This window comes from Bidens hawaiensis, unplaced genomic scaffold (genome assembly GCF_021521415.1).
Source record: "Bidens hawaiensis isolate Kalapana, Puna unplaced genomic scaffold, B.hawaiensis_p1.1 tig00024272_1, whole genome shotgun sequence".
NCBI lineage: Eukaryota > Viridiplantae > Streptophyta > Magnoliopsida > Asterales > Asteraceae > Bidens > Bidens hawaiensis.
In genome coordinates, this window is record NW_027493825.1 from 246,932 (window position 1) to 317,632 (window position 70,701).

General features: G+C 38.4%; 2 protein-coding genes and 1 pseudogene across 2 annotated transcripts; 1 reads left to right on the forward strand and 2 right to left on the reverse strand.

The window, feature by feature from the left end:
• The first annotated feature begins 1,680 nt into the window (after nucleotides 1-1,680).
• Nucleotides 1,681-3,483, forward strand: LOC143568983 (magnesium transporter MRS2-3-like; annotated as a pseudogene).
• Nucleotides 3,484-15,989: 12,506 nt separating this feature from the next.
• LOC143568988 (uncharacterized) lies at nucleotides 15,990-16,472 on the reverse strand. Its single transcript, XM_077055004.1, has one exon. The coding sequence runs from the start codon at nucleotides 16,470-16,472 to the stop codon at nucleotides 15,990-15,992; it is 483 nt and encodes a 160-aa protein (XP_076911119.1).
• Nucleotides 16,473-22,237: 5,765 nt separating this feature from the next.
• On the reverse strand, nucleotides 22,238-22,804 carry LOC143568989 (uncharacterized). The gene is made up of 2 exons (XM_077055005.1): nucleotides 22,752-22,804; nucleotides 22,238-22,703 (listed from the first exon to the last, which is right to left on the reverse strand). Exons 1-2 carry the CDS (start codon nucleotides 22,802-22,804, stop codon nucleotides 22,238-22,240), a joined length of 519 nt encoding a protein of 172 aa, XP_076911120.1.
• Between the last annotated feature and the right edge of the window lie 47,897 nt (nucleotides 22,805-70,701).

Consider the following 70,701-nt stretch of genomic DNA (forward strand, 5'->3'; position numbering starts at 1 on the left):
ACTTCAACCTCGTTGACGAACACGACCCAGTTAATATAGACGACGCCGGAGAAGTACATGAGTTGGCTCGACCCCGCGGGAGAGCAAAAAAAAATAATACAAAAAATGGGAGGGTTCGTCGTCATCACAAGTCAAAATGGCAGCCAATGAAGAAGTCGAACATCTAAACGAGGTGTTCGGTAGTTTCGAAACACATGCCGCGGAAATGGTATAGGACATGAAAGAATCCAACAAATACTACGAAAAGCTAGCCCAGACGTTAGAACTACGACAAATGAAATAAAGATTGCGAATCCCTCAAAGCGGGTGAGTTTCATGAAGAGGCCGCATTATTGCATCGACGACGTGTTGAAAAAATGCACGAATATTATGGATATTAGTTTTTTTTTGTATTTCTTTTCTAATTTTAATGTATTTTTATGTAATTATTTAATTTAATGGGTTTTTATTTGTTTAGTTTAATTATAAAATGAAAATAATAAAAAAATGGTGACATGGCAAATGAGAGGCTATAACATCATTACACCTCAAAAATAAAAACCTACCATTTGCTGACTGGACGCCATGTGTCGCAATTCGCCCTAATTTATAGCCTCTCCACTACACATAGCTTTAGGTTAGGTGTAATGGCCGTGAATTGTGGGCGATTTTAGGCGAAATTTGGAGGGAACACCCCCCCCCCCCCCGGAAAGGCGATAAAGGGGGCGAGAGGGGGGGGTGAATATTTCTCGCCGGTGCATGTTTGAATAATATTATTATTATATTCCTTTGTGTGTGTGTGTGTGTATTATATATTGAACTACAACACCAATATACCCCTAAAACAACATTTGCTGACTGGCGCCATATGACACAAAACGCCTTATTTTGTAGCCCCTCCAGTGTTTGCCTGGCGAATATAGTACGTGATACGTGTTTGTACATTGTGGCTGTGTATGAAATTTTTAACCTGAAAGCACTTGTATCTCCATAGTTTTATGCCTTGATGCACAGTTCACAAGCATCCAAAGCGACATGATTGGTTCTTCACACCTAAACGTCGATAATTTATCAACTTATAATATTTGAAACGTTCATTATTTATTTAATACATAATATATTATAATCGATCTTGGTTAATATTTCTTCTTTAAATCATTTCTTGTAATAAAACTTTCATGCAACCGGTTGTACAATTCAGCAATCAGTTAAACAAACTCCTCTATCTGTAAACGTAAACGTCCTTTTAACCCTCGAAATCGTCAAAAGCCTGCAATCTCCTTCTCGCTTTCTGTTTAATTACAAACGTTTTTTTCTCGTATTTGGTAATACGATTATTCTTGTTCAAATTGATCAGTTTCGGATCTCTAGGTATCAATCAGTAATTGAGTTCTTTGGATAATATGTGATGTCCCCATTGCATCCTCTGATTTATTAACAATGCATGTGTGTACTTTTTGATTTCCTGGAGCGTTAAATTAGTCGTGTTCGGGCTAGCATATGTCGAATGCGTGTATATATATCGTCTAGGCGATTTTACGTGATTAACATTTCCTTGTTTATATAAAACACTTATCAGACAATGAATGTCCATCAATAACACTTTTAACACTTCTTTGATTTGATTCATCCAACCACAGACTTACAAGAAAACAACTCACTCAAGGTATATATATATATTAAATTTGAAAATCATAGAGCTTTAAATTATAATATAAACTAATGAATCTGTCAATATATGTGATCAATGAGGAGCTAGCTAGCCGGATGTCGGAAGAATTAGAGCCCGCACGAAACCTGAATGCTAATGCTGGTGGACTCAGAAAGAAGTCCTCCGGAGTGAGGCAATGGCTCCTCCTAGATTCCACGGGCCAGGGCCAAGTTGTGGAGGCCGGTAAGTACACTGTGATGCGACGGACAGGCCTACCTGCGCGTGATCTTCGAATCCTGGACCCTATTTTATCTTATCCCTCTACCTTGCTTGGCCGAGACCGAGCCATCGTCATCAACCTGGAGCACATTAAGGCTATCATCACCGCACACGAGGTGCTTTTGCTTAATTCCAAAGACCCCTCCGTTGCTCCTTTCGTTCAACAACTCCAACGACGTATCCTGCGTCATCATCATGCAACCGCACCTCAGGTTTTGTTTAGTTTTCTCTTAATTAACTATCATAGTGTTTTGGAGAATTTGTTTTCAAATTTGATTGAAATTAATGTTAAGATGGTTTTGTAACAGGAGGATGGGATGGATATAAGTGAGGAGGGAATACATGCTCTTGATGGACCGAAACTTCTTCAATTCGAGTTCATTGCACTTGAGGCCTGCGTAGAGGCAGCTTGCAGTTCCTTGGGAAACGAGGTTGCTTGCTTGCTGTTATATATATGCACTCCACTTTCTTAATTAGTTTTATGTTTATATATCTATCATTAATCAACTAGGCAAGGACATTGGAGGAAGAAGCCCATTCAGCTTTGGATAAGTTAACCAGAAAGATTAGTACTCTCAATCTGGAGCGTGTTCGACAGATTAAAAGCAGACTGGTTGATATTACAGGACGCGTTCAAAAGGTTTGTGACTAGTCTTAAAGCATTTGACCATATGTATGCATATCCATACTAGCTGCAGTTTGTGATTGATTAATTGGTTTAAATCAATAGGTTCGGGACGAACTAGAGCACTTGCTTGATGATGATGAAGATATGTTTCAAATGTATCTGACTGATAAACTAGTTGACAATAACAAGCTTGATGATCACACGGATGAGTCAGAAATGCAGGATGATAGGTTGGCATATATCCAATCCACCTAGCTTGTGTATAACTTAATGTTTGAGAATTTGATTTTTTTCTTTGCTAAGAGTTGTGAAAGGCAATGATGAAAGTGGAAGAGCCCGAACCAGCATTGCACGTAGTATCGCCAACAAACACCGTGATGTTGAGGAACTGGAGATGTTGTTGGAGGCCTACTTTGTACAGATAGATGGCACATTCAATAAATTATCGACGGTATATATAATTCAATAAACTTAATTTCACATCTGGTTAACTAACTTGATAAATATAAATTTGATTTGGTAGCTAGGGGAGTATGTGGACGACACGGAAGACTACATCAACATAATGTTGGATGACAAGCAGAACCATCTTCTGCAAATGGGCGTGATGCTGTCAACCATGACTCTAATAGTGGGTGCCCTTGTAGTCATGGCTGGAGCCTTTGGGATGAACATCAACATTCAACTGTTTAACGGAGACACTCCCGCTGAGAAGGAAGCTGGAATGCATAAGTTTTTGTTCACCGTTGGTGGTGGAACAATTGGTGGCATCTTCCTATATGTTATTGCTGTCACCTGGTACAAGAACAAATGGCTTCTAAAGTAAAATAATTAAGATGGATGTTCAAACATGGATCCAAAGTGAGAGTTGGCAACCACCAAAAGGAAATGTTTCGAAATCGAAAGCGAGCACTTTATTTATAATACTAATAAATATCAAAGAAGCTTTCTTTGCCTGTTAAGTTTACAAAGACCATTAAATAGTTAAGCTATTTACTTGTACATATCATCATTGTCTCATAGAAATATTGGATTTGAATTCTGACTACATTTAGACCAAATGCTAGTGATTTCGGACAAAGATTTAACATTTGGGGTCAATCCAGCTGTGATAATGCTACTGTTAAGTTGTTTGAATGTTTCCACTGCTAAGGTTTTATTATTCCAGTATTGAACTATGTTGCTTATGAAATGCCAACAACAGGACCACCCGGGTTTGGGACTTATACAGATGGATTAATTGGTTCATTTTTCATACTTTGATAAGACTTATATAATTATCTTCATTTTTTATTGTTGATTTTACTGCAGCATATTGGTCTACATGATTCATCTCATAAGGGATTTATTATTAGTACTAAGACCCGTTGTATCATTAATTAATTTTTCTTCATTTGTATGAGTTTTTGTATTTATAAAATTATCCTTTAATTCCAAGTCACCTATTTAAGTTATCAAATTTTCTACATCTGATTTTGTTATTAATCTTCTAACTTTTGATATTTTCATGTTGAGTAAAAGTTGAAGTAAAGGTTCATGCATATTATAGTAAAAGAAATAAAGGTCTGCATATCATTTCATTATAAAAAATAACCCATTTTATGTAACAAAGCATTTAAATTGCATATTATAAAACTATAAAAATCTTTGAACATGAACTGAGCTAGAAACAGTCAAATGCTGTAATAACACATGCTCACTAACTACAAATCCTCTCTTCAGTAAACACCTACAAAAAAAAAATTAAAAATCTTTAAACTGTTACAACAGGGGCACCATCAGTTTCTCATCGTACACAAGAAGTTGTATAAGTAATATTTGAAATCCCATCACCAGAAGATATTGGATAACTTAAGAAATTTGACAAAAGTGGTTTATATGAAACATAAAGCATAAATACGAAGATTAGTGAATTAGTAGTTTACTCTATTAACCGTCTTGAACGTATCGGGTTGGGTTTGGGTTCGGGTTCGGGTTCATTTGTCATCCCTAGTTTTTGGGTTAATTACTACATGTATGGGTATACGGGCTGATTCTAGTTATACTTTGTCTCTAACGGGTCAAATAAATCGCTTTTTAAATTTTCATAAAAAAGTAAACGTGGATAAACACATGCAATCATGTACACCTATTTGTATCTTGTAAGTCACCTAAATACAAATGCAAGAAAAAGGAGATACATAACCAGCAGCAAGGATATTATAAATAAATAAAAGCAAAAGAGGTACATACCCGTCCCAGATCATCACGAAGTAGACTAAGACCGGCATTTAGAATGAACTATGGTGCCTCCATTTATGTACACGGCACCTCTATACATCCATTCTTCTGTTTCATCACTGTAAAAATCATTAAAAGCCTCTCCACAGAGTCCACATATACTCTGATCCTCGTCAGCAGGAACAGCCATGTCATCATCGTCTTTCGTTTCCACAGCGTTCTCAGAGGGAAGAAGAAATACTGGAACTGCTAATTCCTCTGCACTACTAAGCCACACATCAATATTAGCAAACCACTTCTGGGACGGTTTTTGCTTATGGTTTTTTGATGCCCGGTTCCTAGTCACATGCCAGTCCATATGATTACTATGTTCTTGTTGCAATTTGAACTGGAGCCCACATGTTTTGCATTGTCTTGGCAGATCAGCATATAAAGCAGTTATTGCTGACTCGTGGCGTGTCTTGAGCCCAACTGTACCCTACACATATAATTACACAACTAAGAAAAATTTACAACTTGTGGAGTAAATTTTAATAGATTATATGTACCTGTTTATCGAGTGAGAGTAGACCTTGGTCCACAAAGGGAGTGGCGAAAGCAATTGATATAGGGAGTTGGGGAACCGGAGGTGGGCCCGGGACGCGGAAAGGCATGACAGAAACTGGATGCCCCACAGAGGGATGCAATCTTTGAGGTCGAGTTACTAAATGAGGTGGCGGTGGGAACCTAGTGTTTTGCCCTGGGATTTGCTGACTAAACGACACAGGCAAATTAAACGAGTCAAATTGTTTTTGGAATGGGTGAAAAGGGGGCTGCCAAGATAAGTGATTGCCCCCTGGCCTTTGACCATTAGAAAGATTCAATGATTCTTGTGGATGATGAAAAACTGAATGCTCGGTTTGATATCCAGTCCTTCTCCGCTTTAATCCACGATCAGACTACAAATAAAAAAAGATTAATTTCTCTTCTTCGTGATTGAAGCATGCCTATTAAACTTAACTTATCATACAACATAAGAAATGAAGACGAAAAATATACACTAACCAATGAAACTGCTGCACTGTTATAAGTCTTTGTAGGCATGGACCGTGGTTGAGCCATTTTAGATGAAAACAAATAAGTACCACGACCCCGGTCTGCTAAAGTTTCCCACTCAAGTTCCTCCTCTTCGGCATTCTGCCATGTCAACTCATTTATAGCATGTTGAAGTTTTTGGTTTGTTGTTATAGTCCTTTCATCTCTCCCATATGCGTTAATCAGAGCTCGGGGTCTCTGAATATCAAATCCATTACTTACACCATGATATGGTGATGAATGACTAGTTGATCCCAATGACTGTGAAGAGACCACAGAGTCATATTCATCGAGAATCTTTGGAGCTGAAACTGCTCTTGCATTCTGAAATGATTCAAGATATATATATATATATATATATATATATATATATATATATATATATATATATATATATCCACTAATGAAACAACAAAACAAGCTCTATTATCCACAGGAGAAGATAAGGGTTATTACCTCCAACTCCAAGTATTTTGGATTGACATGAGGCGGTCGTAAAGATTCAAAATCTGTTAAAGTTGAACAAGGGGAAAACCAACTCTTCAGACAAAACAGCTTCATATAACTTTTCTATGTCTTCCACTGATCTTTGGTTCAACAGAACCTTGAACCGATCAACAACCGACTTCTGATTGGTGCCATCAATATTCGGTGTTGGCTGGTACCCCATAACTTCTTCCTCTCTTTCCTTGTTGCAACAATATAATTTAAATACATAACAGTCAAGCAGACGGTTAGGTTAGGTTAGGTTAGGTTAGGTTAGGTTAAAAAAGCGGTTAAAATAAGCCCACCTGCACCTGGGTTGGAGGTTTTAAATTGGGTCCTGCTGCTAAATACACGCGGCGTATGTATAGAGGGCTATTTTGTCTTTTATGTTGTACCATTACATCCGTTTAGTATTGTACGCGGCGTATAGGGTATATACAACCTACGACGGTCATGTTGGTTGTCAGTTGTCAGGTCGTACTCTATAAGCCACGTATAACACTATAGGGGACGTATTGGCAAATTTAAATGAGAAAATTCCAATTTGCCTCCCTGAAATATATCGTAGGGAGATTAAATAGCCCCTGAAAACGAAATTGCGCATGTTGTGCATCTGTATTTCTCCGGCGGGTTCTTCTGACTCCTACCGTCAGTTGACCGTTGGTATTATAGTAATAATACCAACATATTAAGGGTATTTCAGTAATCTTTTTCTAATAAATAATAAATATAATAATAATAGTAATAATAATAAATTAATAATAATAACAATGAGTAGATCTGATCATCATCATCAACCTCACCACCTCCACCCTCCCGTCGCACCTCCACCCTCCCGTTTGATTTGAGTAATAACCCAATTGGCAACCCGTTTGATTTGAAAAGCTCGTATATTGTGGTGGGTTGCTGTTCAGAGGATGACAGATTGAATGTGGTGGTGAGTGTGAATGTACAAAGTAGGATGATGATTGGAAGTTGAAGATTTGACATGTTTTGTGTGTCAGTTTGATGATGAACTGAGAGGTGCAGGTAAGGTGTTGGATGAAATGTTTTCAGGAGTCAAAAAACATCGTTGGGTTGTTTTCGAGGTCGGTTAGGGTGAAAAATTTACAAAAAAATGGTTCGTTTGGTTGTTTTCGGGTGAAAAGTTTACAAAAAATTGGTTTGTTTGGTTGTTTTCGGGTGAAAACTTTACATAAAAATGGTTCGTTTGGTTATTTTTGGGTGAAAAGTTTACAAAAAAATGGTTCGTTTTGTTGTTTTCGGGTGAAAAGTTTACAAAAAAATGGTTCGTTTGGTTGTTTTCGGGTGAAAAGTTTACTAAAAAATTGGTTCGTTTGGTTGTTTTCGGGGTCGTTTCGGGTGAAAAGTTTACAAAAAATGGTTCGTTTGGTTGTTTTCGGGTGAAAACTTTACAAAAAATTGGTTCGTTTGGTTGTTGTCTGGTGAAAAATTTACTAAAAAATGGTTCGTTTGGTTGTTTTCGGGATCGTTTCGGGTGAAAAGTTTACAAAAAACTGGTTCGTTTGGTTGTTTTCAAGTAAAAACTGGTTTGTTTGGCTGTTGTCGGGTGAAAAGTTTACTAAAAAATGGTTCGTTTGTTTTTTCGGGGTCGTTTCGAGTGAAAGTTTACAAAAAATTGGTTCGTTTGGTTGTTTTCGGGTGAAAACATTACAAAAAAATGGTTCATTTGGTTGTTGTCGGGTGAAAAGTTTACTAAAAAATGGTTCGTTTGGTTGTTTTCTGGGTCGTTTCGGGTGAAAAGTTTACAAAAAATTGGTTCGCTTGGTTGTTTTCGGGTTTCGCTTGGTTGTTTTCGGGTGAAAAGTTTACTAAAAAATGGTTCGTTTGTTTGTTTTCGGGGTCGTTTCGGGTGAAAAGTTTACAAAAAATTGATTCGTTTGGTTGTTTTCGAGTGAAAAGTTTACAAAAAATTGGTTCGTTTGGTTGTTTTCGGGTGAAAAGTTTACTAAAAAATGGTTCGTTTGGTTGTTTTCGGGTGAAAAGTTTACTAAAAAATGGTTCGTTTGGTTGTTTTCGGGGTCGTTTCGGGTGAAAAGTTTACAAAAAATTGGTTCGTTTAGTTGTTTTCGGGTTCGTTTCGGGTGAAAAGTTTATAAAAGTTAAATATATATGATGATGATGATGATAAAGATTTGGTGATGATGGAGATAGGGAGATGATGATGATAAGGAGGAGGATGAGGAAGTCTTTAATGAAGTAAGGAATATATATTTCATATTGTATAGATATAACAAACATTAGTTTAGTTCAAATGGTAGATTTTGTTTGTTGTTAAACGGAAGGTCGGGGGTTCGAACCCCACCCTCTACACGATATTGGAAGATAAGTTTTAGAATTAATTATAGGCTCAGGGGTAAATGGTCATTTCAACATTTTTGGTTAATTAACTTACGGTCAACTGACGGGAAGGGCACAGATTGCCCCGCCCAAATATGACAGACGTCTATAATGCGTAATTTCGTTTTCAGGGGCTATTCCATCTCCCGACGATATATTTCAGGGAGTCAAATTCGAATTTTCTCAATTTAAATTATTGAGCTCACCGGCTCCCCCACCCTTCAATTTATTATATATTCACATGCACACACATATCTTTCTCCCCCACCCTTTTATTTATTTTTATTATATATTCACATACACATATATCTTTCACCACTCGAGAAGGAAAAATAAAAAAATCTAGTGGTTCGGCAATTTATTTCCTGACTCGAACGAGAAGGAGCCGGGATACGCGCATACCGATCAAGCTAGCACACCGGGGTTACCTGATTTGAACTAGGTTTCGTTGTATATTTATTTAATATAAAGTCGTTAGTTGGTTTTTAACTAAAATCTTACCATTACGTTTGTCATGAGTATTTCGGTTACATTAGTCAGACATAACAGTATTACGGTCAACCTGGCACGCCGGGGTTACCAAATCTAAACCAGGTTTTGTTGTATATTTACTTAATATAAAGTCGTTAATTGCTTTTAACTAAGATATGTTACCATTACGTTTTCCAGGAGTATTTCGGTTACGATAGTCACCATGAACAGTCTTACGGTCAGCCATCGTGCCGGTTACCAGTTGATGGGTCGCATTATGAAACTCACTCTTCTTCTTCGTACCACTTACCAGTCTTGGCCCAATGTACCAATAGAAGTGTCACCGTATTACGGAACCCAGTCTTCGTAGCATGTACCAATAGAAGTGCCACTTGGGTTGGGGCACGCACCCCTTACGTCCCGGTGCCTTTAGTCCAGCATCCCCCACTCGCGGCAACGGAGGTGTAGATTGTCGACCAGCCAGCCGACGAGGATGCTGAGGCGAGGGCAGCCGCGGATGCGGATGCTGGTGGGGACGCAACTCTAGATCTGGATGCACATTAGTTACGTTTGTTATATTATCGTTTAGGTTTACTTTCAATTCGTTTAATTATTAAATGTTTTATTATTGTTTCTATATCAGCCACCACCGCAGCACGTTCCCCGTACGTATCGCGTTGTGCGTTTGGATACCAGCACTGACGCCCGGTTACAGCTCATGGAGCGGGGGATGCTGCAGATGCAGCGTCAGCTGACCCGGGTCTTTGCTTACTTGGTCGCCACTCAGCATGGTGAAATTTACACATGACGCCCCAACCTAGTTTTGACCACGATGCGAGCACATCGGGTGTCACACGCAGATGAGGCGACGACGATGTTCGTAATGCGGCTTTTGGATAGTTTTTATATTATGTTTTATGTGCACGAACTCGTAGTTTTGTATGAACTACTTGTTTTAGTGATGTATGTATTTATTGTTTTGAACGAACTCCTATAAATCAAGCCGATTGCTAATAAAAACTATTTCAAAATATATTAATAATAAATAAAAAAAACAATAAAAAAAATCTTTTTTTCTAAAAAAATTATTAAATAAAAAGGAACAAAAAATGGAAAGGAAACCCAAAAAAAAACATAATAATGTTATAATATTACCATAATTATAGCAAGATTGGATATATGATTAAAGAAAAAGGAGTAAGATAGTGATAGCAAATATATAAGAATGTGAATTACTGGATGATCTTTACCCTTACACTTACATACTATATATATTACAACAACTTTACTATTTAGGAGACAAGGTTATATAATTGAAGTTGAAATTTGATGTCATACACAAGCATATGTTATCCACACGTTTATAACACTCCCCCTTGGATGACATATTTCAAACTTTAGGATCTTGAATTATTGCCTCATTAAAAACCTTGCTAAATAAAACCCAGTGGAAAAAACTTTAGCTAATTGCATTATATAGCCCCCCCTCAAGTTGTATGTCATTACATTTTTCGTACGTGTCTCATGCCAATATCATGAACGTGTTTCCGGAATGTGTCGTGGGAAGTGCTGATGTGCTAAAAGTAGTCAAATAAATGTTAACTAAAAATAAGCTAATAGACACTAATTAATAATTATAGTCTCTTAAACTACTAACCGGCAAGTGTACCGGTCGACTCTAGTACAACTAAGTAAGTCCGGATATCGAACCCACGAGACTCTATAAATTACGTATACTAGCTAATTAGACTCAACTACAAGACATGACTATTTAATAATAATGTTTGAAGGGGGTTTTTAAACTAATTATTAATTGACTAAACCTAACCCTAATTGATTAAATAATAATAAAACATAATCATTACTTAAAACCTAATTAAATAAAATATAATAAACTACTAAAAACACTTAGATTAAATCAGATGATAAAAACAACTACCTAGGCTAGAATCCCCAAAGTTACGGTTATTAATTAAATGAGAAACTTAAGTTATGGAACCGGGATCGTAAAATAGACCCTTGACAGAAAACCCGAACATGACCCTTGAACTTCAAGAAGACACCTATGGATTTCTAACAAGTTTTAAGACTCACCAGTTTTATGAATTAAACTTCCTTACGGTTATTTAATAATTTATGTCTAAGTATCTTTATGACGAAATACTACCTTACAGCGCAGAAATCAAAGATAGTTAAGAAGACTCAATTGACTTAAGAGACTAAGTTGACGATCAAACCTAGACGGACTCCTTACGAAGAACTAAATCTAGCAATCCTGACTAACAAAGATCTATCAATAACCTATCACCTTACAGCTTTCTAAGCTAGCAGCTCACTTTTATTTATTTAATTAGTTTTATTGTTTCTATGATCTTAATGCATATCAATCATAAACTAGTCAAGAACACACAGTAAGTGACCTAACAAAACCCTATCCTATGAAACAATCACCAAGGGTAATGTGAAACAATAATTCCAAGTAAATAAAACTAAGCAAACATGCACATCAATTAACTCAAACTCAACACTTTACTTAAAACATAAAATCCATAACGAAAAGAAATCCCAACAAAATCAAACCGAACTAAGGTTCATGATGACCTAGGTAGTTTATGAAATTTAGCCTAGCATCATATAATCTAAATCAAACAAAACAAATAAAACCTAAAACATGGTGAAATAATGAGAAACGAAAGATTAAAAGCGATAAAACCCGTAATCTTCAATCTTGAACGTAAAGCTCTTCACCGGCTGTTCTCATGCCTTCAAAATCACCACAAGACTCAAAAGTATGCTCTCTAAAACTCCAAATTCGTCTGGTGGTAGCAGGGTATTGTCAGGTTTAAGTTAAAGATGTTTAAATACCCAAAACAAGGCCCAACATGTAGCAAAAACGAAATAAAAAATCCTCCAGCAATCCCTAGGCGCCGCGCAACGGGCTTTGGCCTCCCCGGTCGCGCGGCGCGGCGTGCTCCACCAAGGAGGGCGGTCAGACCGGCCCGGTGTGACCGGTTCTCTGTTCTGACCCATCCTGACGCGTTCCGGATCTCCGTTTCGACTCTTTTTAGCTCATTTTTCGTCCTTTTTAAACACGATCAAATTCCGGAAACTACGAAACATAAAAATGTTAGTAGTGTAAAAATCTCGACTAAAAACGAACACAAACTATTAAAATATTAATTAAAATGTACAAGGGAAACATAAACATTTAGCATTATATCAAGTGTTTTTGTGAAAAAAATCAGTTGAGCTGTTGCTGGATTGGACATATCTCATCTCAAACTGATTGTCTTTAATAAGATCCCGAGTATACTAAAATACCTTGGTGGTATATGCTTTGTTATGTCACTTTTGATATACCCTTCCTTCATTTGCGAGACACAAGATGCATTATTTTCATAGATAGGAGTTGGAATTCGATCTTTCTCTAGTCCATAAGAAATCAATCTGTGTCGTGACATAGATCTTAACCATACGCATTCTCTTGTGGCTTCATGCAATGCAATGACTTCAGCATGATTTGAAGATGTTGCAGTGAGTGTTTGTTTCTGAGAACGCCATGAAATAGTAGTTCCTCCATTCTTAAATATGTATCTAGTTTGAGATTTTGCTTTATGGGGATCAGATAAATAACCTGCATCTGCATAACCAACTAACCCTTCTTTTGAATAGTTAGGATAAAATAAACCTAAATCAACAGTTCCTTTTAGATACTGAAAAATATTTTTAATGCCATTCCAATGTCTTTTAGTAGGGGATGAACTGAATCTTGCCAATAAATTAACTGCAAAAGAAATGTCAGGTCTTGTACAATTAGTAAGATACATAAGTGCTCCAATTGCACTGAGGTATGGTACTTCGGGACTAAGAATCTCTTCATTATCTCCGCAAGGAAGAAATGGATAGTTGTCAACATTAATTGATCTAACAACCATCGTTGTGCTTAAAGGATTTGCTTTTCCATATTGAAACGTTTTAAGAGTTACTTAGTATAAGTTGACTGATGCACAAGTATCCCATTATGCATATGCTCAATTTATAAACCAAGACAATATTTGGTTTTTCCAATGTCTTTCATTCCAAATTATTTTTTAAAAGAGCAATTGCTTCATTAATTTCTTTTTGTGTCCCAATTAAATTTAGATCATCAACATACACAGCTATAATCACATATCCTGATGTTTTCTTCTTAATGAAGACGCATGGACGAATAAGATTATTTGTGTATTCTTTGCTTATCAAATAATCACTCAAACGTTTGTACCACATCCTTCCAGATTGTTTCAGTCCATACAAGGATCGTTGTAACCTGATGAAATACATTTCCTTAGGCTTTGAGCTTAATGCTACGGGGAGTTTAAATCCTTCTGGAATTTTCATATAGATGTCATTGTCTAGTGATCCATACAAGTAAGCTGTGACAACATCCATAAGACGCATCTCTAAATTTTTAGAGACTGCTAAGCTGATTAAATATCTAAACGTAATAGCATCCATAACAGGAGAATAGGTTTCTTCATAGTCAATTCCTGACATCGGAGAAAAACCTTGAGCTACAAGGCTTGCTTTATATCTTGTAACTTCATTTTTCTCATTTCGTTTTCTCATACAAACCCATTTATATCCTACAGGCTTTATTGAATTTGGTGTAATGACAATAGGTCCAAAAACCTTTCGATTGTTTAGTGAATTTAATTCAGCTTGCATGGCATCTTTCCATTTGTTCCAATCTTGTCGATTTTTACAATCATCTACAGATTTTGGTTCATGGTCATCATTTTCTTCCATGATATCACTTACCACAGAATAAGAAAATATATCATCAATATTTTCCATTTCATCTCGATCCCACATTATATGTGATTCACCGTAGTTGATTGATAATTCCTTATTGGAATCATTTATTTCTTTTTGAGGGAATGTTATATCATTTATTCTTTCCTGATGGAAGGTTTTGTCAATCATTCCTTCCTTAGGGTCAGTATCCTTTTTCAGAGCCCTTTCTTTTTCGAGAATTTTTATCCTTTGAACCGATTGGCCTTTTACGTTTTAACGCTTTTGGGATTCATGAGGTGCATTATTATGGTTTTGCTTGCTTGGAATCTCAACTCGAGCTGGAGCATTAGCAGCTAGTATATGAGATTTAGTGACCCTGTTTATATCAATAAATGCATCAGGTAACTGATTGGCAATTTCTTGTATATGTATTAATTTTTGAACCTCTGTCTCACTTTGTTTTGATCTTGGGTCTAGGTGTAATAATGATGGCACACACCATGATATATCTCTTTCTTGCTTTTTCATTTCTCCCCTAATGCCGGGAATATTGTCTCGTTAAAATGGCAATTAGTAAAACGTGCTGTAAATATATCACCTGTTAAAGGTTTAAGGTATCTTATGATGGAAGACGTTTTATATCCAACGTATATTCCCAACCTTCTTTGAGGACCCATTTTTGTGCGTTGTGGTGGTGCAATAGGAACATACACAGCATACCCAAAAATTCTAAGGTGAGAGATGTTTGGCTCATTTCTGGAAACAAGTTGTGTGGGAGAGTATTTATGATTTGCACTTGGTCTCACACTAATTAATGATCCAACATGCATAATTTCATGACCCCAAATAGAAACCGAGAGTTTTGTCCTCATTATTAATGGTCTAGCTATTAGCTGTAGGCGTTTAATCAACGACTCGGCTAAACCATTTTGTGTGTGTACATGAGCAACATGGCACTCAACAACAATCCCCACAGACATGCAATAATCATCAAAAGCATGCGATGTAAATTCTCCCGCATTATCAAGCCTTACTCTTTTAATGGTATAATCGGGAAAATGTGCATGTAATTTGATAATTTGAGCAAGAAATTTTGCAAAAGCGACATTACGAGTCAATAATAAAGAGATATTAGACCATCTGCTGGATGCGTCTATTAAGACCATGAAGTATCTAAATGGTCCACTTGGTGGATGAATTGGTCCACATATGTCACCTTGTATTCTTTCAAGAAACATTGGTGTTTCTTTATCAACTTTTAATGGCGAAGGCCTTGTAATTAATTTGCCAAGAGAACAAGATGTACATTGAGACTTTGATCTATTTTGTGGATCTTTTGATCTTTCAGTGGATGCCCATGTGTATTTTCAATGATCCTTTTCATCATTGCGGATCCTGGATGACCTAACATGTCATGCCATAAGTTTATGATACCAGAATCACAACAATTTTCTTTGACTGCCATATGTGCTTGAGGCATATTTGTATATGTATAATGTAAACCAAAATGGAGCATAGGCAGTTTTTCTAGTATCTGATCTTTGCTTATGATATGCAAATATTTTTCATTACTAACAGTCATTGACTGAGTATCATATCCATTATGATATATGTTTTTGAAACTCAACAAATTTCATGTTGATTTTGGGGAAAATAACACATTTTCTATTTTGAGATTTGTACCATTTGGTAATGCTAAATTAGCTTTTCCCACTCATTCTATCAAGTTTGTAGGACCTGATATTGTATTGGTGTTCCCTTTTGTAGGTTTCAGTTTATAAAAATATTTTTTAGATCTAAGTATAGTATGCGTGGTTCCACTATCCGCTATACATATATCTTCTTCATTTGTTTGATCTTGTGCTCCAGTGATTTTCATTTTAAATCTTGAAAATATTAAGAAAAATAATAAGTGTATAACGAAGACATTATGATTTTTTAATAAGAACTTTATTTAATTAAAAAAGAAACAGTACATGAATGAAAACACATAATTAAAGATAATGAGAAACACATTTAATTATTGCATATAATTATTGTTGTCAAGCAACATTTGTTTCAGAGTTACACATCAAAGTCTGCAATGTTCAGCTCAGCATTGAGATCATCAAAGTTATCAGCATGGTTCACTTCTTTCTCTTTTCCTTTGAGAGAGGCTTGGTATAGTTCACACAGATGTGGAGCTTTGCGGCAAGCCTTTGACCAGTGGTTTGTACTTTCACATCTAAAACAGGAAGTGCCATTATTTTCGGACCTACCAGCTTCATTCCATTTATTGTGTTGGTTGGAATTGTTATTTTGTGGAACATGGTAGTTATTGGCTCTCTGGCTACGACCACGGCCACGACCATAAGAATTAGTGTTCCATTTAAATGAATGGTTACGACCATTAAAATGCTTTTTGCCAAAATGACCACGACCACGTCTACGGCCTCGTCTACGACCTTCTTCCCATTTATGACCAGAATTTTTATGAGAATTGTTGTTAGCAACATTTGCTTCTGGTATTGCTAATGAACATGTGGGACAAGACTGATGATTTTTCATCAATAATTTATTATTTTTCTCTGCTACAAGGAGTAATGCATTTAGATCAGAGTATCTTTTAAATTTTGCAATTGATAATGTGTTTGCAAGTTTATATTTGATGCATGAAATGTGGAGTAAGTTTTATCTAACTTTTCTTCCTCTGATTTAGGATACCCACAAAATTCTAGCTTTGAGCAAATTCGGTATAAAGCAAAGGTGTAATCATTTACCCTCTTAAAGTCTTGGAATCTAAGACCCTTCCATTCATCTCTAGAAGTAGGAAGTAAAATTTCCCTTAGATGACCAAACATGTTTTTTCAAATCTTCCCATATCATATAGGGTTATCACAATTAAAATACTCATGCTGTAGTAATTCATCAATATGTTTATGGATGAAAATATTAGCTTTTGCATTATCCTGTTCAGAGCACTCATTGTCTTTTTAGATTGTTTCTAACACATCCATTGATTTCAAATGTCTTTTGACATTTCTTGTCCAAGACATGTAGTTTTCTCCAGAAATGTTGAGTGCAGGGAATTCAAGTTTTGAGATATTTGACATTTTGTTGCTAAACATAATAGAGCAAATAATAAGATAAATATTAGAATCCGATAAATATTAGAATCCATATATATCAATAAACAATGAGATACAATACATTGGTAGAGCTATAAATATATAAAAGAAAAAGAAAATGCCGAAATCTTCAGGTCGAAGATTAAAAAGTGGAATGAGAAGTAATATAAGCATTATAGTGACCAACACCAAAATCGGGAGAATCATTTTGAAAGCTTCATCTTGGATAAACTTAAGAAGAAGAATGTTTGTTGTAAATGAAATGGAGTTGATAATTGGTTATTTTTAGTGAAAATGTATAACCGTTTTACAACGGTTATATTACCGTTTTATAACGGTAATATTACCGTTTGTATGTGTGTGTGTGTGTGTATATATATAATATTAATTATTTTAAAGTAAGATAATAAATAAGATATTAAATAAAGTTTATTTCTTAAAATATTTAATTGGTATGCACAATAATAAGAATAAAATTGTTAGTATAAATAAATCTAACTCCTTAAATGAAATATTAGTGTGCATATATAAATAAAAGTTTGATGCGATGAAAGTAAAAAATTAAATGCATAATGAAAAGTTAGAATAGTTATCAAACTTTAATAACAATGTTTATACACATTATTGTTATTACTTAGTATATGTATATGCATATATATTTTTCTAATGTACATAATTAAAGAAGTGTTTATGATGCTTATGTGGATACCTTTGTGCCTATTACCTTTCTTTATTAGGATATAAGCGGCTCGTGCTGATATCGTGTTATAAGATTACCACAATTATAACAAGATTGGATATATTATTAACGAAAAAGGAGTAAGATAGTGATAGCAAATATATGAGAATGTGAATTACTTGATGATCTTTACCTTTACACTTATGTACTATATATATTACAACAACTTTACTATTTAGGAGACAAGGTTATATAATTGAAGTTGAAATTTGGTGTCATACACATGCATATGTTATCCACACGTTTATAACAAATAAGACAAAAAAAGTGGGGTTTTTTAATTAAAAAAAAATTATACGCCACACATATAGTTCTATATGCGGCGTATAGGGGTTATTTTAGCAAAAACCACCCGGTGTCTCTAGAAAATACGTTTAAATTTTGTTTTTGTTAACTTTATTATTACCTTACAAAACTAGGTTTAAATTTTATTTTTGTAACATACCCAAAATTTCGGTTCAAATTTGACAATTTAATAAAGATAAAAACCAAAAATATTTTCAAAATAAATAATAATACAATAAAATAAGGAAATAAAATTATTCCATGTTAAGAAAACAAGAAAATAAAAGGATATCCTAAGACAAGTCATCCCATATGAAGGAAATAAGAAAAGGGAATTCATCTCACATGGAAGGATAGAAGAAAGTGGAAGCCTTCTACAGAGGTATATACAAGTAAGATAAAACTCATCCCACATGGAATGTAAGATAAATTTGGAAGCTCTTTATAAAGAGTAGTGATATAATGCTAAATATTTATGTTTCCCGTGTATATTTTAATTAATATTTTAATAGTTTTTGTTCGTTTTTAGTCGAGATTTGTATACTACTAACGTTTTTATGTTTCGTAGGTTCCGGGATTTGATCGTGATTAAAAAGGGCGAAAAACGAGCTACAACGAGCCGAAACGGAGATCCGGAACGCATCAGGAAAGAACCGAATAGAGAACCGGTCAAACCGGACCGGCCCCCTTGGTGGAGCACGCGGCGCTGCGCCTAGGGGAAAGGCAAAAAGGCCTAGGCGTGGCGCCTAGGCACAACTGGGCTAAAATTATTTCGTTTTTGCTTATTGTCGGGCCTTGTTTTCGCTATTTAAACACCTTTAACTTAAACCTGACACAACCTGAAGCCACCAGACGATTTTGGAGAGTTCTTGGAGCTATTTTACGACTTTTTTGGTGATTTTGAAGGCACGAGAACAGCCGGTGAAGAGCTTTACATTCAAGATCGAAGACTACGGGTTTTATCGCCTTTAATCTTTCGTTTCTCATTATTTCACCATGTTTTCAGTTTTATTTGCTTTGTTTGATTTAGACTATATGATGCTAGGCTAAACTTCATAAACTACCGAGGTCGTGATGAACCTTTGTACGGTTTGATTTTGATTGGGAATTCTTTTCGTTATGGATTTTATGTTCTAAGTAAAGTGTTGAGTTTGAATTAATTGATGCGTATGATTGCTTGGTTGTATTTACTTGGATTTATTGTTTCACATTACCCTTGGTGATTGTTTCATATGATAGGGTTTTGTTAGGTCATTTACTGTGTGTTCTTGACTAGTTTATTATTGATATGCATTAAAATCATAGAAACAATAAAATCAATTAAATAGATAAAAGTGAGCTGCTAGCCTAGAAAGCTGTAAGGTGATAGGTTATTGATAGATCTTTGTTGGTCAGGATTGCTAGATTTAGTTCTTCGTAAAAAGTCCGTCTAGGTTTTATTGTCAGCTTAGTCTATTAAGTCAATTGAGTCTTCTTAACTATTTTTGATTTCCAAGCTGTAAGGTAGGATTTCGTCATAAAGATACTTAGACATAAATTATTAAACAACCGTAAGGAAGTTTAATTTATAAAACTGGTGAGTCTTAAAACTTGTTAGAAATCCATAGGTGTCTTCTTGAAGGTCAAGGGTCCTGTTCGGGTTTTCTGTCAATGGTCTATTTTACGATCCCAGTTCCATAACTTAAGTTTCCCATTTGATTGATTGTCGTGACATTGGGGATTCTAGCCTAGGTAGTTATTTTAATCATCTGAATTAATCCATGTTTTCTAAATCGTTTATTAGTTAAAACTAATTAGGGTTTAAGTTTTATTAGTTAATTAATAAGTAATGATTAGGTTTTATTATTATTATATTAATTAGGGTTAGGTTTAATTAGTTTATTATTAGTTTAATAGTTAAGTAATCATTAGTTAATTATTATTAGAGTTTTAATAATTAGTTTAAATCCCCCTCAAATATTATTAATAAATAGTCATGTCTTGTAGTTGAGTCTAATTTGCTAGTTTCGTAATTTAAAGAGTCTCATGGGTTCGATATCCGGACTTACTTAGCTGTACTAGAGTCGACCGGTTCACTTGCCGGTTAGTATTTTAAGTTAAGTTTAAGAGTCTAGAATTATTACTTAGTGTCTGGATTAGCTTATTTTTAGTTAATAATTATTTGACTACTTCAAGCACATCAAGTAGAATTTTCATAATAATATTCTTTTATGCCAAGCATGCACCTAGTGGTCCTAGCAGAGGGTGCGGATCACCCGACACGCACGCGCACGGGCGAGGACGAAGGCGGCATCGACGGAGAAGGGCGATGGGCGCAATATGGTGCACTTTGCACTTCGCACGCTCACATCGCCGCGGGCCGCCTTAGTATTTTTAGAGAAAAGGAGTTAGACCCAGACATGAAAAGCTACCAAAAGAAAGGAACAAAATATAAAAATTTGCATCCAGAAAACCCACCGCGATACGCGATGAGTCCAAGAGTAAGGTCATCGCGATACGCGATGGTCTGTTGTGACTCAGCGACACGTATCGATCCAGGGTAGCACGTGGCAGACGCTAGGGCTGAGTCAACATGCCACACGTTATTTACATGCCATCGCGATACGCGACGACTAAGGAAGGAGGTCCATCGTGTATCGCGATGGGACCCAATTTCAGCTATAAAAGGGAGGGTCACGACACTCTTCACCCTCACACCAAATCACTCTCTCTCTCTAAGTTATTTTCTCTCTCTACCTTTCTTTGTGTGCATAGTCTCGTAGTACGTGCCAACTCCAAAGTTTTGACACTTTAATCCCCGATTCGCATATCGAGTAGAAGTGCCACTCGATAAGTTTAAAATATTTAACTCCGAATACCCGTGTGAGGTAGGGGTTCTGTATAAGTTATTATTTTATTATTATAAATGGCTTAGACCATAGTCAGGGTATAGTCCAAACCTTGATTACAATTAAGCATAATATAACTTTTCTTGAGCAAAGTTATAGTCAAAATGCTGTTTCTTCTTATTTAAGAAACGTAAGCATGTATATATACAAGGGGTATAGTCAAAATATTATTTCTTTATGATTAATAAATATAATATTCATATAAAATGTTATAGTTAAAATTAATGTTTCTTCTTGAAGAAGAAACTCAGTATAGATGTTTCTTCTTGGAGAAGAAACATAGCGTATAATTAGTAAATAAACAAAAGGACTAAATGTCCAAATTTTTTACATAAACAAATGATTTATTAAGGTTAAAGCTATAAAAAAATAGACTAAAGGTCTGAAGCTATATCAATGATCTATTTATTTATATAAAGGTTATTCACGTACTATAGGTTCGAGGTAACAAATCAAGAAGCAGAAATCAGTATAAAAAACTGATCATAAACAGAAAAGATGAATACGCCCTAACCTTTTACAAACTCTTTTAGAGTCAGAATGTTTGCATAGGATTTACAAATCCTTAAAACCTTATGTTACAATAATAAGAAACAGGCACTCTGATTAAAAGTATACATGTGTCTAGATCCATTCATACATGTTGACTTGGAGTTGCCCGAGACCATGCATATCATCAGAGGCGGATCCAGGAAATTTTACTAGGGTGGGCACAAAATGAATTAGATTAAAACTGGGTTGGGTCAATGAGAACATGACCGGCCAATCATTCTGGCGGCGAAAAGTGGAATGAACTTTTGAGGAAATGAGAGGGTACTATTGGTCTTTTAACACACCAACCTTTAAGTTTTAAAACACATATCACACACACACACACACAAAAGACATTTAACTCAAACAAAGTCATATTCATCATCCTCTTCCTCTATCTTCTCTTCAAAGTTTAGAAGCACTTCACGATTCACTTCCCAAAAAAAATATGTCGTTAACTACTATTTATGTTTGCTCTCAAATTTGTTCTATAACAAGTGGTCATAGTGGTGGATCTAGAAAATCTAGCTAGTGGGTGCAAAAAAAAAGTACCTAGAACTCATCAATTCAAACTAAAGCAAGTCAAACCAAAATGGGTCGGGTCAAACCAAAACAGGTTGAGTAAAAAATGTACATTAAACAAACTACGTATTGAAATGAAAACAATAAATTTCATTAAAGATAAGCAAAATACATATTACAATTGACCTCTACGTGATTTCATCTTTTGAAAACGGTAAATTACAGCTTCATTCATAACACTTAAAAGTACTTTTTCAACACTAAAATCACACAAGCATTCAAAAAATCTTCACCAATTCGATTACGTAAATTTGTCTTCATGATCTTCATTGCCGAAAAACATCTCTCAACCGTTGCAGTTGCAATAGGCAAAACTAATGTTAGCTTTAATAATCGATATACCAAATGAAAAGATATATCTTTCCTTGTTTCCACCATAACTCTAGCAAGATCCGCAATACCTTTCATATTAGCAAATCTTTCATCTTTTCGTACATTATCGATGTACAAACCAAGTTGAGATGCAAGAACAATTTTGTCCCCATTATCAAAATCACATGGATATAACTCACACAATCTCATTAAATCTGATGCATCAAACTTGGAAAATGAATCATACATATTGAAAGCCAACAGGTTTTGAAGTAAACCCGTGTTAATCTCATTAAAACGATCACCAAATTCTTGAATTTCCATATCGACAACACTGTTGAAACAATCAAAATTATAATAATGTTGATTGGTGATTTTGTACCTTTGTCTTTTGGGTCTATTACCAGTGTCATCAACAAGATGTGAAGTCGCCATCACCCTAATATATTCGCCTCCCAATAATTCCAAATTTTCAATTAAAATGGTTGAGCAATTAACTAATATGGGCTTAATTGTTATTGTTCATAACAAAATTAAATTGGGCTTAAAATTTTGGCTTAATATTTAAAATGTTAAGTTTGGGGCACTAAAAAAATTATGAATGGGTCACTAAATTGTTTGGATGGGTCACTTGGGTCTTTGGACCTAATATATTACAAATTTATAAAGAAAAATATGGACTTGAGTGGGTGCAAACGCCCCCCCTGCGCGAACACTGGATCCGCCCGTGGTCATCAACGACAACTAGAATATTAGAATGAGAGGGTTAACATAGAACTTTTTACGTTCGTTTGTATCCATTAATTACCTTCCTTAGTAATCAATGTATCAACCTAAAGTTGTAATTTTTCAGACCTCATATCTTGAAATCATTGTAATATATACTTTAATGAAGCATTTTTGTGTAAGCACAATGACATCTTTTCTTAATTATAATTTTAAAATAATAAAAGAAAAAAACTTAAAAATAAAATACTTCGTGCCAACTTAAACTAATATTAATAAAATAAAATAAAAATTAACATGGAAATGTTAAGAGTGCCATCTTATAATTAAATTTTAAAAAGAAATTAAAACTAAAAATCTAGAAAAGCTACAAAAGTCAATAATAGAGTTATCGTTAATATCAACTGAAGAGAATAAAATTAATATAACAATAGAATAAAGTCACCTGGCATTATGTAAGGCCCCGATCCCGGTGCCTCATTTTGGACGTTGGATTTACTCATAAACACAGTTCTAAATATCAGAGTTAATTAAAACTTTCGCGGAATAATATAAAAGTCAACCATTCATTACAAACATCTATAACTTGTCTTTTAAAAACATAACATAAAACATAGTATTTCAAACATCATGGCAAATCTTCAGATGCCAGCCTCTTCGGATCCTGCCATGTGTCTTACTCAAACCAGCTGTCTCAGTCGATTAACCTGCGTGCATACTAAAATTCAGTTACGCTGAGTGAGTTCTAGTTAATCATACAACATACAATACATTCATAACTTCGTACTTCCATACGTACTTCATACTTTTATAATTCGTTCATAATATACATACTTACCTTCATACTTTATTTTAAACTCTACTTTACATTATTCTATTCAGCCTCAGATATTATTAGGGTCCGGTTCCTTTTTCTGCCTCGAATATTATTAGGGTCCGGTCCCTTTTCTGCCTTGAGTATTATTAGGGCTCAGTCCTTTTCTGCCTCGAGACTTATAAAGGGCTCGGTCCCTTTTCTGCCTCGGATATTATTAGGGTCCGGTCCCTTTCTACCTTGAGTATTATTAGGGCTTAGTCCCTTTCTTCTGTACCTGGCTATCTTGTTGGTACATGAATGTCAGTAGTTCATAGTCTAGTGTCTGTAATCGAGTCTGTAATGTTATTTATGTTTTTGTACAAGCGAAGTTGTCAACAAGTTCGCCTAGGCGAACTTGTTGAACAAGCGAAGTTATGGACAACTTCGCCTGAACATATCAGGCGAAGTTGTCGTGTATTTATACTCAAGCCTACGGCTTGGTTTAGGTTAATCGTGTTAATCGTTTAGTTGGTTTAATCAGTGAGTGAGTTGTTCGTGTAGTTGAACGTGTGTTTTGTAACAGTGATATTTACATCACGTGAGTTCGGTTATAATATATAACGTGTTTCGTGTATTCGTGTGTTTTTGTTCTATACTCGTAACGATCTACGCAGGGATTCCGCACCTGAGTAGACCGCGATATCTCGTGCGATCCGTCCAGGGAACCTACAATTGGTATCAAAGCTTTTGCTCGATTGTGAGGTTCGGGATATTCACGCGGGTATAGATTTCGTCCCGTTTCGACTATTCGTGGGACATGTTTTCGTGTTTCTAAGTCAATCTTACCTACTACCACAGTATTCAAGCCTTTGCACCATCAAAAACCTTGTTAAATCCAGATTCCAGATCTTCAAAAACGTCCGTGTTCATCAGGTGAAGTTGTCGTCACTGTACGTAGGGTTTCGGCGAAGATATAAGGTTAAGCGAAGTTATCCACAACTTCGCCTACCTTCTCAAGTTCGCCTTCTCAAGCGAAGTTCTCTACAACTTCGCCTACCTCTTAAGTTCGCTTATCTCAGCGAAGTTAATCAGCGAAATTCGTCAGCGAAGTTCTTCAGCGAAGTTCTCTACAACTTCGCCTACTTCAAGCGAAGTTATCCTTAACTTCGCCTTCAGTACTTAAAAAAATTTTTTTTTTTTTTTTCTTAATTTTTTCAGGTTGCTTACTTTTCGGGAAAGATGTCGTCGATCAACATCTCTGAGTTAGTGAAGATGGAAGTTGAAGCAGGGTCAGCTACCAAGGCCCCAAGATTGCTGAAGGGAACCGATTTCGTTGCATGGAAGGATCGGTTCATACAGTACGTCAAATACCAGGATGCGAAGATGTGGGTATGCATCCAGGATGGTTATATTCCACCAATTATGGAGTATGAAGGTCGTGACCAAATCAAGAAGTATAGTAAAATGTAAGAAGAAGAGAAAAAGATGTATGAGGCTGAGAACAAGGCTCATGCTGCTATTACCATGGCTCTTCCACAGGAGATCCTTCATACTTTTAGAAAGTACACTTCAGCAAGGGAGCTTTGGGAAGCCCTTGAGAGCAGATTTGAAGGAAATGTAGGAATCCGGGCTTCAAAAATAAAACTGCTCAAGACCCAGTTCTTAGTCTTCAAGTATTTGAAGAATGAATCATTAGATGATATTATCACTCGATACTACCATCTGATGACTGAATTGAGCAACTATTCCATTTCCTACCGAGAAGAAGAAATAGTTGAGAAGCTTCTAGATGCACTCCCACCAAAATGGGAGATGTACACTGTGTTGATGAGGGAAGACAAGGACTTTCCCACTTATGATCTCGAAACGACAGTCAACAAGCTCAGGACCTTTGAGCTTAACATGGTAAGAAAGGAGACATCTATGGATCAGGTTCAAGATCCAAGTATGTATGGAGCTAAAGTCAACACTAGCTCAGGCTCAAAGACTGAATCGGCTGCTTACTACTCGAAGGGAGAGTCGGGCCCCAACTCATCACATGAGGGGCATGTGTCAGTTAACACAAATGGGGATGTTTGCTATGTAGCAGCTGGATCTAGTGGTTCTCAACCCCAGGCAAGCAAGAGTAGTTGCTCTTCAAGTGTTCCCAGCAACAACTACTCCAAGATGCCTACGAGTGTCAAGTCTGCTGAAGAGCAGTTTGGCCTCTATGCTTCTTTCATTGCTTCCTATGAGAACTATATTCAAGGGAAGATTGTTGATCCAGCTATGTTGGATGAAGATTACGATCAGATTGATGCTGACGATATGGAAGAAATGGATCTACAATGGCAGATGGCCATGATTGTAAGGAAGAGGTTTATGAATAAGACCGGTAGAAAGTTTGTCGGAGGAAGACCAGGGTTCGACAAGTCAAAGGTAAGGTGCTACAATTGTCAACAAAACGGTCACTTTGCAAAAGAATGCAGGAATGAGCGTGTGGAACGAAGTCAGGGTAGGTCTCCACAGCAAAGTGAGGGTAGAAAAGATTACAGTGCCATGATGTCTAGAGCAGATGGAGAATACAACTGGAACATGCTTTCTAAAGAATCTTTCGAGCAGGCAAATTTGGCAAAGGTCGAAACAGAAGAAAATGAGAAGGCTGCCGGAGAAGAAAAGGCTCTTATGGCAGACGTTAATGACAAGCTCTCCGAGGTATGCTCTAAAACTACTTGTTCAAAATGTGAGAACTTGTCTGAGCAACTAGCAACCATAACCGACCAGTATGTTAGGTTGGATGCTGAATTTAAAACCATAAAAGAAGATCATCACTTTATTAAATCAAGAGAAACTAACTATAAAATTAAAATAAAAGCGTGTGAAAAAGATGTTAAAAGTTTAAAAACAAAACTTGCTGAAAAGATTGAAGTGATTGATTTAAGTTATGAAGTTTTGGAAGAAAAGACCAAACTAATTGCTGAGAGAGAGAAACAGATTGCTGACCACCAGGTGAAAGTGGTGGAACTGAATCGAAAACTGGAGCAGTTCAGAAATTCTTCTGCTATTCTTGATCACCTTGTTAGTGATCAAGGTTCCTCTGCTAAGAGAGGAGGAATCGGTTATCATGAGGTTCCACCACCGTACAATCACAATTACACTTTTAACCCTAGTGTGCAGAAATCTGTTGACTTTGAGGTTGCTCAGACAGTGCCAGTTAAAGTAACTGTTAAAGAACCAAAGGTTAGTAGAGGCGAAACAAGTTCGCCTGTTTCAAGTGTTGAAACTTCTGATCAAAGTTCTGTCTCGTCAGATTCGGATAAGTCATCCGAGTCTGGTAAGGCAAAAGAGGAGGTTGTGTTACCCAAGAGTGGAGAAAAAGATAAAATGAATAAAAAGATACTCCACTCAACCCGTACGTCCCACCATATGTGAGACGAACGGGCGGTAATATAGCCTCGACATCTAAAACACCGGTTGATAAAAAGGTTGAGCATAGGTGTTGTTTTAGATGTAATCAGTTAGGACATCTTGTTGCAAATTGCCCTCTGAAGCAGAGATTCAGAGGCGTGAGGCCTACTAAAGCTGAGAATAGACCTAATAATTATTATCATGCTGCTAAAAATGAAAACCACTTAAATTTCAAAAATGTGAATAATTCAGGTTTTCATAGAAACAAATCTCAGTTTTACACTTCTAATAACCAAACCACAAGCTATAATTCTTTCAATTCTCAAAGGTTTGGAAGGCCATACAATCAATTTTCAATGAGATATCCTAATGGGACTTACAGGAGTTACCGAGATACTAACTTTGGAAAGCCAAAGTTTGGGATGTATAGATCCAAGACCAATTGGTCTTGGGTCCCTAAATTCTAATCTTTTGCTTTGTTGTGCAGGAACAGTTGAACAGGGCTGCCAATAATCTTTGGGTTGTGGATAGCGGCTGTTCCCGGTACATGACGGGTAACAAATATTTGTTACACGATTTAAAACCTGTTCAAGGAGGGAGAGTAAGTTTTGCCGGAGAAAGTGGAGGCAATATTACTGGAAAGGGAACGGTGTCGAACGGAAAGATGACGTTGGAGAATGTCAACTTTGTAGAAGAATTGAAGCACAATCTGCTGAGTGTGTCGCAGATTTGTGATAAGGAGTACACCGTTCATTTTACAAAGAACGAGGCGATCGTGCTGAAACCGGGTTTTCAGATACCAGAGGAGTGGGTTTTGATGAAGGCTCCTCGTGATAGGAATACGTACATTATGGATATGAGATCAACTGAAATGGCCACGGCAGAGTCATGCCTTTTGACAAAAGCGAGTGAAACAGAGTCCGAATTGTGGCATAGGAGAATGGGACACATTCATCTTCGGAAGATGAACCACATTGTCAAGAATGGGCTTGTGCTGGGCGTTCCTTTGAAAAATTTCAATTTTGAAGATAAATGTATAGCATGCAAGAAGGGAAAGCAGCACAAGAAATCCCATCTCACCAAGAAAGTAAATTCAATTGCCAGTACTCTAGAATTGCTTCACATGGATCTCTTCGGTCCCGTGTATGCAAAAAGTCTAGGAGGTACTTCATACTGCTTGGTGATCACTGATGACTACTCACGATACTCGTGGGTATATTTCCTGAAATCAAAAGATGAAACGGCTCAGATGGTGAAGAATTTGATTACCAAAGTTGAGAACGTTATGGATAAAAGGGTTAAGTTCATCAGAAGTGACAATGGAACGGAGTTCAAGAATTTTGAGATGGAGATCTTCTGTCTTCAGAGAGGGATTGAACACCAATACAGCGCTCCTTATACACCGCAACAGAATGGAGTGGCTGAAAGGAAGAACCGAACGTTAATTGAAGGAGCCAGAACTATGCTGGCTGATTCAAAGCTTCCTGTGGTGTTTTGGGCTGAAGCTGTTGCTACAGCCTGTTATGTTCTGAATAGAGTCTTAACTGTTAAAAGACTTGGTAAAACTTGCTATGAGCTTATGCATGGGAGAAAGCCCAACTTGAGTGGTCTTGAACCATTCAGGTCCCCTTGTTCGATTTTGAAGACAAATTCTAAATTTGGTGAAGTAGCCGATGAAGGAATCTTAGTCGGTTATATTGTTGGGACTCCCAACAGACGTGTCTTCAATACATCGACAAGCAAGATTGAGGTGGTGTGTAACACAGATATCACAAGTTACCAACCGCCAAAACCAAGCAATGGACCTGCGGAGTTTTTCGACTATGTTAAACTTTTTAAGTCTTTTAACATACCGGATTTAGATATCTCTGAAGAAGAAGAAAGAGTTGCTACGAAGATGATACTTGATGAGGAAGAAAACCTATTGCAAAGACAGCTGATCGATAAATGTCAACCTTCCTCATCAAATACTATCGATACCCCTGCGGCCTCAACTGAAGAAGAATTTATCAATCCTTTTCACTCTCAGCATGAAACAACCATTGACGAGCTCTCTTCTAACTTGGAAGACAATTTGCATGTCGGTTCTGTTCCGACCACGAGAATTCATAAAGATCACCCTTTGGAGAATGTGATTGGTGATGTGTCCTCCGGTGTACAAACAAGACGTAGCTTGGATGAGCACACCTGTGTTTACACAAGTATTAAGGAGACAGGAATAATCAACGAATGCTTGTACACCTGCTTTATCAGCCAGATTGAACCGAAAAATTATCAAATGGCTTTAAAGGACAGCTCGTGGGTCGAAGCCATGCAAGAAGAGTTGGCTCAGTTCAAGAAAATGGAAGTATGGGATTTGGTTGAAAAACCGAAGAATGTGCATGCGATAGGCACAAAATGGGTGTTTAAGTGTAAGAGAGATGAGAAAGGGATTATCATCAGAAACAAGGCGAGGCTAGTTGTGAAAGGATTTAATCAACAAGAGGGGATTGATTATAATGAAGTGTTCGCTCCTGTCGCAAGGTTGGAAGCCATTAGATTGTTTTTGGCGTTCGCTGCTTATAAGAAGATGAAGGTATTTCAGTTGGATGTGAAGAGTGCGTTTCTGAATGGGAAAGTTGATGAGGTAGTGTATGTTGAGCAACCTCCGGGTTTTCCTGACCCAGACTTTCCTGATCACGTGTACAAGTTAAGCAAGGCATTGTATGGACTACATCAGGCACCTCGTGCCTGGTATTCAACTTTATCAGATTACTTGCTTGAAAATGGTTTTGAAAGAGGAAAGATTGATAGTACGTTGTTCGTTAAGAGAGAAGGAAGCGACTTCCTGCTGGTGCAAGTCTACGTGGATGACATTATCTTTGCTGCATCTAAAGTTTCCATGTGTCAGGAGTTCGAGGACGTCATGAAGAAAAGGTTTGAAATGAGTGCTGTGGGTGAACTAACTTTCTTTTTAGGATTGCAGGTTGATCAAAAGAAGGATGGGATGTTCATTCATCAGACCAAGTATGTCCATGATGTGCTCAAACGCTTCAAGATGGAGGACAGCACTCCATTCGACACTCCAATCTGCGTCAATCACAAATTGGGTGCTGAGTCAGACGGTGATGCAGATGTGGACCCAACTCAGTATCGGGCTATTATAGGTTCTTTAATGTACTTAACTGCTTCTAGGCCTGATATAATGTTTGCTGTTTGTCTTTGTGCTCGTTTTCAGGCAAACCCAAAGGAATCTCACATGAAAGGTGTGAAGAGGATCTTGCGATATCTCAAGGGCAAACCGAAGCTGGGGTTGTGGTACCCGAGAGGAGGAGACTTGGAGCTAGTCGCTTACACAGACTCTGATTATGGTGGGTGCAATCAGAGTCGGAAGTCAACAACTGGAGGATGTCAGTTTCTTGGTGGCAGATTGGTGTCGTGGCAATGCAAGAAGCAGACTTCAGTCGCAATTTCAACCTGTGAGGCAGAATACATGGCAGCATCCAACTGCTGCTCCCAGGTTCTTTGGATTCAACAACAGTTGCGCGACTATGGTCTGAATTTCTTACTCACTCCTATTTGCATTGATAACACAGCTGCTATCTCAGTAACTAACAATCCCGTGAAGCACAGTAAAACTAAACATATTGACATACGTCATCATTTTATACGGGATTGTGCTGAGAAGAAACTGATTGTACTTGAAAAGGTGGATACGCTTGATAATTTCGCTGATCTTTATACAAAAGCGTTTGACAAAACGAGATTTCAAAACCTTATTGAGTTGAATGGGATGATCAATCCTGTGTAACCATGCTTTTCATGTTATATTAAAAAAAAAAAAAAAAAAAAAACATCACTATCGCTTAAAAGTATGTCGGTTACCACAGTTTGAAGGACATGTCTTAGGATATGTTTGGTCCTCAAATTCTACTTGTAGAATATGAGGATAGCCATTAACCAGATGACTGAAAGTGACCGGGGCGGTTTATGATGATTTTTCATCTCTTCGTTTAAAATTAGTCGATCATAATTAGTTAGAAGGACACATACTAGTATGTGGTCGGTCCAGCTGATCCATTGGATCTTCTGGATAGCCGTTAACCTGACAACTTGACTTGATCGGGGTGATTAATGTTAAAATTTTTAGAGGGAAATGAAATTATTTTTCAAGTCTACTACTTCGTAAGAAGTTCGTTAGCTATGTTTAACAGAAAATTGATCCAACCTTGGAAAATGATATATATACTGATTAAGTGTGCTTAACTAGTGAAGTTATTAGGCTTAATAGGCTTTAGGACAGTCATTGTATGTCATGGTAACTTTTTATGGTGCGTAAAAGTAGATGTGATACAAACTAAAACTACTTGATTTTACGTGGAAACTCCTTACGAGTTTTGCATGTCTTCATATATATCTTTCCGAATGATAGGCAGAAAAGCGATTACCCAGTCATACACGAGTCCGTAAGTGTTCTGATTCCCGTGAAGATAGCGTTTCAAGAAACTGCAGTGATCCAGATTCGGGACTTGCAGTTGGTTAATACTCTGAAGTCTATGTAAATGTTTATCATAAAAAAAAAAAAAAAAAAACTTATGAGTTATTGAAACATTCTAGAGATGAAAGTGTCAAGACTTCTCAATCTTAGAGTAAGAAGAAGAACGGGAACCAGATGAAGAGTACTTACAACTTAATCAGACACTAAGGGTCGAAGTCAATTCGAGGTGACTTGGGGAAAGCCAAATACGCTTTGAGAATAGATAGGAGGCATCAATATTTCTGAGTTGTTGTCCACTTAAATTTTAAGGCATAATTGAACCTAACTCGTATCACAGAAACGATGAAAACCATCTTAAGTTATTTACCTGCTTATGACCTGTCTCTTTAGTCATAATACAGCTAAACACGGATCTATGTGACAGTCACATCCTTAGTATGATTCCTGTTCGGATCTTTTCTAAAACGTAGCAGTCCCTATCCAGACTGAAATTTGATCCCTTATACTTAAATTGTTTAAAGTTTTCTTTTTCTGTAGTTGTATTTGTTTATAACGGGTTACTTGGACTTGAACGTGTCATTTAGTTCTTAAAGGAAAGTTTTATAACTTAATTTGAAAAATGTTAAACTTATAAGGTTAAATCTTGTAAATATATAGGCGATGTTGTTGAACAGGCGAAGTTGTGGATAACTTCGCCTAGGCGAAGTTATCCGTAACTTCGCCTGAATAACTCCGCCCATATATATGGATTTTCAACAGGCAACAGTTCATTATTCTAAATATCAGCGAACTTATCTCCGTCTTCACAGCGAACTTACACAGATCCAAACTTGTTATCTTGTTCTTCGATTTCAAACCGATCTAAAGGTTGTTTGGGTTCTTTTATCACATGTTATATGTTCATTGATGTTAATCTAAGGTTGTTTCGACAACCGGTTAATAACCTCGAACAACCGATCTTTAAACCCGAGTTCAAAACTTATTTTACGTGTTCATGTACAAACTGGTCGTTTAGTTATCATTAATATCAAGTGTTTGGGCCTCCTCAATCGTCAAAGTTAATCGAAACACCGGTTTTCCGGATTTCGATTAACCTTACTGTCGCCGTTTCAGATTCAGGCGAAGTTAAGGTTTAGGCGAAGTTATCCGTAACTTCGCCTGGAGCTTAAATTCGCCTGCGGCGAAGTTATCCGTAACTTCGCCTGAAACTTAAATTCGCCTGAGGCGATGTTGTGGTGAGGCGAACTTAAAGATGAAGCGAAGTTGTTCCCAACTTCGCCCCAACTTTAACTTCGCCTGGAAACTTTTTAACTTAATAATTTTTAGTCGAACTTAAAGCTGAAGCGAAGTTGTTCCCAACTTCGCCCCAACCTTAACTTCGCCTATACAGTTTATATCACAACTTCGCTCATGGTAACAAGCGAACTTGTGTTATGTCTTAATGTTTATCTAACTTGGTTCGTTTGTTGCAGATATGGCTGCTGTTGCCGGTGCTGGAGGTGCTGGAGGAGATGACGGTGATAACCAGAGGCAATTCTTTCCGGGTCACAACATGTTCATCACCTTAGACCCGGAAATGAGCGGTGTTGAAGACTACCGTGAGATCATTTCTTTCCTCATACGCTCGAGGATATTTCAAGCAATAACGACGACACTGCCGATATCCTTACCCAATATCGAGGACTTCTGGCAGACGGTGGAGTACGATTGTCGTGTTGAGCCCCCGGTCATGAGAGCAACAGTCAACAACCAAGAAGTTCAGTTCTCGTCTGAACAGATACGGGTGGCGTTACGTTTCGGTGAAGAGACTAGGGATGACCCTACGGAGTTTGTGGCTCCGTTTCGTGATGGAGCATTTCTAAGAATGGGCTATTCTGGCCCATTGGGCGATACCCAGAGATGGAAGGGGTTCCTACTTGATCAGTGGCGCTTCCTCATGCACGTTATGATAGTATGCATGTCTGGGAGGAAGGCGGGCACTGACGGTATGGGTGCGACCATGCAGTCCGCAATAACTGCACTGACCTATAACAAACGTTATAGTTTCAGTCAGATGGTCTTTTACGAGATCGACAGACAAAGGAGGGCAATGGCTCGGGAGCGGTTCATAATGTATCCAAGATTCATCCAGATGATCTTGAACCATGTGGCTCCAGCTTTGCCACAACGACGCCCAATAAGATACGTGGAGAGTGTGAGCAAGCGTATCTTTGCTCAATGCCGTACTTCGAGTGCGAGGAGCAAGCCTGAACGTCGTCCAAGGCATACTCCACTCTTTGGGTTCTTAATAAACCCGGGGTATGTGCCAGCTAGGGGGGATGAGTTCAGAGACCCTCAACCACAACAGGCAGGAGCAACTCGTGATGTACCTACTGTGCCTGTTGTATCGGTTGCGGAGGATGTTGACCTTGATGCTGCATTTGGCGGTCAAGGATTCTTCGACATGGATCGTTTTGATTCACATGAAGAAGTGCAGGTCTCTGCTGCACAGGTGAGGGAAGTGATTGTGACTAGAGCAGCTACGACGGTGGCTGACTCCGATCTTGACGAGGTTATGGATGAGGCGAGAAGGATGATGGTGAGACGAGAGAGAACGTTAGGGAAGAGAAAGAGGACGGTGGATGATAGTGACTCAGAGGAAGAAGAGGAGGACATACACAAATTGATCAGACGTTCGAGACGTGAAAGGACAGGTGCTGGTATGGGAGCTGGAGAGACTTCACGTGTTATACGTTTTGCTCCATCCGCACTGTCAGGTATGTCAATTGTTCCTACTTCTGTACAGGTTACAAGCGCTGCAGATGTTCCTGTGGTGGCTACATCAGCTGTTGGCATCCCATCCATCACACTACAGACGACGACTCCGGAGATTGTGTCGTTACCACCTCCAACGCTTACTTCTTCAGAGGTGGTGGCACGGTTTGTAGAGTCGACGGTCGTCGCAACTGCAGGGTTGTCGGTCACGATACCACCTGCGGTTACGTCCACAACTGCTTCTGAAGTCCCAGTTGCATTCAAAATCCCTGCTGAGTATACTCCAGATACATCTAATATGAGATTTGATTTCGATGCAACCATCTCAGACTCGGAGAGAATAGCTGCACTTGAGCGGGTCGTGGCAGAGCAATCAAGGATCAACTTTATCCAGACCCAGGCTATTCAACGCCTTGTAGCAGAAAATCAACTACAGTCGTCCCTCCTGGTTGAGCATGGGAGGATTATAGATGCTATGAAGGAGTTCTTGGCATCTCAGGGGGAGACAGGCTGTAGAGGCGACGAGTTAAGGACTAAGAAGAGAAACGACAGAGACGATGATCCCAATGCACCGAAAGGTGCAGGTGGTGAGTTGCCAAGAACTACTCAAGCTCTTGGGACTTCCACAGCTCAGGGGGAGTCTGCAGGTGCAGTTGGTGGTGATGAGGTGGTGATGGTTGATGATGAAGATGATGTGATAGATGCGTTGAAGGAATTGAATGATGATATGCTAGATGATGATGTGTTTGATGATGATGTGCTGCCGTGTGAGGAGATTGAGAAGATTGGCACACAGATTGTGATTGAAGATGGGATAGAAGAGGGGGAGATAGTAGAAGAAGACGTTGAACACGAGATCCCAGATGTTGAGAAAGCCGACATGGGTACTGAGATGGATGAGACTGAGTGGGAGGAGCAGCCTAGGTGGAAGGAAGGCTGTGCTCATTGGTTTATTAAGACCAAGAAGCCTGCTGTTCCAACCATGTTCAAGAAGAGTTATAACATCAAAGGCTATGCTGAGTCGAAGAAGGGTATTATCTGTTGGATATATGATGAACAGATAAAGTTTTTTGTGGTGAAGCGTTATGATGGTATTCAATACTTCAAAAGAACCTTGAGATCTCTCAATACGTTGCAGGAATGTGAGGTGAAGGATTTGGCCAGGTTGGGCCTGATAAATAGAAGTGACGACAACATGGCAAGAGTGATTGGGAAGATCGTGTGGAAAGAAAGCATAAAAGAGAAGAAGTTTGAATTATTAAAGCCACAGAAGGGAAAGCTCGTGGAGGATACAGAAAGGGGAATGAGAGCAGATGGCAAGCCATGGATGGTGATGAAGTACAAACCGATCCGATGCATCAAGGAGGTTCCAATGAAGACTATGCCTCAAGATGTGTTGAAGAATCTAAAATGGTGGTACGTTGATTGCCAGACTGCTGAAGCCGTGATGGAAGACGAAGACGAACAAGAAGTGCTGAGGGTGTATGATCCGATGCATCTTGTTAACTTATCGAAAGCTGATCTGCAAGTGTTGAATGAAAAGAAGATATTCTATATTCCTGCTTGGAAGGATGAAGCAAGGAAATATCAGCGAGTAGTCACGGTATGTGTTAGAGAATGAGTGCATGCGTGAAGATACAGGATTACAAGACAAGAGCTTAAAGATCAAGATATGAAGCTACTGCCAAGGGGGAGTCTGTTGGTACATGAATGTCAGTAGTTCATAGTCTAGTGTCTGTAATCGAGTCTGTAATGTTATTTATGTTTTTGTACAAGCGAAGTTGTCAACAAGTTCGCCTAGGCGAACTTGTTGAACAAGCGAAGTTATGGACAACTTCGCCTGAACATATCAGGCGAAGTTGTCGTGTATTTATACTCAAGCCTACGGCTTGGTTTAGGTTAATCGTGTTAATCGTTTAGTTGGTTTAATCAGTGAGTGAGTTGTTCGTGTAGTTGAACGTGTGTTTTGTAACAGTGATATTTACATCACGTGAGTTCGGTTATAATATATAACGTGTTTCGTGTATTCGTGTGTTTGTGTTCTATACTCATAACGATCTACGCAGGGATTCCGCACCTGAGTAGACCGCGATATCTCGTGTGATCCGTCCAGGGAACCTACATATCTCTTACATTCATTCATAACATACGTACATATCATTCGTACATTATACATAGCATCATAACTTGACAGTATTTGCAATATCCAAAGATCGTTCACGTACCAACAAGCAATCATTCATACTTTATATACATATCATTCATATCTTCAAACTATCACCCAACGGTACATGCAATATCCGAAGATCGTTCACGCACCATCAAGCATTAATTTATACATAATCATGTAAGGCATACACTTACCACTTAAGGTAAGTGTATTAACTAATCACATCGAGTATGCACACAACCCCGAAAACATAACAAGGAATGGGGCTAGAAACTCACCTGAACTTAGTTACGTTCACCGTTTATGGTCATTCCTTTTCTTGAGCAGTGCACGACAAACTGTATAACAATTACACGTACCAATTTAACTATCACTACCAATATCGTGTTTCTAGTTTAATTATTACCCTCAACGAATGGGGGTCCGGGGCAGCGCCCCTGGCAGCGAGGTTCTAGGGGCTGCAGCCCCTAGCGGGGTCCAAGGGGCAGAGCCCCTGGATGGGGTCGAGCTGCCAGGTCAGTTTGGAAAAATTTTATTTCCATTAACTGTCTTAACACATTTTTCATTAGAATTCTTAATTATTATTTTATTTGCTAACTCATAAAGTTCGATGGCTTCTTTGTAATTAATCCATTCTTTTCTAAATCCAGGGACCTTTCTGTCATTCTTTAATAGTCTAATTCGTTATTCAGTTCTTTAACGATTGGGGATTCTATAACGAGCGGGTCTTTTATAACGAACTGGCATCCATAGCGAACTGACCCTTATAATGAATTAGCATGTATAAGGAATGACCCATCTGTAATGAATGAACCTTCTAACGAATGAGGGTTCATTCGTTATATCTCCGTTAACGAATTACTTAACGAACTGCTTCTAATTCGCTATCTCTCCTTAACGAATTGGCATAACGAATTGATTAACGAATGAAGTTAGTTCGTTATTCTTCACTAACGAATTGATGTCAGTTCGTTACTTCTCCGTTAGCGAACTAGGTTTAGGTCAGAGAATGTCAGAAACATTCTCTGACATTCTCTTACCTCGTACACACATTCTCCGGCGCCGCCTTTACGGCGCCGTCATTGCCGGAAAAACGTATTTTCGCACCGTTTTCACCGTTTTTCGTTTCGTTCGATCCAGATCTAAGCTAGGGTGACCTTTAAGCTCATCCTTTGATCGGTTTATACCCGATTCCATCCGAATCTCGTGATTTTAACGGTTTAAGGTGTCGACTCGTCGTTTCACGACTAGATCTAGCGGGTTTGGATCTATTCAATATCATACTTTCATTATCTCGGGTTTCTTGGTGATTTCGGCTAGAGAGAGAAAGTAGGATGAGAGAGAGCTAAGTGTGTGTTTTGGATGATGTATGGAATATGTGAAAATGAATGGATTAATGGGTGATTATGGTTTTTATATTATGGATCATGGGCTTGAGCTCATGGTCTTCTCTTCTTTCCTTTTTAACCCAAGTCCATCACTCATATCTATTTAACCCAACACAAGCCCGACTCATAATAACTCATAATTTATTTTATTAACTGAAACGAGAAAATGGGATGTTACACATTATCTTTACATGTCCCTCCATCTTCACTCTTATTTGATGCAATCGTTACTGGAAAAAAACCTCCGGCGAAGCTATTTTTCTCTTCTCTCTACACTTTATATCCTCCCTTGTTCAGTTTTTGACGTCCGATGGTGGGCAATGATCGATTGTTGACTGTGGGCACTGACCACTTGTTGACCCACCGTATACTAATATGTACACGCAAACACGAGACTACCGGCGGACGGTGGGCACCGGCCCACCGTCACTAAGCATTAAATCCGCCCCTGCATATCATCAAACATGCATTTGGAAGTCTACAGGACTGTTTAGAGAAATTATATTATGTATATGATTAATTGTACATGTACTTAGGGTAATTTTATCCCAATTGAGTTGGGTGCCTAATGAGTAGTCATGATGTGGTAATATATAGATATGTATATATATAACATGAATCGCAACTAAACTTTAAAAAAACAAAAAATCTATCCTAGTTCACATAAACGAGAAGTGTACCGGTCGCGTATAGCAAAGATGAGGAAGGTCCGAATATCGAACTCGAAGACACGTGAGAACGACTTAGATTATAAACCCCAATCCAAGTCCTACTTAATAATATTTAATTTAATTGATTTTATTTTATTTTATTTTAATTAATTTAAACTAACTTACTTAACTTAACTTAATGGAACTAACTGGAAAACTTAACGAAAAGTTTTAACGAATATGGAGAAACGACTACCTAGTCAAGAATCCTATTGACAGTTCAACGGTTAACGGAATTAACTAATCACACGACACCGGGATCTTAAAATAATCAACTAAGACTCATTAAAGTTCGCTAGATCACCTCTCGGTCTCACCAACTAACCCTTATAAATCTAAGAAGATTGAATAAATGTAACATCCTAGAATATTCTAATATTAAATAAAGACAGTCGCGTTTAGTTATGGTGTGTTAATAGTTAATAACTATTAAATGAAGAAAGATCATGGACTTGGATTAATTATGGTGGATTAAAGGGTAATGGGCCTTAGGTCCATGGGCTTAAAGGGATATAAATACCCCTAAACCAACCTAAAACCCTAATCCTCATTCCATATTTCCATATTGCCTACACACTCAAAAACACACACATACACCTACACATATACACGATCGAGAGAGAGAGAGAGAGAGAGAGAGTGAGATCCAAGGCCAAGCAAACGTGATTCTTGATAGATCCTTCAATACACAAGATAAATACAAGATCTAAAGTCCATAACTAAGCCAAACAAACACCAAAAGGTATGTTTTGATCTTAAAGTTTACGTTTTTATAAACGTTTAGCCTTGAAACTTGAGTCTAGAATAGATCGGGTATAAACGAAAAATTAAGTTGTAAACTTGATAATAAACATGAGTGTAATGAACCCGAAAATGGAAACGACTCGATTAAATGAACCCTTGAACCTAGTTGGAACGTTTTAGCTTAAAAGATCAAACTTTATGATTCGTTCGGGTCAAGTTTGGTCCACAATTAGTCTAGGAAACGGGTGGGACTGAGACCGAACAATAATAAGCGAATTAGGGGACGAAATGCATGTTTTGAATTATAAAACGAACACTGGCAGCAGCAGCTCGCTACAGCAAGCTTCCTGTATAAGTTCGCTGCTGAGCAAGTTCGCCACTTTAAGTTCGCTCACGTATAAATTCGCTGGACACTATCTTCGCTGACCACTAAGTTCGCCGGACACCAAGTTTGCTGAATATTAAGTTCGCCGGACCCTATGTTCGCCAGACACTAAGTTAGCCGGACACTAAGCTCGCTGAATGTTAAGTTCGCTTAATACTAAGTTCGCTTAATATTAAGTTCGCTTAATGCTAAGTTCGCTTAATTTTTGTTCGCGTAAGTTAAACTAGCTTAACATGTATGTTCGCGTACATTTATGTCCGCTCATAAATACAAAGTAACGAATCAAATAGCGAATCGGACTTAATCTGTTATGAAGAATGAGTTAAAAAATTAGAAAATAAATTAAAATCTTAATGGAAAATGTGTTAAGACAGTTAATGAAAATAAAATTTTTCCAAGCTGACCTGGGAGCTTAACCTCAGTCAGGGGCTCTGCCCCTTGGACCCTGCTAGGGGCCGCCGCCCCTAGAACCACGCTGCCAAGGGCACTGCCCCCGGACCCCCGTTCATTGTGGGTTATATAAAGATAGAAATACGGTATGAGTAGTATATGAGTAGTAATAGTAAATTGATACATGTAAATATTATACAGTTAGCCGTGCACAGTTCAAGAAAGGGATTACGATTAATGGTGAACGTAACCGCATTCATGTGAGTTTCTAGCCCCATTTCCTTGTTATGTTTTCGGTGCTGTGTGCATACTCGATGTGATAGTTAATACACTTACCTTAAATGGTAAGTGTATGCCATGTATGTGACACTCGTCAATTTCAGGTTAACTCCGTTAACTCAAACTCCGTCAATTCAAACTTAAGATCACTGGATCTATAACACACATCTCATTACATTTAAACTAAGGCTTTAAATGACTCTTGACAATTACTACATGTGTAGTCTTTCGGGATATCACCAAAACGCAAACGAGTTGACGCTAACCATTGGTGAATAAACGAAAAACATCAAAACAATAATTATGTGATATTTATGTGTTAGACTTATGTGTTATGTGATAACATTGTATGAAACGTTAACTCAAGATGCAAACAAGTTAATTTAAGCTAGAAAAGTAATATTTAAAAGTTGAGGGGCCAAGGTGTAACATAGTATTATTTATAATATCAATAAAACCCTAACTCCTTCCCCTCCCTCTCTCTCTAAACCCGAAGGCCAGCCCCCCCCCCTCCCCTCTCTTGCGATCGGCAGCCAACACACACACACATATCACCTAGTTTTGATCTTGTTCTTCATAATCGGAGCATCCTACACTCGTTTCTAAGCATCCCTCACGTTTCCCTTGGTTGTTTCTGCGTTTTTAAGGTATAAACATGAAACCCTAACTATTGAATATCATGTATTAAGTGTTTTATGATTGATTATTGCTAGAGGATGATTGATTATGTGTTAGTGATTGATATTGATGATCATATGTGGTTTTAAACGGTGAAAGATCTTTGAATCATTGATTGTTTGTAAACCCTAGAGGGTTACTACTGATTTCTATGATTAATTATGTGTATTACATGTTTTGAGTTATGTCGTATGCTTAGGATGCATGTTAGATGATTGTTTATGCTTGCTGAGTTTTGACAGCAGTGATTGTTAAACTTGAACGATGTGTAACTTATTGTTTATAGAAGCAAACTGAGCTAATTATGAGTCTACAAGGTAGTACTCTGAGTCTAGTTTTCAGAAAGTCCAACCACGCCTAATTTGGAGGTGTTTTGGTTAGTCAAATGATTTAAATGTGATTAAAGATCAAAACTGGTACTGGACAGATTGTAAGTTATGTTTAGACAACTGTAACTAATTGTTAATGTGGAAATTGGTTGAGGTTGTTAACACTACAGGGTTCTATGTTGAGTCTAATTTCTATAAAGTCCAAGTTTGTAATTTTTGGACGAGTAAAAGTTAATCTTTATGATTTTACAAAACTGAAGTGCAAATCTGAATTGTGAGACCTGCTGTTAAGTTGTTTTATAAATATCATATCTCATGAACTACAAGACCAAATGGGTTGGTTCCACTTCTGAAAGTTAACTTGTTGAGTTAAGAACCTAACCCAATTGGTCTTGCATTAATTATATTTTTCACTTAACGGGAATAACAAATAACATTCTGTTGCGCATGAATTTGACTGCTGTGACTTTGTTGTAATGTTTTGATCATTATGAGTAAACTATGTTGAATAAAAATACAATAAAATATGTTCTGGAAACCTAACTCATGTATGCTTTTGTGACGATTTTTGGTGAATTAATTGAGATGCTATGACCTGTTGAATAGAGTAATCTTTCTAGTAGAATTCTGTCTTGATGAAACTAGCTGCTGAACTTGGTGAAAATACATGAAACATACTAATTGCTAGATAATTGTTATGTTTTGACCAATTTGCCCTTGCGGGGAATAATTGCTAGCAATGTACATTATTAATACTTGACACGCAAATAATTGTTCACACATGTAATGTATCACTAATGTGCTTGTTGAGACACACACGATTCACAAACGAAACACGAAACGTATCTTGTGCATAGGTATTATGTGACGAGTCTAGAGACTCGATAATAGTTCCGACACTTAGAAAATCTCCTTGTTGTTTTAGAAAGCTAGTGAGAGTTTTCTGTGACGCGCATCACTTGGGTGACTTGTTTTTGGAATTCTTCACAAACAGTGAGTTTCATTTTCCCCTTTTAAACTTTTTAAACGCTTTTCACTTGGGTTAGATAACATACTCCGAAACGCTTTAAGATTTTGTTATGAAATTATATATCACTTGTAAAGGCTAAGTGGCAAACGAAACAATTGAAGTCCTTCACACATCGAACCGTTTAGTATTAGAAAATAGCGAGTCACTGTTGAGTAGTACTACTGGGTTTGACAAACCCCACCCAACGCTAAGCTCGACTGGAGGTCGAGTGGGTGTAATTTTGGCTAACACATTACCATGGTCGGGATAGACCTGGTGGCAAGGCACATGATAAACAGTCAGCTTCGGTGTCGAACACTTAGTAATACTTGCTTTATAGGCTAGCTACCTATAGATATATAATTGATTTAACACTATCTGGTAACGCAAAACGCTAAACGCAAAATGCTAAATGCTTTATTTTATATAAACTTGTGAACTCACCAACCTCGTGTTGACACTTTTAGTATGTTATTCTCAGGTAGCCGAGGCGGGCGCGCGGTATAGGATCATGCATTAATTTGAACGTTACTGTTTATGCAAACTTGTTTTAAACTATTGTTAATGGCTTTTAAGTCGTCCTGCGTGACGCAACGCTTGGTTTATGGTTTTTACGCTTCCGCATTTATTTACACTTAAACGTCTCCGTGGCTTGAAAAACTTTATTTATGGTTTGATTATAACTAATGATTCCGATCCTGTTAGTTCACACCCTCTGACGGTAAAACTCCGTTAGTGGATTTTGAGGGTGTGACAGATTGGTATCAAAGCCATTGGTTATAGCGAACTAGAAACTGCATGCATACTAGACTATAACCGCAATGACCCATTAGTTATAATTATACGCACTGCATATATAGTTTGTGTAGTCTTTCGTTATCTCTATCTCTTTACCTTATTCACTCATGCACGCGCATACACGACTTACCTGTAGGGATGTCGACACTACCATCATCATCATCCGATCAGATGACTCATACTCATGGGAAGGAACCGCAGTTACCTACCTCCTCGCCACCCCGAGTAGTCTCGGAGCTAGAAGCCCCTGCACCGAAAAGGTATCGCTTATCCGGAGGCATGTACGAAGACGAAGTTAGTTGGGATTGGTACCCGAATATGATTAGGCGTATGGTCTATCGCGAACAAGTTCCCCCACTACCTCACCCGAGTCGTCCTGCTTACCCCAACACCCTACCACCCATAACCGAACCTGTAGAGCGTGTTCTCGCAGCTGTTGTCTCTTTCTTAGAGCGTGACGTGGGTTTTATGCGCTCGACGAGAGCGAACGTTTCCGGACTGTTAAGGGATGGAACCGAAACTAAGGAGGAAATTTCCCGCCTGACAGCGGATATGAAGGAAATGCAAGATGCTAGCGATCAACAGATGAAGATTATGAGAAGAATGCAAGCCGAGATGATAGACTTGCAAGAGCAACTCCAAGTGGCAAGGACCCGAACCGAGATAGCTTTAGAGCGTTGCGATGTCTTACAAATGCAAATTGCTCAGAACGCAGCGGAACCTGAGGCAGAACCTGAAGAGGAACCCGAGGAAGATCCCGAAGAGGAACCCGAGGAAGCTCCCGAGGAGGAACCCGAAGAGGAACCGGAGGAAGAACCGGCTGAGCCAGAGGCACACTCGGAGGTGTCCTCAGACGATGACATCTAAGGATGATAACACCTAGATGGAGGGGTTGTCTCCATCCAAACTATTATTATCTATGATTTTAAGGATTGGCTTTAAATACTTTGTAGCGAATACAATGGTTTTAATCATGAATTATTATTTGGATTAATATATGGTTGTGATGTGATGTTTGTTTCTTTTATTTCTTTCTTACCTATCTTTTTATTACATGTATGGTGTGTTGCATATGAAATCGAGAATTCATGTCTGACATTTTATGCTGTGATTCTAGGAAATGGCAGGAAGAAACGCTGGACACGGTCGCGGTAATATCAACTTGACTGCAGCAGAACCCCAAACTCTACTGAACGACCACGCGGCGGCCGCTCTAGCCGCGCATGTCCAGAATCAAGCTGGAGTTCCAACTGGAACGTGTACTTTCAAGAACTATCTGGATTGCAAGCCCAGTTCGTTTAAGGGCACTGAGGGAGCTATAGGTTTCCTGCGTTGGGCTGAGAAGGCCGAATCAGCGTTTGAGATGTGTAATTGTCCACCTGCCAGTAGAGTCAAATTTGCTGCTGGAACACTGGAAGATTCTTCTCTCACTTGGTGGAATTCAAATGTGCAAATTCTGGGATTGGAATTGGCAAAGGCTATGAACTGGGAGGAGTTCAAGAATATGATGCGTGTCCTAGAGAGGAGATTGCAAAGTTGGAATCCGAGTTTTGGTCATTGAAGATGGTGGGTTCCAAAATTGAAGCCTACACCACCCGTTCTCACGAGTTAGCTGTGATGTGTCCACGAATGGTAGACCCTCCGAGTAAGAGGATCGAGATGTACATTGATGGGTTAGCACCACAAATTCAGGGTATGGTGACGTCTTCCAGACCGGCTACGATTCAACAAGCGATCCGGTTAGCTCACAAACTGACGGATCAAGCAGTGACCCAAGGTGCGTTACCACCTAGGGGTTCAACCACTAAAGCCCGTGACAACCTGAGTACTGATAACAACAGCAACAACAACCCGAGTAATGGAAAGAGAAAGTTCGACAATGCCAGGTCCTCATCCTCGAACCCCCCACAGCAACAACACTATCGTAAGCCCGAACTCACTCGGAGCTTCAATAATCAGGGTCACAACAATAACAACAACGGTAGCGGGCAGGGTTCGAGCGGCTATGCTGGGAAACACCCGAAATGCAACAGGTGCAACTATCACCATGCTGGCCCGTGTGATCGCGTCAAGTGTCTGAGATGCGGAAAAATGGGTCATCAGGCCAAGGAATGTAGGGGAGACCTGGTGGCAAAGGGTGCTCCTAAACCACCTATGACGACTAAGGGGTGTTTCGAGTGCGGTCAAGAGGGTCATTTCAGGAAGGATTGCCCCAAACTAAAACAGAACGAGAACAACGGAGGCAGCAACGGTGGCGGAAGCAATGGTAAAGGAAGAGCTTTCGTCATTGGGTCGGGTCAAGCTCGCAACGATCCGTATGTGGTGACTGGTAAGTTTCCTGTGAATGACTGTTTTGCTTCTGTTTTGTTTGACACTGGAGCTGATAGGAGTTTTGTGTCGAAAGCCTTTAGTAAACTCTTAGACTTAACTCCAACCCCGTTAGATGCTAAGTTTCCTGTTGAATTAGCTGACGGTAAGTCTATAGAAACAACTCATGTACTTGTGGGATGTAAGTTGAAACTGTCAGGTCATATTTTTTATATCGACCTTATACCTTTTACGCTTGGTAGTTTCGATGTCGTTGTCGGCATGGACTGGTTATCCGAGAACCGAGCGGAGATTATATGTCACGACAAGATAGTCCACATCACTACCCCTTCCGGCGAGATCATTTCGGTTCAGGGCGAGAGAAGCGGCATGACCACCAGCGTCATTACCCTCATGAAGGCGCAGAAGTATCTACGAAAGGGTCATCCGGAAATTTTAGCTCATATTGTTGAGAAACCCGCGGAGGAGAAGCGAATCGAAGACATACCGATTGTGCGAGATTTTCCGGAAGTTTTCCCGGAGGATTTACCTGGACTCCCTCCTATTCGACAAGTCGAATTTCAAATCGAATTGACCCCCGGTGCAGCACCCATAGCAAGAGCCCCGTACCGGCTTGCACCGGCGGAGCTTCAGGAGTTGTCCACTCAATTGCAAGATTTATTGGATAAAGGTTTTATCCGACCTAGCTCATCGCCATGGGGAGCCCCTGTCTTATTTGTCCGAAAGAAGGAATAGACTTTCCGCATGTGAATCGACTACAGAGAACTGAACAAGGTGACGATCAAGAACTGTTATCCCTTACCCCGAATTGATGATCTGTTCGACCAACTTCAAGGATCGAGTTACTACTCGAAGATCGACCTGAGATCTGGTTACCATCAATTAAGAGTGCGCGAAGAAGATATTTCAAAGACGGCTTTCAGAACTCGGTACGATCACTACGAGTTTTCAGTTATGCCTTTTGGCCTAACCAACGCACCAGCCGTTTTTATGGATCTCATGAATCGAGTATGCAAGGCGTACCTCGACAAGTTTGTGATTGTTTTTATTGATGATATCCTCGTCTACTCCAAGGACAAGACCGACCACGAAGAACACTTGAGGTTAATTCTGGAATTACTAAAGAAGGAACAACTGTACGCTAAACTCTCGAAATGCGAATTTTGGCTTCGCGAGGTTCACTTCTTAGGACATGTAATTAACGAGAATGGTATCCATGTCGATCCCGGTAAGGTAGAGGCCATCAAAAACTGGGAAGCACCTAAGACTCCGACTGAGGTGCGGCAATTCCTAGGACTGGCCGGCTACTACCGGCGTTTCATCGAGGGATTTTCAAAGATTGCTCAACCCCTCGCCGCTTTGACTCACAAGGGTACTAAGTACAATTGGGGTGACGCACAAGAATCCGCTTTTCAACTGTTGAAAACCAAACTCTGTAGCGCCCCTATTCTAGCCCTTCCCGAGGGAACTAGAAAATTTTGAGGTACATTGTGACGCATCGACACAAGGTCTCGGTTGCGTGCTGATGCAACTCGAGAAGGTTATAGCCTATGCCTCTCGACAACTACGGATTCACGAGAAGAACTACACGACCCATGACTTGGAACTCGGAGCTGTGGTGTTTGCCCTTAAGATATGGAGGCATTACTTGTACGGTACCAAGTTTACCATTTACACCGACCACAAGAGTCTCCAACATATCTACGATCAGAAGGAGCTGAACATGTGACAGCGTCGTTGGGTCGAGCTGCTTAAGGATTATGATTGTGCCATAAAGTACCACCCTGGCAAGGCCAATGTAGTGGCCGACGCTCTCAGCAGAAAAGAAACCGATAAACCAAGGCGAGTGCGAGCATTGCAACTCACGATTCATGCCAACTTACCAGATCAGATTCGCGATGCGCAACTCGAAGCTTTGAAAGATGATAATCTTCCATCAGAACTCATGCGGGGCATGAACAAGCAACTTGAAACCAAATCGGACGGGGTCCGATATTTTGAGAACCGGATTTGGGTTCCACGATACGGAGAGTTGAGAACTCTAGTGATGGACGAAGCACACAAGTCCCGATATTCTATCCAACCTGGCTCAGATAAAATGTACCATGACTTAAAGACACTTTACTGGTGGCCAAACATGAAAGCCGACATTGCCACCTACGTGAGCAAATGCTTGACTTGCGCGAGAGTCAAAATAGAATATCAGAAACCACCTGGTCTGCTACAGCAACCAGAACTCGCAATGTGGAAATGGGAATGCATTTCAATGGATTTTATCACGGGATTACCCAAAACACCGACGGGATGCGATACCATCTGGGTGATCGTTGACCGATTGACTAAGTCTGCACACTTCTTAGCGATTAAGGAATCGGACAAAATGGAAAGACTGACTCGCGTTTACATGAAAGAAGTAGTGTCTAGACACGGAGTGCCTGTCTCAATCATTTCAGATCGAGATTCCTGTTTCACTTCGCACTTTTGGAAGTCACTACAAATCGCACTAGGTACCCGCCTAGATATGAGTACAGCATACCATCCTCAGACGGATGGGCAAAGTGAGCGCACCATTCAGACCTTGGAGGACATGTTGCGTGCATGCGTGTTGGATTTCGGAAAAAGTTGGGAACCTCACTTACCGTTGGTAGAGTTTTGGTATAATAACAGCTACCACGCAAATATTAAAGCAGCGCCGTTTGAAGCGTTGTACGGACGGAAGTGTCGATCACCTCTCTGCTGGGCAGAGGTGGGTGACAGCCAAATCACTGGTCCAGAATTAGTACTCGAAACCTCTGAAAAGATTGTTAAAATCCGAAACGGCATGGCAGCAGCACGAGATTGTCAAAAGAGTGACGCCGACAAGCGCCGAAAGCCTCTCGAATTCCAAGTGAACGACCAAGTTTTACTCAAAGTCTCACATTGGAAAGGTGTGGTTCGCTTTGGAAAGCGAAACAAACTCAACCCACGATACGTTGGTCCCTACCGGATAACTAAGCGCATTGGTTCGGTGGCGTACCGACTGGATTTACCAACGGAACTCAGCAGTGTACACAATGTATTCCACGTATCCAATTTGAAGAAATTCCTTTCCGATGAAACCCAAGCAGTTCCTTAGGACGAATTGCAAGTTGATGAACAGTTACGCTTCATTGAAGAACCAGTTGAAGTTTTGGATTGGGAAACCAAAACGCTCAAGCACAGCAAGATTCCAATCGTTAAGGTTCGTTGGAACTCGAGACGTGGACCGGAGTTCACGTGGGAACGCGAGGATCAAATGATGAAAAAGCATCCTCACCTTTTTGAAGGGCTGACCAACACCGAAAACCGCGAAACCCGGCAAACCGTCAGAATCACCGGAGGTATGAATTAAATTTCGGGACGAAATTTCTTTCTACTAGGGGATGATATGACAAAATGAAAATTTTTCTTACTTTTTCAGACACTCATCATGACTTGACTCAAATTTTCGGGACGAAAATTTTTTAACATGGGAATGATGTGACACTCGTCAATTTCAGGTTAACTCCGTTAACTCAAACTTCGTCAATTCAAACTTAAGATCACTGGATCTATAACGCACATCTCATTACATTTAAACTAAGGCTTTAAATGACGCTTGACAATTACTACATGTGTAGTCTTTCGGGATTTCACCAAAACGCAAACGAGTTGACGCTAACCATTGGTGAATAAATGAAAAACATCAAAACAATAATTATGTGATATTTATGTGTTAGACTTATGTGTTATGTGATAACATTGTATGAAACGTTAACTCAAGATGCAAACCAGTTAATTTAAGCTAGAAAAGTAATATTTAAAAGTTGAGGGGCCAAGGTGTAACATAGTATTATTTATAATATCAATAAAACCCTAACTCCTTCCCCTCCCTCTCTCTCTAAACCCGACGGCCACCCCCCCCCCTCCCCTCTCTTGCGATCGGCAGCCAACACACACACACATATCACCTAGTTTTGATCTTGTTCTTCATAATCGGAGCATCCTACACTCGTTTCTAAGCATCCCTCACGTTTCCCTTGGTTGTTTCTGCGTTTTTAAGGTATAAACATGAAACCCTAACTATTGAATATCATGTATTAAGTGTTTTATGATTGATTATTGCTAGAGGATGATTGATTATGTGTTAGTGATTGATATTGATGATCATATGTGGTTTTAAACGGTGAAAGATCTTTGAATCATTGATTGTTTGTAAACCCTAGAGGGTTACTACTGATTTCTATGATTAATTATGTGTATTACATGTTTTGAGTTATGTCGTATGCTTAGGATGCATGTTAGATGATTGTTTATGCTTGCTGAGTTTTGACAGCAGTGATTGTTAAACTTGAACGATGTGTAACTTATTGTTTATAGAAGCAAACTGAGCTAATTATGAGTCTACAAGGTAGTACTCTGAGTCTAGTTTTCAGAAAGTCCAACCACGCCTAATTTGGAGGTGTTTTGGTTAGTCAAATGATTTAAATGTGATTAAAGATCAAAACTGGTACTGGACAGATTGTAAGTTATGTTTAGACAACTGTAACTAATTGTTAATGTGGAAATTGGTTGAGGTTGTTAACACTACAGGGTTCTATGTTGAGTCTAATTTCTATAAAGTCCAAGTTTGTAATTTTTGGACGAGTAAAAGTTAATCTTTATGATTTTACAAAACTGAAGTGCAAATCTGAATTGTGAGACCTGCTGTTAAGTTGTTTTATAAATATCATATCTCATGAACTACAAGACCAAATGGGTTGGTTCCACTTCTGAAAGTTAACTTGTTGAGTTAAGAACCTAACCCAATTGGTCTTGCATTAATTATATTTTTCACTTAACGGGAATAACAAATAACATTCTGTTGCGCATGAATTTGACTGCTGTGACTTTGTTGTAATGTTTTGATCATTATGAGTAAACTATGTTGAATAAAAATACAATAAAATATGTTCTGGAAACCTAACTCATGTATGCTTTTGTGACGATTTTTGGTGAATTAATTGAGATGCTATGACCTGTTGAATAGAGTAATCTTTCTAGTAGAATTCTGTCTTGATGAAACTAGCTGCTGAACTTGGTGAAAATACATGAAACATACTAATTGCTAGATAATTGTTATGTTTTGACCAATTTGCCCTTGCGGGGAATAATTGCTAGCAATGTACATTATTAATACTTGACACGCAAATAATTGTTCACACATGTAATGTATCACTAATGTGCTTGTTGAGACACACACGATTCACAAACGAAACACGAAACGTATCTTGTGCATAGGTATTATGTACCGAGTCTAGAGACTCGATAATAGTTCCGACACTTAGAAAATCTCCTTGTTGTTTTAGAACGCTAGTGAGAGTTTTCTGTGACGCGCATCATTTGGGTGACTTGTTTTTGGAATTCTTCGCAAACAGTGAGTTTCACTTTCCCCTTTTAAACTTTTTAAACGCTTTTCACTTGGGGGAGATAACATACTCCGAAACGCTTTAAGATTTTGTTATGAAATTATATATCACTTGTAAAGGCTAAGTGGAAAACGAAACAATTGAAGTCCTTCACACATCGAACCGTTTAGTATTGGAAAATAGCGAGTCACTGTTGAGTAGTACTACTGGGTTTGACAAACCCCACCCAACGCTAAGCTCGACTGGAGGTCGAGTGGGTGTAATTTTGGCTAACACATTACCATGGTCGGGATAGACCTGGTGGCAAGGCACATGATAAACAGTCAGCTTCGATGTCGAACACTTAGTAATACTTGCTTTATAGGCTAGCTACCTATAGATATATAATTGATTTAACACTATCTGGTAACGCAAAACGCTAAACGCAAAACGCTAAATGCTTTATTTTATATAAACTTGTGAACTCACCAACCTCGTGTTGACACTTTTAGTATGTTATTCTCAGGTAGCCGAGGCGGGCGCGCGGTATAGGATCATGCATTAATTTGAACGTTACTGTTTATGCAAACTTGTTTTAAACTATTGTTAATGGGCTTTAAGTCGTCCTGCGTGATGCAACGCTTGGTTTATGGTTTTTACGCTTCCGCATTTATTTACACTTAAACGTTTCCGTGGCTTGAAAAACTTTATTTATGGTTTGAATATAACTAATGATTCCGATCCTGTTAGTTCACACCCTCTGACGGTAAAACTCCGTTAGTGGATTTTGAGGGTGTGACAATGTATGATTTATGTGATAGATATTATGTTATTTATGTGAACGAAAGATTGTCGGTACGTGAACGATCTTCAGATATTACACGTATTGACAAGGGAGGTATGTATGTGGAAGACGAATGTGTATGTTATATATATATATATATATATATATATATATATATATGTACAATATATATGTTATGGGTATGTAAAGACAGTATGTACGAAGACGAAGAAGTAAGGGATCAGACCCTAATAATATCTGAGATAGAGAAGAAAGGGATCAGACCCTAATAATATCGGAGATAGAGAAGTAAAGAGGGATCAGACCCTAATAATATCTGAGATAGACAAGAAAGGGATAAGACCCTAATAATATCTGAGATAGACAAGAAAGGGATCAGACCCTAATAATATCTGAGATAGACAAAGGAAAAAGGGATCAGACCCTAATAATATCTGAGATAGACAAGAAAGGGATCAGACCCTAATAATATCTGAGATAGACAAAGGAAAAAGGGATCAGACCCTAATAATATCTGAGATAGAATGGACAGTAAACATAAAGTATGAAAGTAATAAAGTATGTACGTATGTATGAAAGTATGAAATGAAAGAAAATTAGTAAAATAATTATTATGTATCTTCGGATGCATGATTGTATCTGACTTTTAGTATGCACGCAGGTGAGTAGGATGCGACAGCTGGCATGAGTGGGACACATAGCAGAAGAATAAAAGCCTGGCATCTGAAGACCCGCTATGTTTTATAAGCTGTGTTTTGATTTTTAAAGACAAGAAGAATGTTTTAAGACATGTTTATGATTTGATATGTGATGTTTATGAAAGATTTATATTCCGCGAAAAGTTTTAATTAACTCTGATATTTAGAACTGTGTTTATGAGTAAATCCAAAGTCCAAAGTATGGCACCGGTAACGGGGCCTTACAAGTTGGCATCAGAGCAAAGTTCGAGAGATTTAAGCATCCTACATGCTTAGACTCGAATAGAGAATGGGATTTAAGTAAGAAAAAAAAGAAGATGCCAGTTCAAGAATGCCATGTGTCACTCAAGCAAGCTCAGAAAGGTAAAGTATGTGATTAATTTCACTTGTAAAGTAGAATAATGTATGAATGCTAGCTTAATTGCTAGGGATAGGAGTATATGATGATATGAACTGTTTGATTGTTTACCTGTTTAAGAATAGAATTAGCACAAATAGAATCATAAGAGAAAGTGTATAGGACACGGAAAGTAACGTGATAAGCTAATCACAGCTAGCCACTGTTATTACCTGTTAGCCTTACTATCCTTGTACTAAATAATTCATTGAGTGATGACATTTGTGTTTTCCCTTCCAGAAAACGATGGCTGGATCTAGGGCAGTGGTTGGAGCAGGAGGCCGCACTGGACGCCGTGGAAGGACTCGTCATGTCCAACAAACTTCAGTAGAAACAACTTCCAACACAGGAGATGAAGGAAGCGCAGCTGTAAGAGACCCGAACAACAACGAAGGGGTTCAACTGGATCCCGCAATCCAAGCAGCTGTTGTTCAAGCTGTAGCCACTGCTGTAAAGAATATGACTCCTGGAGGGTCTGCTGGAAGCCGCGAAAGAACTGCTTAAGGGGCAGGGGGTGATAGTAGGAGAGATGAGGAAGAAGAGAGAGAGGCCTCGAGTAGGGTTAAGTCTGTGAAAGCCGGTGACAGGAAAAGAGGCCGAGGTGGGTGCAACTATAAGTCCTTCAAAGGATGTGACCCGCCAAAGCTGACTGGTTTGGGAGACGCAATCACTACTCTTCAATGGATAACCGCCATGGATAAAATTATCCGCATTAGCGAATGCCGCCCCGACAAAGCTGTCGGTTATGCCACTCAATCGTTTGGTGAAGAGGCGATGTATTGGTGGGAATCGGTTTAGCAGAGGAAGAGTCAAGAGGAGATTAAGGCTATGAGGTGGGAGGATCTGAAGGAGTTAGTGATGAAGAGGTTCTGTGCTGACGCCGAGGTTGAGAGGGCGGAGATGAAGTTTCTGAACTTGAAAGCAGGAACGATGACACATCGTGAGTACACCACCAAGTTCAATCGAATGTCTAGGTTGGTGCCCGATATGGTCAACACTGAAGCTAAGAGAATTAAGTGCTATGTGAGGGGATTGCCACAGAAAGTCGCAGAGATGGTTTATGAAGACCTGGCTGTGGATGATGTGGTGGTAGAGGGAGAGAAGAAAGATAAGAAGTGGGTCATTCATGTCAAATGACCCGGTACTCAGTTATGGAACTCCGAGGATAAGAAGCAGAAAGTTTGGGAGAAGAGGTCGTGCAAGACGTGTGGAAAGATGCATGGGGGAGAGTGTAAGTGGAGTAAAGGATCGGATGTTTGTTATAAGTGTGGTAAGGCTCATGGTGGAGAGTGTAGGATTGGATCAAATGCCTGTTACAAGTGTGGAAAGGTGGGACATTATGCTCCCGATTGTACTGCAAAACCCGCCTGCTACAAGTGCGGTAAGCCGTGCCATTTTGCCAAGGAATGCACCAATGGTGGAGCTGGAGGGAGTGGAAAGAATGACGCTGATCAGACTAGGCGGAGGACCAGAGCCTACATGTTAACCCAGGAACAGGCCAAGCAGATTCCAGATCTTGTCACAGGTACGTTTCTAGTAAACGGTAAATCCACTTCAGTATTATTTGATTCGGGTGCAGTAGATGTTTTGTAGCCACACCATTTAGTAAACTAGCTAAAATGAAATGTTGCCGAGTGTCTGAAACTTTTATAGTAGAAACCGCTAGTGACGCTTCGGTTAAAATAATGAAAATGGTTAAGGACTGTAAGATAGAATTGGAGGGACATGAGTTCCCTGTTACCTTGTACGTTTTGACCTTAGGAGGGTTCGATGTGGTTTTGAGAATAGATTGGTTATCTAAGTATGAGGCTCAGATAGTGTGTAAGAGTAGGATAATAAGGTTAAAATCCTTGGATGGTAGTGCGGTGACGGTTTATGGTGATAAGGAAAGTTCTGGTTTAATGTCATTTCGATGATAAAAGACGAGGGTTTGTTAAGGCGAGGGTGTGGTGCCTACCTGGCGTATGTTGTCAAAGCTACGGCCGAGACAAAGAAATGAAAGATGTTCCTTTCGTGCGCGACTACCCAGAAGTATTCCCAGAGGATCTTCTGGGGTTGCCACCGGAGCGAGAGATAGAATTCCAGATAGATTTAGTACCAGGAGCCCAACCCGTCGCGAATGCACCTTACCGTCTAGCGTCGTACGAGATGAAAGAACTGATGTCCCAACTGGAAGAACTCCTCGACAAAGGTTTCATAAGGCCAAGTGTTTCCCCTTGGGGTGCACCGGTGTTGTTCGTGAAGAAGAAGGATGGAAGTATGAGAATGTGCATAGACAATCGCGGGTTGAACAAGCTTACGATAAAGAATAGATATCCTTTGCCAAGGATTGATGATCTGTTTGATCAACTGCAAGGTTCAAGTTGGTTCTCACGGATAGATCTCAGATCAGGCAATCATCAGTTGAAGGTGAAAGAGGCAGACATCCCTAAGACAGCCTTTCGGACGCGGTATGGACACTACGAGTTCCTCGTAATGTCATTCGGTCTAACGAATATTCCCGCAGCATTTATGGACATGATGAATAGGGTGTGTCGGCCCATGTTGGATAAGTCAGTTATCGTCTTCATCGATGATATATTGATTTATTCCAGAAGCGAGTCTGATCATGCTGAGCATCTGAGGGAGGTATTGGAGACTTTGAAGAAAGAGAAGTTGTACGCTAAGTTTTCAAAATGTGCATTATGGTTACGAGAAGTGCAATTCTTAGGTCACGTGATAAATCCTGAAGGCATCACCGTGGACCAAGTTAAGATTGAGGCGATAACGAATTGGAAGACTCCACAGAATCCGACCGATATATGAAGCTTCCTAGGGTTAGCTGGCTACTATAGGAGATTCATCGAAGGTTTCTCCAAAATAGCCGCACCGTTGACCGGTATGACCCGAAAGTCGATAGTATTCATTTGGGGTATGTTTCAAGAAGAGGCTTTTCAGGAGTTAAAGAAGAGACTCGCGCAAGCTCAAATCCTTGCTTTACCCGATGGTGACGAGGATTTGGTTGTTTGTACTGATGCTTCGCATCGTGGGTTAGGTTGTGTGTTGATGCAACGAGGAAAGGTGATAGCTTACGCGTCTAGGCAGTTGAAAGTCCATGAGAGTACTTATCCGATGCATGATTTGGAGCTAGCAGCAATAGTGCATGCTCTCAAGATATGGGGGCATTATCTGTATGGTACTAAGTGTACCATTTACACAGATCATAAAAGTTTAAAGTACTTCTTCGAGCAGAAGGAATTAAACATGAGGCAGAGAAGGTGGTTAGAATTGATAAAGGATTACGACTACGACATTAAGTACTACCCTGGGAAAGCTAATGTGGTCACCGATGCGCTAAGCCGTAAGAATGAGGAAGTCATTGCAACAATGAAGTCATACCAGTTGATCATGAATTCAAGTCTATTTGAAGAAATCATCAAAATGCAGTCAGAAGTGCTGGTAGATGAAGGGCTAGTAAAGAAAGAAAGGATTTTCGGTCAGCAAAACGAATTGATGGAAAACACGCATGGTGTTAAGACTATGTTTGACTGTATGTGGATCCCACGCCATGGGGATCTTAGAGGTCGAATCTTAGATGAAGCTCATAAGTCAAGATACTCGATTCATCCTAGAGCTACAAAGATGTACCAAGATTTGAAAAGAGACTACTGGTGGCCAGGAATGAAGAACGATGTGGTAGATTTTGTTAGTAAGTGCTTAACTTGTTTAGAAGTCAAATCCGAACATCAGAAGCCGTATGGAAAGATGCAGCCTTTGGAGATACCTGAATGTAAAGGGGAACACATCACTATGAATTTCATAACTAAGCTACCTCGTACAGCTAAGCAACATGATACCATCTGGGTGATTGTGGACCGTTTGACCAAGAGTGCTCACTTTCTGCCCATACGAGAGGCTATCTCGTCAGAAATGTTAGCAAACTTGTTCATCAAAGAGGTTGTGGCTAAGCACGGAGTACCGTTATCAATCGTGTCAGATAGAGATACTCGGTTTACTTCAAGGTTTTGGAAGAAGTTCCACGAAGCTATGGGAACGAGATTGAACATCAGTACGGCATATCATCCTCAAACAGATGGACAGTCTGAGAGGACGGTCCAAACCCTTGAGGATATGCTACGTGCTTGTGTTTTAGATTTTGGTGGAAGTTGGGATGATCATCTGCATCTAGCAGAGTTCTCCTATAACAACAGTTACAATTCAAGTATTGGTATGCCACCATTTGAGATGTTCTTTGGTAGACGGTGTAGAACCCCTGTGTGTTGGGGGGAGATTGTTCAGAAAGAGATGGGAAGCCTAGAGGTTGTTCAAGAAACCTCATCAAAGTTTGATCAAATCAAAGCAAGAATGATAGTAGCTTAAGACAGACAGAAGTCATATGCTAATAAGCGGCGACGACCGATTGAGTTTAACGTTGGTGACAATGTGATGCTCAAGGTCTCGCCTTGGAAAGGGATTATCCGCTTTAGGAAGAGAGGAAAGTTGAGTCCGAGGTATATTGGACCGTTTAAGATTTTAGATCGTGTGGGTGAAGAAGCTTATAAGCTGGATCTACCCGACGAGTTAGAGGGAATTCATTCAACCTTCCATGTTTCTCATCTGAGGAAGTGTCTAGCTGATGACACGTCTCACGTGCCATTGATGGACATTGAGGTTGATGAACAACTGAACTACATCGAGCAACCGATAGAGATTGTTGATAGCAAGGAGAAGCAGCTTCGTCAAAAGGTTATACCATTGGTGAAAGTGATATGGAAACATCGCAAGGGATCAGATGCTACTTGGGAAGCTTAGGATGAGATGCGCAAGTTCTACCCTAGTTTGTTTAAGTAATAGTTAGGTTTCGGGGACGAAACCTCTTTAAGGAGGGAAGACTTGTAACATCCTAGAATATTCTAATATTAAATAAAGACAGTCGCGTTTAGTTATCGTGTGTTAATAGTTAATAAATATTAAATAAAGAAAGATCATGGACTTGGATTAATTATGGTGGATTAAAGGGTAATGGGCCTTAGGTCCATGGGTTTTAAGGGATATAAATACTCCCTAAACCAACCTAAAACCCTAATCCTCATTCCATCTTTCCATATTGCCTACACACTCAAAAACACACACATACACCTACACATATACACGGCTGAGAAAGAGAGTGAGATCCAAGGCCAAGCAAACGTGATTCTTGATAGATCCTTCAATACACAAGATAAATACAAGATCTAAAGTCCATAACTAAGCCAAACAAACACCAAAAGGTATGTTTTGATCTTAAAGTTTACGTTTTTATAAACATTTAGCCTTGAAACTTGAGTCTAGAATAGATCGGATATAAACGAAACATAAAGTTGTAAACTTGATAATAAACATGAGTGTAATGAACCCGAAAATGGAAACGACTCGATTAAATGAACCCTTAAACATAGTTGGAACGTTTTAGCTTAAAAGATCAAACTTTATGATTCATTCGGGTCAAGTTTGGTCCGCAATCAGTCTAGGAAACGGGTGGGACTGAGACCGAACAATAATAAGCGAATTAGGGGCACGAAATGCATGTTTTGATTGATAAAACGAACCCTGGCAGCAGCAGCTCGCTACAGCAAGCTTGCCGTATAAGTTCGCTGCTGAGCAAGTTTGCCACTTTAAGTTTTTTCACGTATAAATTCGCTGGACACGATCTTCGCTGAACAATAAGTTCACCGGACACCAAATTCGCTGAATACTAAGTTCGCCGGACCCTATGTTCGCCAGACACTAAGTTCGCGGGACACTAAGCTCGCTGAATGTTAAGTTCGCTTAATACTAAATTCGCTTAATACTAAGTTCACTTAAGTTTAAGTTCGCGTAAGTGAAGCTAGCTTAACATGTATGTTCGCGTACATTTATGTCCGCTTATAAATACAAAGTAACGAATCAGATAGCGAATCAGACTTAATCCGTTATGAAGAATGGGTTAACGAATTAGAAAATAAATTAAAATCCTAATGGAAAATGTGTTAAGACAGTTAATGGAAATAAAATTTTTCCAAGTTGACCTGGCAACTTAACCTCAGCCAGGGGCTCTGCCCCTTGGACCCTGCTAGGGGCTGCCGCCCCTAGAACCCCACTTCCAGGGGCGCTGCCCCCGGACCCCCCGTTCGTTGTGGGTTATATAAAGATAGAAATACGATATGAGTAGTAATAGTAAATTGATACATGTAAATATTATACAGTTAGCCGTGCACAGCTCAAGAAATGGATTACGATTAACGGTGAACGTAATCACATTCTGGTGAGTTTCTCGCCCCATTTCCTTGTTATGTTTTCGGGGCTGTGTGCATACTCGATGTGATAGTTAATACACTTACCTTAAATGGTAAGTGTATGCCATGTATGATTTATGTGATAGATTTTATGTTATGTATGTGAACGAAAGCTTGTCTGTACGTGAACGATCTTTGGATATTGCATGTATTGACAAGCGAGGTATGTATGTGAAAGATGAATGTGTATGATATATAGATATATATATATATATATGTACAACATATGAGTATGTAATAATGATTAACGATAGTATATGTATGTTACGGGTATGTAAAGACAGTATGTACGAAGACGAATAAGTAAGGGATCAGACCCTAATAATATATGAGATAGAAAAGAAAGGGATCAGACCCTAATAATATCTGAGATAGAGAAGTAAAGAGGGATTAGACCCTAATAATATCTGAGATAGACAAAGGAAAAAGGGACCAGACCCTAATAATATATGAGATAGAAAAGAAAAGGGATCAGACCCTAATAATATCTGAGATAAAATGGACAGTAAACATAAAGTATGAAAGTAATAAAGTATGTACGTATGTATGAAAGTATGAAATCAAAGTAAATTAATAAAATAATTATTATGTATCTTCGGATGCATGATTGAAGGTAAGTGTTTGTATTGTATGATGTATGATTAACTAGAACTCACTCAGCGTAGCTGACTTTTAGTATGCACGCAGGTGAGTAGGATGCGACAGGTGGCATGAATGGGACACATGGCAGAAGAATAAAAGACTGGCATCTGAAGACCTGCTATGTTTTATAAGCTGTGTTTTGATTTTGAAAGACAAGAAGAATGTTTTAAGACATGTTTATGATTTGATATGTGATGTTTATGAAAGATTTATATTCCGCGTAAAGTTTTAATTAACTCTGATATTTAGAACTGTGTTTACGAGTAAATCCAACGTCCAAAGTAGAGCACCGGTAACGGGGCCTTACAATAAATGCACCGGGAAGAAGATTACTAAGGTACCCTAATGACGCATCTCATCTCGGACTCAACGACACAAAACCCGCTTAAAATTGGTACTAGCAATTCTAGGGATAAAGATGTAACAAAATCTAATCCGATCTAATACACTTATTTGCACGCAAAACTAAACCGGACAAGATCAAAACTCGCTCTCACGCAATTCTAAACTAACCGAATAAAGACGCGAGACAAACCGACTCCCTATTACCTCTCGGTCGCAAGTAAGGTGAACCTATTGAATTTTAATAATTAATTGCACTCAAAATCCTATGGTAGTACTAACCATGAAAAGATCAAAAACACCAAGTCTATGATCTAAACGTAGAACCCTAACCGAACGACACAAAATCAATCAATCAAAGTAATACGCGGAATCAATATGCAATAATTAATTAAAAACAATATTTTAACACACCAAAGATCAAATTAAATAAAGTCTTTCAATAATAATATGTCATGTGATCAATCAAAACCAAATAAACCATTAAACAATCTCAATATTCATCAAAACGAGGTAGTGCAAATAATTTAGCTACTCATAATAATAGATGAAAACAAAGAAAAATTAAGAGTATTCAATATGTTCATAAGCTTTGAAATAAAAAAAACACAAAGAATAATAATACCCTAGTGCCTGTCCTCCTTTATTTCTTCCACTTGCGTCTTTGTTCCAAAACAGCCAATGGTTCCCAAAAACTATTAGTAACAAAGCTGCCAACACAAAAGTCTTCTGTGTCAGACTCTAAATTAAAATTATTCTCCTTGTCTCCTCTCCGAAGTGGCGGCTGTTGTCCCCCCCACCCCAAAAAAAATAAAATAAAAGGTAATATTCTTTGCTACCAACTCTCTTAAAACTAATATTCTAGCCAAGATTCTCTTGCAGCTCCCCTTTTGTTGTGCGAGCTACCTTTTTAGCCGTAGGGTTTTTTTTCCTCTTTTTATATTATGTTCCAAACTTCTTCTCCAAGTTTATGCTGTGATACCTCTATTCATAATTCGTGTATTGGGCTTGACAAAGCGATTTATCTTGGACCAACGATACTTATTTCATCCAATTTGATTCTTTTATTTCGGTGGAGCCGACTAACGCCATGCATTTTATATTGTTGTCACTACACGAAACAAACAGGCATTGCATATTTGTAAGTCAAATATATTCATATTAAAATAATAGTTTTCTAACTACATTAAAAAAATAGATTACGTGATGTTTCTTTTTACTCTATTATAATAATAATAATAATAATAATAGTGATACTAGTGAGAAAACTATTCAAATTCTTCACTCATTTGTCTCATGTTTAGTAAAAATACTCATTTTTATTCATTGTCTCTTTAAACCTATAAATTTTAAATATGAATTATGAACGAAAAATATTCAATAAAAACCAACTAAAAACAAATTAAACATGTAGGAAATATATTTTAAATTTATATATAATTTAGACCACATCAAGTCACAAAGGTATTATTGTTGGTTTCACAAAGGTATTGAAAAGATTTTTACAAAGAGTCAACGTCATTCACCAGCTGTGTGTTGACGTATTTTCTCACCCATTTTATAGGAAATCAGAAAGATTAGAACAGACAAGCAAGACAAGATAGAAAATTGGAGATATAGTCATTAGATGCTATCTGGTGGATCAGATATTTTATTTTAAATTACTATAAAGAATTATATTTTCTAAAAGACTGATATTTGAATTATCAAACAGGTATTTAAACACGAATTTTCAATATAATAATATTTTATTCAAGACTTCTGCTGAAAAGAATATATTTCTCAAATAAGCTTTATAAACATCAAATGGGTATTTTAACCCGGTATTTTATAAAAGAATATTTTATAGTAATGACTTCCGCTAAAACAAACCCGCAACTCTGATGTATTTAGAAAAGATGTACCAACTATTGGTCACACGTCTAGGCCCTAAGTCGGGGTGTGACAACTTTTAACGAAGAATTTCTTGTGATTATACTATCACACACTCTAAATTTGAAGAGTATCGTTGCTCCACACTGGTCAAACTATGTTGTCTTAACCAGCCCAAGTTGGCTTTAGAGTTTGGCTTGGGCGTTCATCATGTAAACTATACCGCTGGCTGCCACTTGATAGTCGTTGTGCCGCCACAAGAGTAGAACTCTCTGGTGTAACACACGGTGGGACGAAAACCCAAGTGGGGGCTCGGGATTCGAACTAAAAACCTTGCACAAGGCCTAGCTCAAATCCTTCATTACCACAATCCACCAAAAATGACACAAGCGGGGATTCAACTTAGGTCTCCACTAGGAAACTCAAGCCTCCTACCACTAGGCCACAAGTGATGGACTAATACCAGGTTTCATTTAGGTGTTTAAATTGGATATTCAATTTTTTTTTATTAAAAATAGTATTTATTATTTAATAAGAAAAATAATAAAAACTAAAAAGTATTTCAGATATCTGGAATATCCAAAAATTATTCAAGATATCCACTGTCAAGGCCTATCGAAGGTGTTCGCGGGTGGCAATTAGCCTAACACCCACCCTCCCTGCAAAAGGTTAAATTTCACTTAAATTTTAGTTGGATTTAGGTTCAATTTTGGATCAAATACCTTACCTATGAACAATCAAGTGTTGAAGATTGCATGCATACGGATTGCCATTGTTGAAATCAAACAAGGATGGTGATCAAAGCTCACGTAACAACGGCGATGAAGGAGGTAGGCGACAATGACGACGATTTAGGGGTTTGAGTTGCCGCAATATGAAGACCATGGGGTTAAAACGTCTAGGATTTTAAACTTTAGGTGTGAAATTACAAGGTTATCCTTGGTCTTACAGGTTTTTAAAACGCCCAAAACTCATTGTGGGTAACGATAGGGTGCAAAATGCTAGGGTTTCATATATCAAGGCGCCAATTACCCAGTAATGGTATTGGGGTCTCAAGCTGCATGGTATTGACCGGAGGGTTGCAAATTGCATTTACCTCTTTTTTTAGATTCCTAAGATAAATAATGAAACATCACATTTTATTTGAATGAAAATTTGGGTACCATAAGTCTACCCTTAGTAGCGGACCCAACATTTTTTTTTTCAAGGAAAGGGGGGTGCGAAAATTTGTTTAGTTAATTGTCTGACATTAGATATTAAAAAATACCGGTCTAGATTTGGGACGGGTCAAGTATGGGTAGACTACAAATAACACGCTAGTCTGTGTTTGCTCTACAAGTTAGCAATTGTTTTTGTGAAATCAATGTAGTGTGTTACAAACCGGGAAACAAACATAACGCCAAAGGTTGAAGATAGTTTTTTTTCTTTTTTTATTTATTGAACGCCAATACATAGTTTTTCTCTATTTTCCTCTTTTTACGTTTTTTAACCACCGAAAAGGAACTTAAGAGGCATATATCTGAAAATAATATATGACTTATAAAGTATTCCTATCTAAAATGTCAAATGCTCAAGTCAAATGGAATTCACATATTTAAATCAAATACGACCAAATTACACTGAAACATTCCATCAAATCACCATGGCAATCCAACTTTTTTTGATTTTCAATTTAATTTCCGGTTTACAGGCCCAATGTAGATTCAAATAGCACCAACCCAGTACCTTTGAAGAACAATTTTAAATGATCCACCTTATAAATCAGAATAAGACCAACTTTTAACTACTCCTTATAGTAATATAGGAAATCAAATTAATTTTCACCAGCCTAAAATCACTTTTTAATATTAAAATTCGTGGCCCAAATTACATATTGATGTTATCCATTGATAAAAATATGCAGCCCAATTCAGTAAATACGGACTTTAAACTTTTATCCACCAGTTTGATTTTAAAACCTATTCACCGATATCGATGTTTCTTGTCTCTTCTTCTTCTCTTTTCTTTTTCACCGGCCACCATTTTTTTCAAGCAAGACACGCAAATGCTTTTTCTTCTCCAAAATACAAATTGTAACTCTCTTTGTTCTCTCTTCACTTTCATATACGACAAGTTCAAGGGGTGCGATTGAAAATTTTTGAAGGGGGCGGTAGGAATTTTCACAATAAAAAAAAGAAGGGTGGGGATTGGGGAGGGGGGGGGGGGGGGTTTATGTAACATTGATTACTTTTCAAACCCAAAAATCCGACCCACTTTAAATTTTCGGTTCTTAATCGATAAATATATGTATTAATATAAATATAATACAAGTATCGTTTTATGTATTTTTTTATGTTCGTCAATTGATTCATTTTTATGTTTCGATGTATTCGTATCATTCGTTTATTATATAATTACCGTTATTTTTTTAATAATATTTACGACGTGTTATAGTCACTATTCGTTGTTTTTCTATTTTGTATCGTTCAATAACGAAACTCTAAGTTCAAACATGCTTTCTTAAATGAGTCCCGAACTATCCGGGTATAACATGAAAATAAACTAAAGCATATAAATTTTATATCATTTTTATAACATTCAAAAGTTCAAGGTTAAAGTTGTAATTATGGTTTAATTAAGATTAAAAGAATTATGAAAGTACAAAGGGTGAAAGCATAAATTAAATTCAAATAATAATAATAACAATAATAAATATGCAGCAGCAGCCATCTCCCTTAATCCTCGTTTTTCCGGCGACCAGAAAACGGTTCCGGCAAGCCCGTTAAACCTCATTTTAACTCGTTTTAATCCAATTAAATGGTTTTTTTTTACCTTAGACCTTGGCCAAAGACTCCTATTGACCCGTCAATTCGCGTTAATAACTCGTCATATAAGATTAATTAACCCGCAACCGTCGCGAAACGGCCGGAATAATTTTAAACTCAATTAACAATCATTAAACGTAATACGCTCCAATTGACACTACAAATAGGACACTGGACATCAACTAAACTTTCTACAATCCTCACTTCAATCTAAAACACTCTCTAAATATCTCGTTTGGATCATTAAAGTTTATTTTCCGGCGAGTCTTTTTCTCCATCATTCCGGCACGGTTTGAGGTAAAAATTATATGCTTTCGTATTGTTTTTGGCCGTCTAACAAAACCGCTAACTTAGTTTGGGTTGAACGATTTGAACGAATTGAATTTAGGGTTTGTTTATGAAGAAGATGATGTTTTTGGTAGTAATATATAAGTAAATGTTTTCACATTATAAACAATTAGCAAGTTGGTCTAGTGGTTGAGTCACTTTGGTTTTGGCCACAAGGACCCGAGTTCGAATCCGGGGTCATGACAGTTTTCATTTGTTTAAGCTTTATATATTATGTTAAAAATCAAATAAAATTTATTAAAAATTAAATAAAAATCTTTTTAATTTAAATAATAATTGTTTCAACTCCTTTTTAGTATTTGCATTCAAAAAACCAAACATTCACAACTCCGACTTTCGTTTCCCGTTAAGTTTCTCATTAGAAACCCAATTAATATTATATTAAAAACTATTATTTCGTCAAACTTTATAATGCGCTAACATAATTATTTTCAAGCTAAAACTCTGTTAAAGATCCATAATTCATAATCGTTATAAATTTCAAACTCGTCAAGTCTTGTTTAAACTCGTAAAACATATTTTATATGTATACATATTTTCGTTCGTTAAACTTTAAAATTCGTTAACATATTTCTTTTCAAAATAAAATATACTAATAACACTCAAAATTCCATAACGTTATAATATTCAAACTCGATATTAACCTCGTAATTTATTATTAAAATATTTTTAAGGCCCCGTTCCCGGTGGCCCTACTTTAGCGTCGGATTTACTCATAAACACGGTTCTTACAATCAGAGTTAATTAAAACTTTCGCAGAAACGTTAACTTAAAGCATTCGTTACAAAACATTATATCTTTTCTTTAATACCATAAAGAAACATTATATTTTAAACATCTTTTCTTCTATCTTCAGATGCCAGCCGTTCAATCCATGCCATGTGCCATCCTCATGCTAACTCTATAATCAGCTCACCTACGTGCATACTAAAAGTCAGCTACGCTGAGCGAGTTCTAGTTAATCAAGCAACTTATCATGCAACCGCTACATGCATCATACACGTATCCGAAGACACGTAGTCCACTATCTAACCTGCTCACCTTACCACTTAACCTCTTATTTACCCCTACCACTTTGCCACTTTAATAACGTATAACGTTATGCCACTTTGCCACTTTGTGTCATTGTGGTGGTTTTCTAAAAAAACGGGAATTGAGTTAAGTGTGTGTTTTGATGGTGTAGATATGTATGAAAATGGAAAGGATTAGGGTTTTAAGGGGTATTTATACTCCCTTAAGCCCATGGACCTAAGGCCCATCTTTCCTTTTTGGTCCATAATTAACTCCATCTAATTAGCCTACTTATCCTTCCATCCTTGTTATTTTATTAATTCTCTACTAACTCAAGTAAACTTTTCCATCATAAATAAATAATATATTAAATATTATTTTTTAGAAATTTCGGGATGTTACAAGTCTTCCCTCCTTAAACAGGTTTCGTCCCCGAAACGTAGCTTATTCCTTGAAAAAGGAACACTTCTTATATGCACGCACTTTATTGAATCGTCTTTGCTTTCTGGGTCATCCTTGTTACTCCTGACTTGCAGTCATCGAGTGGTGATCATGCGTTCTAGCTATTAAGGTAGCTTGTCCATGAGGCTCTCGATGTCTCAAGTCTCGTCTCGTCTTTCCAAGGGCTTCCTTTGATGCTTTGGTGACAATTTGGCAACTCTCTTAGCGTATCTGACTACAAGCTCCAAGCGTGATCCTTCTTCATTATTCTGCAATTGGAGTCATGCTGTTTTCGTGTATCGCCATGCCACAGATTGTTAAAAGGGATGTCTGGTTGACACGTGTCTTACCACAGCATCCAGTACGTCCTCCTCGTGCTTGTCCCTTTGCAACAGTCATCTATCTTATCTCTAAGGAAACACAAACGTTATCACTCTAGGAATTATTTAGCACATGGTTCGTAAGGTAAGTAGTTAATGACATTGATCAAGTGTAATTAACTATTTGCATTACTCCTCAGGTTCTACATACTTCCCTTTGCGATTTCACTTGTGCTAGTTTCTACTTTAACAGTTAATCAACCAAACAATCAATTAATCCTATCCCTAACAAACACATATCCTCCCTTTAGCAATTAAGCTAACATTATCATTCATTATTTAACTATATACCTTATCATTACTGAGCTTGCTTGAGTGACACATGGCTATCTTGAACTAGCATCTTCTTTATTTTCTTACTTAAATCCCAATCTCTGTTCGAGTCTGTTGGTTCAGCCGGGACCGAGACGATCCGAGCGCGTTCGAGACGGAAGGTTTGAAAACCAGAGACGGACAGAAACAAACACGAAACAAACGATTTTCATTGATAAAAACGAAAGATTACATGCTTGTTTAAACACTGAAATCACGATCTATGGCAGGGGGAGGTCGAGCATGGCCTCCCCCCTCATCCGGACAGCACCTGGGCTCCGGGCACGCAAAAACCTCTAACTCTATACCTGTTCACGCCTGAAAGCTGGTATTTATACCCGCTGCCATTCGGTCAGGACTCATTCGATCGAATGAGTCCTATTCGATCGAATGGCAGACTCATTCGATCGAATCAGAAACTCATTCGATCGAATGAGTATCCATTTGAAAATGCTCTTTCAAATGGATCACTTTCAGTGTGAACCACTACCTAGGTGTACAGCATACAACATAAACATTCTAAACTATTCGCCAAGCGACGGCCACAAAACATGCACCAACATATTCCCCCTTGGACGTTGCTTGCGAATTGCTGTAGACACCTCTTGCAATCTTCAGTCAAATCTTCTGCTATATCTTGATAATCACGTTGAAGAATACCATCATTGCAGCAAGATTCCCCCTTAGACTGAACTCTCGGTTAATGATGCAAAGTGTTCTCCATTGCTGACATCTTCAGACAAAACAATCTGTTTAAAAACAACCAACTATAGAAATTCCCCCTCAGACGTTGGCGTGTATCCCAATATATAGACGTGTAAGCTCATATCGTCTTCCGCTGACTTAATAATGTATTGGGCAATCTTTGATGAGGCTTCCGATCCACAGCTACCCCCCCTAAACAGATTAGTTTGTATGCAGATTCATCATCGGAGACAAAGACACATCATTAACTTCGTGATTGCGAATCACCATTCTTCAACAGGATGCAGAAGTTGCTTTTGACAGTACTTCGTTGACTTCTTCAACAGTAGCAGCTTCTGCAGGAATTGTTGAACTTGGAAATGTTTGAGGAACATTTGACTCTTTTGCTTGATCCTCCTTAATCTCCACTGATGACATCTTCAGAATGCGGAAAATAAATTAAACTTGGTTGGCCCATAAATAGTCAGATGCTCCTGACTACCCCACAATAACTCATCAGTAATCACTTTTCTCTGTTCTTCTGTGTTCTTATAACAATCACCACTGTAGAAGCTCAATGAACAAGGGGTTATCCATTAAACTTGTAAACGATAATTCCTTCAGGTGATTGTGCTTTGTTCATTGCCCCAATTTGCCGCTTTAACCATTAAACATTTAAACGCTCTGACTTTGCCGGCAAATATCAGTGAAAATTTCACTGTCACCAAACTTTTTCTGGATAGTAATCAACTTGTATAGGATGTCCAGAAAAATCTTCATCACTGACCCGAAAATTTAACCGAAAATTTCCCGGAAATTTTGTCGAAAAAAATTTTATTTTTGCCAAACTTTTTCAGAAGACTTCCCGACTGATAAGAATGGCTTGGGCAAATTTTCGTGTAAGCGGGCGTTCCAGACTCTTTTTTTTTTTTTTTTTTTTTTTTTTTTTTTTTTTTTTTGGTCTGGAACATGTTCGATCGAATACAATCTGATTCGATCGAATGAAGAACTGGTTCGATCTGCTATTTGAATTGACACTTTGAGCGGGAAAACCAGTGTCGATCGAATACAATCTGATTCGATCGAATGAAGTCAATCGAATGGGCGGGAAAAACTGGCGTTTGAATTTGACACTTTTGAGCGGGAAGACTGATTCGATCGAATCAGTCAATCGAATAGGCCTATTCGATCGAATGGGGAACTCGTTCGATCGAATGGCAGATTCGACTCCTTCATCGCCAGCCCAGAAAAACGCGAAGAACACGAAGAACACACCAACAGTTTAACGTCCAGAAAGCATAAAATCAAGAGCTCGGCTTGCTAGATCGGTTGTTAGACCTTTCTAGCGGTAACCGTGGCTCTGATACCAATTGTTGGCTCAGCCCTGGGACCGAGACGATCCGAGCGCGTTCGAGACGGAAGGTTTTGAAAACCAGAGACGGACAGAAACAAACACGAAACAAACGATTTCATTGATAAAAACGAAAGATTACATGCTTGTTTAAACACTGAAATCACGATCTATGGCAGGGGGAGGTCGAGCATGGCCTCCCCCTCATCCGGACAGCACCTGGGCTCCGGGCACGCAAAAACCTCTAACTCTTACCTGTTCACGCCTGAAAGCTGGTATTTATACCCGCTGCCATTCGGTCAGGACTCATTCGATCGAATGAGTCCTATTCGATCGAATGGCAGACTCATTCGATCGAATCAGAAACTCATTCGATCGAATGAGTATCCATTTGAAAATGCTCTTTCAAATGGATCACTTTCAGCGTGAACCACTACCTAGGTGTACAGCATACAACATAAACATTCTAAACTATTCGCCAAGCGACGGCCACAAAACATGCACCAACAGAGTCTAAGCATGTAGGATGCTTAAATCTCTCGAACTTTGCTTTGATACCAACTTGTAAGGCCCCGTTCCCGGTGGCCCTACTTTAGCGTCGGATTTACTCATAAACACGGTTCTTACAATCAGAGTTAATTAAAACTTTCGCAGAAACGTTAACTTAAAGCATTCGTTACAAAACATTATATCTTTTCTTTGATACCATAAAAAAATCATTATATTTTAAACATCTTTTCTTCTATCTTCAGATGCCAGCCGTTCAATCCATGCCATGTGCCATCCTCATGCTACTCTATAATCAGCTCACCTGCGTGCATACTAAAAGTTAGCTACGCTGAGCGAGTTCTAGTTAATCAAGCAACTTATCATGCAACCGCTACATGCATCATACACGTATCCGAAGACACGTAGTCCACTATCTAACCTGCTCACCTTACCACTTAACCTCTTATTTACCCCTACCACTTTGCCACTTTAATAACGTATAACGTTATGCCACTTTGCCACCTTTAATAACGAAGTCACGTATAGGCTTACCCTACCACGTACTATCGTCATGCCACTATCACACTTACTAGACTCTTGCCACTTCTAACACGCTCTACCTCTACTTCTCTACAACACACTTCACATCATTACACCATTTACATAATAAGCAAGTCACACCATAACATTTACACACTTATAAGCACTTAGAGATCATTTCCCTTGCCGAC

Coding starts and splice junctions, on each gene's coding strand:
- LOC143568989 (XM_077055005.1), bottom strand. CDS start 22,804: ATGGCGACTTCACATCTTGTTGATGACACTGGTAATAGACCCAAAAGA. Junction 22,704..22,751: donor AATAGACCCAAAAGACAAAG/GTACAAAATCAC, acceptor TTGTTTCAACAG/TGTTGTCGATATGGAAATTC.
- LOC143568988 (XM_077055004.1), bottom strand. CDS start 16,472: ATGAAAAATCATCAGTCTTGTCCCACATGTTCATTAGCAATACCAGAA.